The sequence below is a fragment of the Rhipicephalus microplus genome, chromosome 2, assembly GCF_043290135.1.
Source record: "Rhipicephalus microplus isolate Deutch F79 chromosome 2, USDA_Rmic, whole genome shotgun sequence".
Classification (NCBI taxonomy): domain Eukaryota; kingdom Metazoa; phylum Arthropoda; class Arachnida; order Ixodida; family Ixodidae; genus Rhipicephalus; species Rhipicephalus microplus.
Genome location: NC_134701.1, coordinates 111,928,124 through 112,000,212, shown reverse-complemented (window position 1 = coordinate 112,000,212; position 72,089 = coordinate 111,928,124).

Here is a 72,089-nt window from a genome sequence, read left to right as displayed (position 1 = left end):
ACTGTAATTGATCCTGGCGTTCAAATTAGATTGTTTGCAGATGACTGCGTGTTGTTTTTTTGAAATCACTACGCCTAACAACCAGAACTGTCTTAACTCTCCTCTTGCTAACATTACCGATTGGTTTAACACATGGGACATGCAACCTAATATTGACAAGACAGTCTATCTTCGTTTTTGTCGCCAAAAAGCTCCTCTTTCCTTCAAATAGTGGCCAATTTCAGCACCTTTGCATGAGAAAACGGTATACAATTACTTTAGTGTAACAATACTAATACCCTTTCGTGGAATACACATATAGACAGCATTCGTCTTTCTGCATACCATTAATTATATTTTCTAAGACATGAGCTCACACAATATCCTTCGTTTGTAAAATTACTTGTTTATAACACATGAATAAGGCTGAAACATGAATATGCATGTGCAATGTGGGACCCCTTTACTAAAACCATCATTACTCACTTAGTGAATGTGCAAAGAAAACCAGTCAAGTTTTTTTATTCCAAATTTTCTGCGTATGACTCATCTACTGAGCTAATGCAGGCTAACAATCTGTACCTTGCACTGAAACGGAAAGCTGCACGTTTAGAATTTCTTCACCTCCTTTGGTATAGGAATTCAGCAATTAACCCCTCCCCCTATCTTTCATCTTCAACATCAAGGCTTACTCGCCCTCATCATCCTAATTCTTTGCTACCTTATTTTACCAGAACAAATTTATTCAAATTTTTCCCATGCATCATAACAAACTGGAATGATTAATTGTAGCATTTATTCACATTGGTTTATTTGCTAATTTGATTACCTATATTTGTGTTTGCTTCGTTTTCTTGTAGTTGTTTTTCTTACTCTACACTGCTTGAACTTGTATAAGATCTGCAGGATTGAACAAAGCAGAAAAAAAGAAAAAATAATAATATCTCCAATCCTGGATGCAGTGCCAAGCCACGTTAGGTTCAGAAAGGTTTTGGAGGGCAGTATTGCGGGCAGATCTTCAATAGATTTAGTGAGATGAAAATTAGGATGTAGCTCATCTTTAAGTATTTTTGGGCAAATATGGCGCACCCTGGAGTATTGTACAGTGGCATTACAACCAAGTTTACGTACATGGCAGTAGTTGAAGCAAAAAAACCTGGGCAAAAAATTATTACAGAATAACAAATGTTCTTCGCAAACTATTACATATGCATTACATATTACAACTTCAGAAGTCGAAAATCTTATCTTGTCTACCTTTGATTACTTTTGCGGCTGTATATTATATGTACAAACTTCGAGTCATCAAAATGTTCAACAAATATAGAAATATCAGCAATGAGTGGTGATAGTTACAAAAACACCAACATTTACATGGACAGTCAGATCCTCAGTTATGCTCAGCAGTGAATGTTTAACTATTCACGATGAATTTCTCTATTCATTCCAGGTGTGACAATCCTCAAACGCCACTAATTGATTCGAAAGCGGAGTGATGAAGTTATAAAAAATGTGTACGTTAAAAAGTTGTACCCAGCTCAAGACCTTCTTGTCTAAAAGTCAGTGTCGTGAATATATTTCATACAGGAAAAAGATATTTTCTTCAAGTAACTTAATACAACAATGAAAATAAACTGCCTTTTGATTACGCCTACTAATACACCTATCATTGTTATTACGTACAAGCCTCCTCATACATGACCTCCTTTATATTGACTCCAGTTGATACTGTAGCAATTCGCCGTAAACAGAACATCTTGACGTTTACTCCAAAAACAAGCAGTGTGTTTTCGCAGCAGCCAAAACAAAAACATGAACAGACACATGTCGTCTTTGTCGGTCAATGTTCCGTTCCACGAGACTGTCAGAGCTCACATCGGCTTTGTTGTCTGCCCGATTGGCGCGCAACGTTTGCCTCTGCCTAAAACAGCATGCCTCGATAGCATAGCCGATCCAGTTATTAGTGCACATAGTCGCTTTGTACAAGCGGAAGTAGGCTTTCATGCGTACTACGTGCACAAGTTCATGTCGGTGCTCGCGACACCTTGTATACAGTGGGGACTACTCAAGGCGACCTCATAGGTGACGTCACTGAGTCGTCACAGCACTCGATAAGCGCCGAAGTATCTCCTGAGCAGCGTTTATATGCAAAGACTTTCTTTGTGAATTTCAGCAACTTTGGGCGTATCTATCTATGTATCTATGTATCTATCTATCTATCTATCTATCTATCTATCTATCTATCTATCTATCTAGCTGCCTGCAACAGTTAGCTCTCCTGGCCGTTTTGATAATTCTATCGATACCAAACTTGGTATGGCATAACGTCACTGTTTGACGAGCACAAATATCTAGTCATCACATGAAAATCATGACATGTATGTCATAAATCTCAGCATTTACATTTCATGGTCTTGCTGCTCTTGCGGTGGTTTCGTTCACATGACACGCTGAGAAAGTCGTATGGTATGACGTGACTACATGGTGAACACAAGCAATAAACTCTAACATGAAACTCATGAGGTACGTGTCATGTAACAAAGAGACTACATGCCACACTCTTGATGCGCTCGCGGCCGTTTCGCTAGCTTCGCATATACCAAATTTGGTATTACGGGATGGTAATCTATGACGAATGTATGTGACTAGTACAAGCATGACAGTCATGAGATGCGTGTCATGTAACAGCATGACTGCATGCGTACGCTCATGATACGCTCGCAGCCGTTTCGCTAGCTTCACATATGCCACGCGCGTATTAAGTTGCGAGAATGGATGACGAAGGTATGTGACTGGTGCAAATATGATGATTATCAGATGCGTGTCATGTAAGCTGCATGCCTCACTGAAAGCACCAAATAATACACTCCAACTTGACTCAGCGTGCGTGTGCACCGACGTTCGTTTTCTCACATCTTGCCGGCAATGCTACGCCAGGCCCCGATCTCCATGCCTTACAATTGCAGGTGCACGCCGCGCTGTGTTGCTTTGACGCATGCGCGTTTGAGCGCGTCCGGCGTCCCTTCGTCAAAAAGAGAGGCAGAATCAGTGCTGTCTGGGTAATGTCATCGGCACAAAACGCAGCGTGTCGCATTTCGCGCTGGTTGCCACTGGGCCGTGCTGACGGACGCTGGTTGCGCTGGTCGGGCATTGCGTCACACCATTGGCCGCGAGATCGAGCACAGTCGCCGCCTGGCGGCAACTGGTCGTAATAGTGAAATGTGGATTGCTCCTTGTGTTGTCTGCTAGGCACGTCATGTTTCTATGTGCACGTATGTCATACACGCTCTCAAAGTGGGCTTTCTCCAGTCTTGTCGGTGCGAGTGCAACTGTTTTATTCTGACAACAATTATATGGACACTCTAGGCTGTATTTTCCTGCTGGCGTCGGCGTCGACGTCAGCGTCAATGTCATGCACGGTATATGTATACGTATATATGTATATGAAAACGCGAGAAAGAAAAAAAATCCAGAAAAAAAACACCTCTGTACACAGAATCAAGCGCGGCTTTAACCACTAAGCCACCCCGGAGCACATCCTCCACCGCTCAAACGGCAAGCTACTTATATCGACCACTTACCGCTGTTCACGAGCATCTCGGGGAAGAATTGTGTTTTCAGCATTACCATCAAGATGGCACAATGAGCGTGGGGTGACTAGGGAGCCTACATGAACGGCTGTTTTTAGGGTGGAGACATCTTAATAAGTGCCTTCCAGAAACTCAGTCAAAACCAGCGGGCAACGGGGCACGCTGTTGCCAGCTTCCACCAAATTCAGCATAGTTTTCTGTGCGCCGCCATTTTGGAGCCAGCCGCCGCTCCCCCCAGCTACGCGAAGTACGGCGCAACAAAAAGGAGCCGACTGAGTGACAGCGGCGGTTCTCAGGGTCGTGTAAGCGACCCAGTTCTCAAAGTGAGCGCACGAAGAAATTCGCAGCCCACACACAAACACTTGCGACATAATACTGAGGTTACGCTGACACGAACGCAAGCGTGGCAACAGCTCAGACTAGCGAGCGCGTCTCCGTACGAACGCGCGGACGTGTCCCGTTTGTGGGCTTCCTACTCGCAATGCGTGGACGCAGCAACGACAACTTCGGTTATCTACTCGTTCGCGAACACCGCGAAACACATATACGTAAGCTGCAGGAAAAAACAGTGAACGAAATACGCAGTACTCTCAGAGCAAATACGAGACGCACTGGTGGGCTCCCAGCCGTCTCGCTTCGCTTGAGCCAGCCATAGTTGTCGTCAGCCAGGGCTCGCTGGGAAGCGGAACATTCGCACCCCCTTTCTGTTGTGGTTAGTGCAGAGTGGTACGCAGCATCCAGGCATCCTAAGGCTTCACCGGCAGCGTTTAACACGCTACCGCAACGTTCGACGCCGTATTATTGAGAACTAAACGCAACCGGGCGTAGACGCAGTGCGGGCACCAAGATGGGGCGACAGCGCGGCGTTGCTGTCTGGCAACATTGTGTTTTGGCGGGCGGCGGTGCGTTGGCGGCATGTAGTGGGTCAAAGGCTGACATCACCCTACAAACGGCCGTTCATGTAGGCTCCCTAGGGGTGACTCATCTCTCACGTGTATACTTTGGCTCACTGAGATGAGGGTAGTGGACGATCTCTCGCGCACCCTTGTCTTCTGGTGGGGAGGATGATAGGTCTTGATGGCGTTGGGCGTACCTGGAACAATTCTGTTGTAGTTACGGGGTGCACAAAGGTCACTGCAAATATTTCAGTCTCCATTTGCCGAAAGCGCGTGCTTTTCAGGTACAGCAAAATTACAAATGAGACGCCTATTTGCGTGCATCCATACCTGTGAGTACGTTTTGTGCATCATTTGTGCTTGAGGAACGCGGGGCATGTTTCAATCAGCTTCCCATTCTGCGTGAGACCTTTCGATTTGTTGATATCGCGTTTATCGCAGCGCTTTTCTGGCAAATCTGTGACATTTTTACGTATGCCTGAAACAACGTACGAAAGCATTAGGTTTTTGTCTGCTGATAATGCTTATTATTAAGATTGGCAAGGGCAACATCCGAGAGTGCGGTTTATTGTCGTCGTACTCTCCATTTACCATCATAACTTCAGAGTGGGTGCCGTTTCTGTGTCAAGCACATCGCAAAAGCTCTTGGCTTCCTCCCAAACATTAGAACTAATAAATGCTGTCTGAATGCGGCGGGTCATAGCGGTGAGTTGGTTGTAAAAAAAGGCTTTAGGTCATGCACTTGCACGCTGTTGGTAGGTGTGCAACTACGGCACTGTAAGAGATTGATCATGCGAGAAGCCATAGTTGTGTTTATCTGGCTGGGGTACCATTACATACAAATACTACAATATGTTTATGTAAATATTACTATCACATAAACTGTGACACTTCGGTACTTACACTGTACTTAAAACACGAGCTACCGTGCTCAACCGTGAGCTTAGATTTAAAAAGGCCTTAAAGAGCCCAGACGTTGATGATTTATTCGGACAGTGTGCCCTATATAAAATGTCATATTATTTTACTGAAAAATTTATCTTTTTTGCAATGTTTTCAGTTTTTGTGTGCCATTGTTAGTGACCGATAGAAGGCAGTGGTAATTTGTGCCTGAAAAAAACATGCATGTTACAAGCGTATGACGTAGTTTATAGCGACCTGCTTTGTGGTCTTGATCTAGGCATATTCCCACACGTGCGAGCTGCCTGGGCTCCTATGCGCGCTGAGTGAACACGTCGGCACTCGTTTCATTGTCTACGCATTCAGATGCCAACATCGCATTCAACATCAACTCTACTTCTCGTCTGTGAAGAAGACTGAATGGGCTCATCCGTGTGGTTTCTTGTTTAGGAGTGTTTTGTGCAAACGTTTCGTAAGGAAAAGTCTTATCCTAATTTTTGTGAATGCGCTTTCTTGATATGTTTTAACGATCCATAGTGCACTGTGTCTCAATGCAATGTTCTTTTTGAATAATCGGCCAACCTCTTCTGCTATGCCTCTTTGGACTGCTTTTGTCTCGGTATAGCGAGTAAAGTAGTTGGTCATCACTATAACCAAGCGGTTACCAGCACTAGAGGCAGGTTGTGGAGCAAGGAGGCAGATTTCGATGTGGTCAAACGGCGTTGGTGGATTCTTGACTTGGTGTGAAGAACAGGCTGGTTTCGGTGGAGCTAACTCACGCCACTGGCAATCGAGGCAGGTGTGAACGTGACGTTTGACGGCAGCGGCGTGTCTAGGCTAGTAACACATCTCCCGAACTCCGTTCAGTGTGCGTGGGTAGCCTGATTGTCCAGAGGTGACCTCGTTGCGGCACGCTCGCAATACTTTAAAGCAAAAAGTGATAAAGACGGCAAGCCGATAGGTGGGCCCATCTGACGAGATGTTCATTTTGCAATTGAGGCTGTTTCGCAACAAACATTGACGATAATTTTCTTGCAAACACATCGGGGCATTATGCCTTCATTCTTCCAAATAATAATTCAAGCGAAGTAGCTCAGGATTGTGATGTCGTTCGTCCGTGATCGTTGACGTTTCAATGGTTCTGAGAAATGCTTTCTCTTCATCAAGAGAAGCAGCCAACACTATTGGTGAGCGATACATGGAGTCGGCGTCGGCTAGTTCCTTTTCTGATTTTTACACAATCTTTATATAAAATTCCGGTAAACTAAGGCGAGATAACTGCACAAAAAAATCTTTTAAAGTTGTCAACCAACACAGCGAATGGTGTCATTCATAATTTTGAATGGGTGGCCATACAAGTTAGAGCATAACTTCATAACTGTTCGAGGATTTTTTTTTTCAATTGTCAAATCAATTTCTACTGTGCTTGACAGAGTTCTGCTTTACGACTACTGTTTCCTCGTCATTCTGGCGCTGCACAAGTACAGCTCCAAGGCTAGCATTGCTAGCGTTATTATGCAGCATTGTAAGGGCTGTCTGTTCAAATTGAGCAAGAACTAGGGTAGTGTGTAGACGTTCCTGCAAATCATTGAAATCAGCTTCCTTTCCTGTTCGTCACTCTAAACTAATAAAAAAATTGACTTCATGAGGCGAGATAAACAAGACGCAGCACGTACAAAATCCTGAATAAACGGCCGGTAACACGTCTAAAGGATGAGAAATTGCCTGACTGTTTTTTAATAATTTTATGATGTCGGGAACACGGTGACGGCGGCAACTTTCTCAGGATCTAGACGAACTTCTGCGTAAGTGACGACACGACCAAAAACGGCGGTTATCAAAACAGAAGTGACACTTTTCCTGCTTGAGTGTCAGTTGTGCGGCTCGTATGGCTTTCAAAACCGCCAGCGACCGTTGAAGCCAGTGGTCAAACTTTGCGGAAATCACATGACGTCGTCAAGGCATACTAGGTAGGTTTTCCACTTTCATTCCGAGAACAAGGTATTTATGAGCTGCTGAAGCGTAGCTGGTCCAGAGGACAAGCCAAGGGTAGGACTTTCAATTTGTACACTGAGCCTGTCGTCACGGAGGCGGCTTTTCACGATCTCAGGGATCGACTTCAATATGCCAATATCCACATTTAAAGTCCATGGAAGAGAAGTAAAGTGCGTTTTGAAGCCCATCGAGGGAATCATCGTTGCTGGAAAGCGGGTACACCTCTTTTTTTGTCACCTGGTTTAGCTTTCGATAGTCAACAGAGAAAGGCTGGTTGCCGTCCTTCTTCTTGATTAGAACTACAGGTCACACCCAGGGGCTCTCGGTCACTTCAATCACGTGGTTTTCAAGCATTTGGCTACCTGTACTTCATTCGCTTCTGGTTCCTATGATAGCACATGGAACGCAATTTATTGGATTGGCCTCGCTGTGTCCTCTGTGATCATTCGGTGAATCGTCAAGGATGCATCCGGCTAACTTTTGAGATCGACGCAAAACAGTTGTGCAACTCGGCTGGCCGAGCTAGAAGGCTTGCTTGCTTTTTCTGAGTAAAAATAGCACTGACCCGAAGGATAGGTTCTAGGTCGCCTGGATGCTGTGTAGGCGTGGCTCCGAGGGTTGAAAAGTAGTCACAAACATCTGCTATATCGTGAAAATATGCCAAATTTGTGCCTTTTGTAAAGGTGTTGGCGCTTTGTGGTGAAATTAGTCAACCACAAGATCGTGTGGCCTTCACTGACTTGGGCTATTCCTCAACCTGCCTAAATTCCGTGAGCACACTGAAGCAGCGAGGTTAGTCGGTCTGTGACTCTATCACTGTTGAAAGGTACGTCACATGCTACTGAAACGAGGATACATGATTGAGGCAGCACAACTATATATTGTGGTCATATAGATGAAATGGTTTGAGCTCTGGTGACGAATAATCAGGCAGACCAGTACTCTTGTGAAATGAAACCACGCACTCCAAAGTGTTGATTGCAGCACCAAGCTCTCTACAAAAGTCAATTCCTATAAATTATTTTTTGCATCACTCTGGGACAACGTGAGGGCGCATAGTTTAGTGAGAAGCAGTTAATGACCATCCGCAGTTCTTATATGTTGTCCTGTTCATGATGTTTTGACTTTTTTAAGACGAGAGGCCAGATCTTGTCTTATTCGGGAAAAATCAGCAAGTGTATTGACTAAGGTCATCACTTGCTCTCCATCAATAAATACATTAGGGTCGACGCTCGTCATTTCCTCCCTGTTAATATTCTTCGGCGTCACTTCGTTCTGTTGCGCAAAACGAAGGTCTTTTATTCATCTTGTTATCGGGCTGCGACCTTACCCAACATGTCACCGCCTTCAGTTTCCCTGGTGTTTGTTAGAGGACCTCAACCCACAAAGGTGAGCAAAAATACGCTGCTTCAGTGACACCGCTTGTGCAAGTGATGAAGAGCGTGACCGGTAGCTGGAGAAGTGCTGGTGATCAGGAAGCGACTCATTATAACCAGCACCTCCACCCGTCTCGCGCTTCATCATAAACAAAACACCGCAGCGTTTTGTCGAAGAACAAGTGGTTTGATTTATCCAACAGCCAAAACAAAAATATAAACAAAACCACACCGCCTTCTTCGGTCAGTGTCCCACTCCACAAGGCTTTCGAAGCGCACATCGTCTTCGTTGTCTGACCAATTTGGGAGCGCCAATATGAATCAATTTTTTGTGATTCGACTTGAACCCCTATAATATTCCATGCGACATAATTACTTATACTTAAGATGGCCAAGGTGAACCTTTCTCCCATGCAAGCGGCATCGAAGTGAAAATGCAGACGAATGTCCATGCATGTACCTGAAAAACTGCTGAGCAACTTCATGCGAAGCATGTTTTTGATTGATTTCTAGGCTTCTATTTTGGTAAATGCTAAAGCTGATGGACGACACAATTAGTGAAGTTGAATAACACTTATCGAATCTCCATTCATTACCGCCATTCCATGACACTTTCACACATGGTTCTATATTTGCGCAGTATTGCCATGTGATTGTGGTTACAAGCTCTTCCATCGCAACTTGGCACAAACTGAGTGCAAACTTACGACCACTCCACGAAAAGTGGTGCACGAGACTCTCTGTGGGATTTTAGCTTTAACAAATAACAATGTAGCGTGGCTGATGATCTAGCTTCAATAATGAATAAGGAAGGTCTGTTACCGACATGATCACGCTCACGTCACGTCGACTGACGGCAGCAGTGCTCTTGGTGTCCGCTGCCTTGTGACGGCCACTTATGCATAGTGTCATGCGTATAGAGATGTGAAGTGTGGAAAAAAAACTAGAACATTTGGAAAAAAACCACTTTCTTTGGCACATTTGCAATAAAAATTGCCAACATTTTCTTGAGGTAAAACATATAGAAATAAAGCTTAGGCAACATCTAGCATTGAGCGTGAAACCAAAACGCCGCACTTGATATCAAAACACCAAATGACAGCTGACCACTCGCCATCAACATCACATGAAGTCAGCTTCGGCTTTAGCTTAGCTTGACTCTATAGCGTAGCTTGGTGTTCTGGTGTGGTCAGGTTGGACGGTTTCAAGTGTTTCGGTACCCGTCATTGTTCACATTTGACTTTTCTAGTACATTTCTGCGACCTGTCAACAAACTCCGCTTATAAAACCACGTAGAAACAGACTATCCAAAGGTTGGGCCAATTTCCGACGGGTGAATGCACTTTGCTGTCGGGGAAACCTTTGACGCGAAACGTGAACTCGCTGTCTCTTAGCACTGAAACAGTAGTCGTGGTTTTCTTATTGCAACATCCAAACATGATGAAGAACGCTACAGATGAAGCCAGTGATAATTACTCTCACTTATTGTACGAATTTCATTTTTGTACCATCTTCATCAATGTTTTTATAGTCAAAGCCACGACAAGAAGACATTTGTGGATTCTTTATTCCAACTGACGAAACATTTATAGAAAGCCCCGCCCATTCACAGAGAGTTAAATGAGTTCGCAGTCATGCTTCTGGTCAGCCTTCGATTAGGTAAATGTTATACTTGTTTGTAAAAATAAAAAGAGCATTTCATTTCTGCTATTTATATACTAAAAGAGATTGCCTTTCACACTTGGCAACAATTTTTTTACCATATGACAACAAACCATTGTCATATGTTGAAGAACATCTGTTTTAGTTCTTCAAAAGTTTCCGAAAAAGTTAGAATTTTTTTTAATTGTTCAAAATTTCTAAAATTTTTGCATCTGAAGCTCTCCCTCATGGACCTGGTAGACCAACAGCACCTTGTCACCAGGGCCAAGAGGGCAGTAGAAGACCCGTTGGCCCTTTAGGGAGAGCTTTAGAGAAAGCTTAAGGGTATTTAGGGCTTGGTATATGTGATATAGAAAAGTGTTTCGTCATGATGTGTATAATGTTTGAATTCATACAAAGAGCATTGTGCAACCAGAATGCGGTAAGTTTTAAGATATGTTGCAAAGGTTATATAAATTTGTAAGTATCATGTATACGCATATTGTTCGAGACCGAAACTCAAGTGGTTTGAAAATAGGAAAAAAATGGCAACGACGATATAACGCGTTATTAAAATGGTGTGCCACTTAGGAAGCTGCCTTAGCGGGAGTATTGATTAACGCCATTATTTTTAAAAACTCACATGTTCTTATTCATGCCCTATTAAGAATGGTAGGATGATATGGGCCAGACTCCTCAAGTTTTGGTGGGATAGGTCATCTGTTCTGATAAGTTTGAATATAGGAATCGAGTAATTGAGTTTATTGTAGAGTTAACGTAGGAGGCATCTAGTTACTACTAGTTCTAATTGATAATTTTTTAAAAAATATCAATTAAGGAATCAATGAAAAGAATATTCAATGATTACAGAGGCAACCATCACATAGCCATTATTATGACGGTATGGCACTGTTTGTGAAATAAATAATATGTGCTTTTAAATCAAGTAATGTTTATTTTTTGGTTACAAGGCCACGCTGTAAAGAGTTTCTCCTTTAGCGGCTTAAGTAGCACCTCTTTCATTATCACAATGAAGCGATAACGTGAGAGTGAAATACTGAAGGTGAGAATAAAACATAATTTTGGAAACACAAACTGTTGTTTCTTTTACACAAACTGTTCGTCTGACCTCACAATGAGGTGATACAAAATAATTGTGAGATGTCTATCTTTCTATAAAAAAAATAAATTTATTGCTGTATACTTTCACACGCAACACATGGCGAGGTATGCAGCTGCACGCAACTGTTCACCTCAGAGCATTCCGGCTATTACACACTTGCACAAACTCTATTGCTATTATGCATGTGGTGCTTCAACTGCTTCTTATATTAGAAAAAAGTAAATTGATTTATGTGGTGATCCTAACTGAGATTCTTCATCATCGCATCAATATTATCATCTGGCGCTATGGTTATAGCGCTTTAGCCTCTGAAAAGACAGAAGAAACTTTAGCGTTGGAAACCTATAGGCGGTGGAGTACGAGCTCTCTGGTGCCTGAGTCCCCTCATTCCAGTAGTACCCGTCCAACTTCAACCAATGATATCCCTAAAATTCGTTTTGTGCCGCAGCTTGTGCCTCCTGCTTTCGGATATGTGACAAGATGAGCAGCCAGTCCAACGTGACAGCAACATGATCGTTTGCTCCCACTGCAGCGTCTTCACGGGTGATCATCATCACTCAAATGAATCCAGCGTAGTTCTCTAGAGATCTAGTTAACACGTTTTTAAACGGTTGACTGAGCACAATTAGGAGTTGTTCCGCCAGCCAGAGTATCGGGTTACCGAAAGTGCCATTCGAGCAAAACCTGACAAGATTGCGGCCGTTGTTTGTGTGCCTAGTACACCCAAACATATGTATCAGCAAGAGTTTTTGAGTAGGTATTTTGCTTGCGTTGCTTCATCAATTCACATTACTGCCACCGTCATAAATCTTCGAAAATAGTTAAGCAACCACTGCGCTATTAGTCTACATAATACGGAAGGGGAGGCAACCGCCAGACATCTGTGCGACCTTATCAGCACATTTTGGATGACAGTTGTTATTAAAATGAAAAATTATGAAGGAGCCCTCTATAATTGGCTGTGATCTTTGAACAACCACTCATTACGTAAGTCAAACTCCTAACGCATTCACATTACTTGTTCTTCTATCTCACTAATTTAACGACTCTCCTTCCTCGTATAATGTCTGTACAGAGTTTTTTAATGAGTCATAAGCATTAATTTTTTTCTGGTTTAATATTATACTGCTCGCAAATTGCCCGGATTTAAAGTCAAACCTATCTTATGTTTTCTTATTTATTATTTTAAACGATAGCTTATTCGACACTGGTGATGAAGAGCAACAACGGCCCTAAAATTGGCTCTTGCGATCTCGTGATTGCCGTTACTGTTTTCAGTCGATTTGCAGATTGTCACGCTTTAACGGTGGTTGTTGCCCGTAAAATATTGTCTCGAGAAACCTGGGTCGTAAGACATGTTTGTTACAAAACTAGTACCAAAGGCGCATTTGTTTATATTTATATAAAATCAACCAGTTTAGGTTGTTCTAGTAAGCATGAGCGCGCAACGTGAACATCTCAGTTTAATCTGGAACCAGTGTGACCTCGAGCAACAAGGATAGAACCTTTGAGGCTACATGTATAAGTGGTCGATTGGTCTAACCAATGATCAGGATACCACCGACCAACATCTGTAATTGCCGCTATCACAGCACTGCGTGCGTTGCTTGTAATATTACTTCTTTCCTCGGCAGAAGTTCGTCATTGAACAATGGAATCTGTAAGCGCCCGGCTGCTGTTTCTTCACCGTCACGACCACGTGATTTTGGTGGGGAGGTGTAGGTTCCTGTGTATGAAAGTGTACCATGCCCACTTTCTGTGCTAATCATACATTCATTAAAAAGGCAACAAAATTAACGTTGGTATATCATGCCATATCGCTAACAAGCGTCCCGTGCAAATTCGCTCTAACATTTCCAAGCACCTACAAACTATCAATCTCTTTTTCCAGAACCTAAGCGAGTTCACAAAAGCAATTTTCATGTGACACTCAAGTAATGTATTTGACTAAATATTTCTTGGATTGATTGATTGATTGATTTGCGGGATTAAACGTCCCAAAACCACCTTATGATTGTGAGAGACGAGTAGTGGAGAGTTCCGGAATTATCGACCACCTGGGGTTCATTAACGTGCACCCAAATCCGAGCACACCGGCCTATAACATTTTCGCCTCCATTGGAAATGCAGCCGCCGCAGCTGGGACTTGATCCCGCGACCTGCGGGTAAGCAGCCGAGTACCTTGGCCACTAGACCACCGCGGCGGGGCCTAACTATTTCTTCGATGGCGTGAATAAGTACCTGAATAATGGCTGCATATTCATCAATTTCTACATTCGTGTTTTACATTATGGTCTAGTATCTATACTTTTGCCAGTAAATTTAGATGCTTTAACTTTATTGTCACTCCGAAGCGATCTTTTTTCATTTCATAAGCACTATATTTTTACCAATTTTTTTTGCTCTCCGCTAACTGAATTAATTAAATTATGAACTGCATTAGGGATGGATTTCACCACAGTGAGAGGCATCAACAGCCATTACAACGTTTAGTTTTGTCTTGCGAGGCATTTTACAAAGTAAACTCTCAACAGATTTGTCTTAAATGTGTTTGCCTCGTGGAAGTTTAAAAAAAAAGATGCGCCAAAGCTCGAGAAGCTCCACTCGATTGAATTAGTCTTGGCCCATACAGGCAAAGGTTAATGCGATTAGCTCCTTCAAATAATGAATAGTTTTCAAAGGTGGTGAACACTTGAAGAACAGATTCACCAAGCAAGTAAACGTTGTCGTGATGAGCAAGATTGCATTCATTGGATGTGGTAGTTTTTTTTTCTTTTCATATTGCAGAGAAATTTCTCAGATTTTTTTTAGCATGTCTGCTTCTGTTTAAATCAACTTGTCATAGCTGTAGCGTCTACCAGTGCTAAATAAGATCCTGTGTGCTACTGTCATGTAAAAAAAATAATGGCACATGCGTTTTTTATTTTCCCTTTTCTTTCATTTGGTTTTCGCCACAAAGTGCCGGTAAGGAATGCTCATCGCAAACTGCGCATCATTTTTCGAGAACGTTCATGATCATAGTAGATCATTCTGTTATGATTGCCTGCAAGATGCGAATACCCGAGAATATTCTTGATCTTGCGACAATACCGGGGATAAGGATGAAATACTCGACGACACATGCATAAATGCCACCGGCTTCACCGCTTGTCAGTTAGTTGATCGCCGGCCTATGCTCTGGTTGCCACTATGGGTGCCCATGTGTTTTTGTATATTCTGACCTATCTGACATGCTAGTGAAGATACAAGGAAAGTATAACGGACCTGCCTCACTGCCGACGTCATACAGTACGTGAAATCTTGTCGGGACTGTCAGTGATAAAAGACATCACCAACTAGGCCCGCTAGACTTCAGCAGCCCATTACACCATCTCGCTGACCGTTCCAGCAAATCGACATGGGCCTACTGGGGCCAATCCCGACGCCGAATTTCGGAAACAAATGAATCGCATAGCTACAGACTGCCTCACCCGCTACGCCTATAGACGAAAGTGCTGCACAATAGCTGTGCCACCGACGTTGCATTGTTCTTCGTCACGAGCATAGCCCTGTACGTTCATGGTGCCTCGTAAATCCTCAATACCGATAGAGGCATGGCCGTCACTGCGGGAATAACTAAGCCGATGTTGGCACAAATCCAGGGAAGCCACCGCTGGACGACGGCGTACCACCTACAGGCGAGCGGCCTCACCTAGCGGCTAAACAAAGCAATAACCGACAGGTTCGCCAAGTACGTCAACTTTAAACACAAGACGTTGTATGACATGCATGTGTACGCGAATTTGAATACAACACGGTGGTACAGGAGACAACAATGATGTCGTCATACAAGCCGGTCTACGGAAGGAACACGTCCACAACGCTAGACGCCATGCTTCTTTACGTCGCTGACGAACAAAGCCTTACCGCCATGGTCTACCTTAGGCTTACAAGATCACTCGCCCGCCTCCACATCAAGAACCAAGGAAAAAAACAGCAGCTACTGTTACAATGTGCTTACAAACCTTAAGAACTGTATTAGTTGGGTCTATGTACATTATTTCACGTTGGTATTTATTATTCCACCTTCCTCATTGCTGTAATTTCCAGTGTTCATGTATTTTTCCCGTGTTCCGTTCCAAGCATCGGGCGATGCTTTCTCAGAGGGGAAAATGCCACGCGCGTTTTTGTTTTGACTTTTGTTCCATTCAGTTTTCACTCACAAAGCCTGGCTCAGGAATGCTGATCCTGAACGGCGCATCATTGTTCGAGAACGTTTGTGATGATTGTAGATCGTTCTGTCATGATTGCACGCAAGACACAGAACCTTAATAATATTTTAGAGCTTGCGCAAAGACAAATGAAAAGGCTTGAATATTCGATGACGCATGTAAAACACCGCGGCTCTTCGACTCTTGTCAGTTGATTGCCGGCCCACGCTTTGTTCGCTGCTATCGGTGCCCGTGTGTTGCTGTAATTTGACTTTCAGTTTCTTAGTCAAAAGTTAGGCCAGATGCGCTCTTCGTCCACGTCGCCTTCTAGGTGACAAAATTTCGAATCGTAGCGGAAGTTTAAACGTTAACAATCTCGTTTATAGTACAGACACACTGCATTAGAGCACGCATTTCACGCCGAAAGTTCCTCACGTGTGTTAAATGTATAAAAACTGAGCACAACAAGTGTGTAATGTATGCAAACCTTTATTATTTCATCATTTGCACAGGTTCGCGTCGTGTGCCATCAATTGATTTCGTGAGTGTTTTCTTGCAAAATAGTTTTCAAGTTATATCGACATGTTTACGCGAAAAAGAGATTATGCTTTGAGTCTGAGCCAAGCAGTTATTTTGTACACTGTATAAGCACCAATTAAAATGTACAAACAACAAACATGTACTATGCATGCCTGAAGCTTATTTTGTTGAAATTTTACCTCTTCAAACTATAAGTACTCACCTCATAACTCCTTCTCTTTGATATATATATTTTTGCTGCATGCTTAGCAGACTTTGTGACGAGAAATTCTAACTGTACACTGCAAAAAATTTTACATCCTGAAAGGTTAAAAACAGGTGTACGTATTAAAGGCACCCATATCAACACCTTTCATACACTTCATTTTTCATTTGAGGTGTTTGGGAATAAAACAGCCTAAAACACCCCATTTACACCTTTATATTTGGTGTGTTATGAACAAGGCTACAAATGATTGATTGATATGTGGGGTTTAACGTTCCAAAACCACTATATGATTATGAGAGGCGCTGTAGTGGAGGGCTCCGGAAATTTCGATCACCTGGGGTTCTTTAACGTGCACCCACATCTGAGCACACGCGCCTACAAGGCTATGAATGCACGAGATTTTCGGGCAGTTTTGTTTGGTTGAGAAAGTAGCAGCAGGTCAGTATTTTTATTTACTGCGCGCCAGAGCGTTCCTCTTTCTTCTTGTTATTGCTTGCTGCATAAAAGCGTACAGATGCGCATATGCGCTGTCATCTTCGTCTTCCTAGCAGTACGCTTGTGGCAATATTGCCACGTTCCATTTCCCAAGTTTTTGTTATCGTCCCAAAACACCACACGATTCTCAGCGCAAACCGCGCCTGCAGTTTTCTAGAAGGTTCCGGACTTTAGTAGATCATTTCGATAAGATCACGCCCACTGTGCGAACGGTACAGATTGTTCTGGAAGCTACGGCACCGCCAGCGATAACGCTAGAACATTCGACGGCAAGAGTATAAATGCCGACGCGCTTCGCCGCTGTCAGTTGTTCATCGAAGGCCGACGCTCCGTTCGCCGCTATCAGTCCGAGACTGCTATCTGTGCGAGACTGCTGCTGTAATTGGACTTTCCGTTTACCGGGCACAGGTTCGCCCAAATAAACAGTTAAATCGCAACACGAAGTCTCCTGTCTTCGGCCACGTCACGACCCCGTGACATCTGGTGGAGGTGCTGCTTCGTTCATGTACCGCACGCCCCCGTCAAGCCGTGAACCCAGCCCACGTCGCGGAGAAGACACCGACGCCAACCAGGAGCAGCGAACAAGCCGCCGACAGCAAGGGCTACCACCGGAGTACGGGATTCTAGAAGACAAGGTGCGGAAGACCAAGGCCATGACCGCGACTGCAGCGACAATGACAACCGCCACATCCCTGCCCACGATGGTCATGCATCAACCCAGGGAACCACCAATTTTCCATGGGTCATCGTTCGAAGACCCGGAGTCCTGGTTAGAAACATACGACCGCGTGGCCGCCCTCAACCACTGGGACAACGAAGAAAAGCTCCGGCGTGTGTACTTCTACCTGGAAGACACCGCAAGGACCTGGCTAGAGAATCGTGAGTCCACGCTCCGAACGTGGGATATCTTCTGCGGCGCATTTCTGCAAACGTTCGCGAGCGTCGCTCGCAAAGAAAGAGCCGCTGCTCAACTAGAGACCCGGGTTCAGCTACCGAATGAGAAGGTTGGAATTTTCACGGAGGAGATGACCCGCCTATTTCGTCACGCTGACCCAGACATGCCTGAGGAGAAGAAAGTTCGTTTCCTCATGCGAGGGGTCAAACAGGAGCTCTTCGCGGGACTAATGAGGAATCCACCGAACACCGTCCAAGAATTTGTATCCGAGGCGACCACCATCGAAAAAACCCTTGACATGCGCACCAGACAGTATAATCGTCGCCTTACTGCAGAATGCGCTGCTGCTCAAACCAGTGACTCCGAAAACCTGCGTGAAACGATCCGAGCGATCGTGCGGGAAGAGCTGCGCAAACTGTTGCCTTCGGCGCAACCTCAAGTGGATTCGATCGCCGACATTGTGCGAGAAGAAGTTCGGCAATCACTTCGAAACCCCCATACACCGCCGCCCGAGCCAGAAACTATGAGCTACGCCGCTGCAGTGCGCCACAACGCTCCTCCCCGTCCACGCCAAAACACCGCCCCGTCGCACTTCCGTCGCCAGACACCACCGCCGCCACCACCCCCACCGATGACCTACCGTTCACCAGCGGGCCAGCGCAGTGCGCCGAGGAAAACCGACGTTTGGCGCACCCCTGACCACCGCCCACTGTGCTACCACTGCGGCGAGGCCGGGCACACTTACCGCCGTTGCCAGTACCGACAGATGGGACTGCGTGGCTTCGCCGTTGATGCACCACGTCCGCAGCCAGGAGAACGACCACGTGACATCGCCGACTACCTCACAGGAACTCGGTGGACACCACGAAGCCCTTCGCGTTCGCCGTCGCCCAGCCGCCGTACGTCACCGCACCACCGACAGTACTCTGGCCCAACGCGGGGCCGGTCTCCTAGCCCGTATCCGGGAAACTAAGGGCAGCAACCGGTGGAGGTGCGGTTGCTGTGCGACGAACTACCGAAGATCCTCCGACGACGACGACGCCGCGACGGAGCTTTCCGAACACAACGCCAACCAGGCAAAGCCCTGACGGCGAAAGCTCACTTACTGAAGGTGGCCTGACGACGCAACATGGAAGCAGCGGAACAAGCCGACGCAGCCGTGATCCGACGCCACGCCCTAACTGTAATGCAAGACGGCGAACTAGCGACCTCGACGTTCTTATCGACGGCCACAGTGTGACCGCTCTCGTCGATACTGGAGCCGACTATTCTGTCATCAGTGGGTCGTTCGCCGCGAAGTTAAAGAAAGTTAGGACAGCTTGGAAAGGCCCTGAAATCCACACAGCCGGAGGTCATCTCGTAACGCCTGCAGGAATCTGCACAGCAAGAGTCACCATTAACGGCCGTATTTATCCTACAGACTTCATAGTCCTACAGCGTTGCTCGAGAGATGTCATCGTTGGCATGGACTTCTTATGCCTCCATGGTGCTGTCATCAACCTAAAAACAAAGTCGATAACGTTATCCACAGAAGAAGCACCACCGCCGCGCACGCCGTCTGGACACCATGCCTTGAATGTGCTGGAAGAACAAGTCACCATTCCGCCTCGCTCAAGCGTCATTATTTCAGTCGGCGCTCCTGAATCACCTGACTTCAAAGGCGTCGTTGAAGGCAGTCAGCATCTGTTGGTCACCCGAAATATTTGCGTCGCAAGAGGAATTGCAGAGCTGCGGGGAGGCAAAGCAACGGTTATGCTCACGAATTTCAGCAATGAGTACAAACATGTAAACAAAGGAACAACGGTCGCATACATCGAAGAAATTGTCGAAGCCACCAGTGCTTTCGCCCTCGCCGATTTTGCGGAACCTGCTCAGAGGAACCAAGCCCCTCCCATAGCTTCCGACGTCAATCCCAGACTTTCGAACGATAAGCAAGAACAGCTCAAGGCCCTTCTCCTGCAATACGAAGATTGCTTTTCGTCGTCATCGAAAATTCGGCAGACCCCAATCACGAAACATCGAATCATAACCGAAGAAAATGCCAGACCACTCCGTCAGAGTCCATACAGGGTTTCGACGCGAGAACGTGAGGCCATGAAGAGACAAGTTGATTAAATGCTGCGGGATGACATTATCCAGCCGTCCAAGAGCCCATGGGCATCCCCCGTGGTGTTAGTGAAGAAAAAGGATGGGACCCTACGTTTCTGCGTCGATTATCGCCGCCTGAACAAAATCACAAGAAAGGACGTGTATCCTCTCCCACGAATAGACGACGCACTTGATCGGCTCCACAACGCCAAGTACTTTTCGTCAATGGACCTCAAGACTGGCTATTGGCAAATCGAAGTCGACGAAAGAGACCGAGAGAAGACGGCGTTTATAACACCGGACGGCCTCTTCGAGTTTAAGGTGATGCCCTTCGGCCTTTGCTCAGCGCCTGCAACTTTTCAACGCGTTATGGATACAGTACTGGCAGGATTGAAGTGGCAGACTTGCCTTTTGTACTTGGACGACGTCGTCGTGTTTTCCTCGAGTTTCGACGAGCATCTTCGGCGCCTTGAAGCTGTACTTCAAGCCATCAAGACTTCCGGACTCACACTGAAGCCAGAAAAGTGCAGATTTGCGTATGAAGAGCTCTTGTTTCTGGGGCACGTTATCAGCAAGTCTGGAGTTCGTCCTGATCCACGGAAAACAGCCGCCATCGCCGACTTCCCGCCGCCCACTGACAAGAAAGCCGTGCGCCGATTTCTGGGCCTGTGCGCCTATTATAGGCGGTTCGTGAAAAACTTCGCCCGCATCGCCGATCCTCTCACTAACCTTACCAAGGCCGACGTGGAGTTCAAGTGGGAAACGCCACAGGAACATGCTTTCCAGGAGCTTAAACATCGCCTCCAGACGCCTCCGTTACTTGCCCATTTCGACGAATTCGCCGAGACAGAAATACATACTGACGCAAGCAGCGTAGGTCTTGGCGCCGTTCTTGTGCAGAGAGCTGACGGACTTGAAAGGGTTATTAGTTACGCAAGCCGATCGCTATCCAAAGCAGAAGCAAATTATTCCACAACAGAAAAGGAGTGCCTCGCCATCATCTGGGCTACGTCAAAATTTCGCCCATACCTCTACGGCAGGCCCTTCAAAGTTGTGAGCGACCACCACGCCTTGTGTTGGCTAGCCACTTTGAAGGACCCTTCATGTCGCTTCGCACGATGGAGCCTGAGACTTCAAGAATATGACATTACTGTCATTTACAAGTCCGGCAAAAAACACTCCGACGCCGACTGTCTCTCTCGTGCGCCTGTCGACCAACCGCTACCCGACGACCCGGATGACGACTACTTCTTGGGACCGATCACTACCGACGACTTCGCTGAACGACAGCGGGCCGACCCAGAACTTAAGGCCCTAATAGAATACCTCGAAGGCAGGACCGCCGAAGTCCCGAAAGTATTCAAGCGCGCACTTGCGTCGTTTTTTCTACGAAACGGTCTTCTACAAAAGAAAAACTTTTCACCGCTTCGGGCTAAGTACCTCCTTGTGGTGCCCTCAGCTCTGCGACCAGAACTCCTGCAGGCCCTGCACGACGATCCGACGGCAGGGCACCTCGGTGTTTCTCGCACGCTCGCGAGGATACAAGAAAGGTACTACTGGCCGCGTCTTACCACCGACGTCACTCGTTATGTGAGGACATGCCGGGACTGTCAGCGACGCAAGACACCGCCGACAAGGCCAGCGGGACTTCTGCAGCCAATAGATCCACCTTGCCGACCTTTCCAGCAGATTGGTATGGACCTACTGGGGCCGTTCCCGACGTCGGCTTTCGGAAACAAGTGGATCGTGGTAGCTACCGACTACCTCACCCGCTACGCCGAGACAAAAGCCCTGCCAAAAGGCAGTGCATCCGAGGTAGCTAAGTTCTTCGTCGAAAATATCGTCCTACGTCACGGCGCCCCGGAGGTCCTTATCACCGACAGAAGAACGGCATTCACTGCCGACTTAACTCAAGCGATCTTGGCATACAGGCAAACAAACCACCGCCGGACGACAGCGTACTACCCACAGACCAACGGTCTCACCGAGCGGCTCAACAAGACGATCGCCGACATGCTGTCAATGTACGTCGATGTCGAACACAAGACGTGGGATGCCATTCTTCCGTATGTGACCTTCGCATACAACACGGCGGTGCAGGAGACGACGCAGATATCTCCATACAAATTGGTCTACGGAAGGAGCCCGGCAACGACGCTCGATGCCATGTTACCCAACGTCACCGACGAAGAAAACCTCGATGTGAGCGAGTACCTTCAACGCGCCGAAGAAGCCCGACAACTTGCGCGTCTCCGTATCAAAAATCAACAAACGACCGACAGCCACCGTTACAACCTTCGACGACGCTTCGTGGAATACCAGCCCGGTGAACGTGTTTGGGTGCGGACGCCGATACGCCGACGTGGACTAAGCGAAAAGCTTCTGCGACGGTACTTCGGACCTTACAGGGTGGTTTGACGTCTCGGCCCACTTGATTACGAGGTTGTCCCTGACGGCATCACGAACTCTCAACGACGCCGATCGCGACCTGAAGTCGTACATGTCGCGCGCCTCAAGCCGTTTCATGCGCGTTAACAAACTGAATCAGTGTTTTTTTTGTATTATTTTTGTATCGGAATTTCTTCATTGTACTTTCTTGCATTACTATTGTACTTTCATCTTTAGTTAAAGCATCGGGACGATGCCTCTTTTTCAGAGGGGGGCGATGCCACGTTCCATTTCCCAAGTTTTTGTTATCGTCCCAAAACACCACACGATTCTCAGCGCAAACCGCGCCTGCAGTTTTCTAGAAGGTTCCGGACTTTAGTAGATCATTTCGATAAGATCACGCCCACTGTGCGAACGGTACAGATTGTTCTGGAAGCTACGCCACCGCCAGCGATAACGCTAGAACATTCGACGGCAAGAGTATAAATGCCGACGCGCTTCGCCGCTGTCAGTTGTTCATCGAAGGCCGACGCTCCGTTCGCCGCTATCAGTCCGAGACTGCTATCTGTGCGAGACTGCTGCTGTAATTGGACTTTCCGTTTACCGGGCACAGGTTCGCCCAAATAAACAGTTAAATCGCAACACGAAGTCTCCTGTCTTCGGCCACGTCACGACCCCGTGACAATATGATCTCATCGAATAGTGCGACGGCCGATACATGCAATGTTGCAATGTATTTACCGAAATGAAAGTGCTGATAAAATATCGCATGTGTGACCCTGAATGTGCAGTCCCTAAAGACCCATAGAGCTAAGCAAAAAGCATCAGCTTAGCTTTTTTACCAGTATTCACTACATTAGGTTGGTGAAGGTGCGCTAAATATTGCTCTTGAATAATACAGGAGCGCGTTCGGACTAGTAGCTCGTGCTGGCCGCACTGCGTCGTCGCAATATTCCGTATGATTCAGATGCAATGTTAAAGAACCAGTATAACGCAACAGAACACTGCCGAAAAAAAAGAAAAAAAAAGCAGCGCCCGCACTATCAGTAGAGGCCCGGAGCTAGCGTTAAACCGCATATATCCGGTCTGAGAGCGCATCGGCGCCATGAAGTCTCGTCGCCTGGATAACCTTGGCTGCCCGTGATTGCTGCGCGCACGGGCGCTGAGTGCAAGAAAGGGACTAAAATCGTCTTACATGTCACTGCGTGCGCTGGCGAAAACCCTCCCGAGTGTGTGCGAATGGTGCACGTGGCTTCTCGTTCGGTAGAGTGTATTAGTCAGTGTTCAGTTTTAAATGTGCCTGCGCTGTGTGCTCAACCTGTGTGTTCGGTAAGTGATGATTATTGCGAAAGTGAACCATCCTGAAGACTGTACCAGCGGATTCATATTGTGGAGCACTCGAAGTGAAACAGTGAGTACCGCTCTCACGTTGCTCCGTTAAGCACTTTGTTGACTGCGCGAGAACGAGAATAACGCCTTCAAACAGTTTTGTTTTCCACTAGTTGATGACAAATCAGCATTTTTTTACCTAGCGAGTATATTTGTCCGAACCGTTTCACGAGGATGATGGCGAAGTGTGATTGTGGGCAAGTTTTTTTTTTTTGTTTATATTGTTTGGAGTACAAAGCAGAGTGAGCGTGCGCCGCTGAGGTTCAGCGAAGAAATCGAACAGATTTCTGCGTTGCCCTCTGTTGGCAGCCGTGTTTAACGGGGCCCGATCGTAATGCACATCAATTTTAGTAAACTAATTAATACATGTGTGGGTACGGCGCCTGTTAGCTCTAAGCATCAACCGTATCTAAGACGCATATGCTTGGGCATGTTGGTAGTTCATATACTCTCTTTTTTTTATTGCACAAAAAGATCGAGAACCGAAAACAAGGGCGTGGTGTCCATGTGGTCCTTTACGGTTCTTTTTTTTTGTTTTGTGCGGTAACCCTACCGTGATAACTCGGGTTGATGCATCGGTTCACAACACAGCATATTGCTTAGCGTTAGGTGCGACTCGCCAAGTTTGCCTACTTGCTAATACATTCGCTTTCGTTAAATTCGTCTTCACCGGTATTTTAGTTCACCCGCCACGTAGCGTGACACTGCCGACAGCCGTGTCTATGTAGTGCATCGAGCACTGAAGCAGGACTTTTCTTTGAACAAATCTTTCGTCTTTGTGTGTGGCCGAATTGCCTACTTGAACAGTGCAAACACTTGTTTGAACGTAACTTCTAACGTTCGAGCACATTTTATTCAGATTGTTTCCATCGTGGGTATCTTTCAAAATATTCTTGTTCATCAGTGTTTTATCGCCATTGCTACGCTTTGGCGTTTAACTTCGCTAAGTACTTCCGATTTTAAAGCTAATTTCGCCATGTGAAGCGTATTATTAGTTTTTTTTTTTGTTGCACAAACAACCCTTTATGGTATACATACTGCACGGTATCTAAGCATGCGTTGCAGCCAAATTGTAAGGCTGGGCAGCATATTTATCGGGGAACACAACACGCACAGCTACTGAACGGCCCACGCCGCATCGGGAAGGAGTTATGTTTTCTCAGCCTGCCAGCATGATTGAAAGAAATAGCCCTAATTTAGCAGTATGCAATGGTTATTGAGTAAAAGTAACATGGTCAATTTATTCCGAATTTCCAAGCCAATTTAGCGGCTATGGCAAATGTGCTTGAAAAACATCGTGCTGATTCAATGCACTGGAAACAGTGAACGGCATGAATATATCGGAGGAAAAAATATTTTTTGGTCGCGTGGTTGCCTTTTAAACTTCCCAGAATGTTGTTTGTAAAAAATATTTTACAAGTACCGCTCCTATTTTTTATACCAAGTTTGGTATATGTTAAGTAAAGGGGCTTATGTAAGATGTTTGAAACTCAGTAATATTACTACAATTTTTTAGCCACTTGCGTCTGCAAGAATTTAGCCAAAATGTGTAATGTTTCCAATTCTCATTGCGAAACTGCACTTTGTATGAATATTTGTGCTGTGACTACTTCGCAGAAAAGATATTCTGAAGAAGAATTATTTTTCGACATCTTAAGCTGTTAACCTCTACGTGAAAAGATCACTCATTTCACAGAATTGTCATTTTTGTTCATATTGAGACGCAATTTGCGCCATGTGGAGGTCCAATTAAAAATTACCTTTTACCTAAATTGAAACAAATGAACAGTTTTTGTATGTGACAACTTTTATAATTACAATTTCAATTTGAAGGAATAAAATAAATTTTGAATTTTCCCATCAACGGCAATGGGGAACTTTGAGACGTCAGCTGCCGTATGACCAAATGGCAAATGGTGACCTTGGAACTTCAAAAATCATTTAGGCGCAAAGCTCTTCAGTTAGTGTGTCGTTCCTTCCTCTGTAGTCGTACTAGTATTATGAAGCCACTTTATGAATTGTACAGTAGATACCGTTAGTGGTTTTGACAGCATATACACGGACAAAAAGATGATTCGTGGGGCGAATCGATCGTCCGTACATTTGTGCTTTCGTCCGTTCGTCTGTGCATCCATCCGTCCGGGCTTCCGTGTGTCGGTCTGTCCGTGCATCCGTCTGTCTTTCAGTCGGTTCATACTTGCGTCAGACTGTCTGTCCATCTGTTTGTGCGTCCGGACAGATGAACGCTACGCACCACTCATCATCATTCACTCCGTGGATATGCTGAGATCTTTTTCTCAAAACATAAATTGCTATGACAAAACTTGGCACATGAAAAGAACTGTTTTTATTTGCTTTTGATTTAGGTACAAAGTCTATTGTATTTCAACCACCACATGGTACAAGTTGCGTCTCAATAAATACAAAACAACTGTTTTGTGAAATTCGCGATTTTTTCTCGTAAAGTTTGACAGCTTGAAAGGTCTAAAATATTTTTTTCCTCCAAATGTACCTTCTGTGTATTAAGTATTCACTCCAGAGATATTCATTCAAAGTGCAGTATTGATATCAAAAATGCAAATATAGAAAAATGCAGATATAACACATTTCGGCTATATTATTTGAGGCGTATGTGGTCGAATAATGGTAATAATCTTACCGAGCTTCAAACACTTCATGCAAGCCCTTCACTGAATTTGTAGACCAAATTTGGCACGGAAGAAGAAAAGGTACTTATGAAATAAGTTTTTTTCACAAACACCCAGACAAGATTCTGGGAAGTTCAGGAGGCAGCCACATGACTAATTGTTTGTCTGCGAAATACTTTTTGGCAGTTAACTTTTTAATGCAGTAAAATCAGAGCGATTTTTTTCGAATACATTTGAGATGGTCGCCAAAATGGCTGGGACGTCTGACGTGGAATCAGCCAATAGCCAATTCTTCCATTATATAATCGTGTCAATGTGAGCCATTTCAAGAACACTAGTATCATTCTTAATTTAATACGTAACTATACAGTACCTAATTTTACAAGTTACCTGCACTAAGTACCTCCTCAATGCACATACCGTCATATATGCTGAGTGGCATTGTGCTTTTGTGCAATACAGTTAAAATACGTACATGTTGTTGCGCGTCGTACTGCTTTCCTTTTATTAAGCTAATCGAATGAGTACCATGGTAGATATGCAGAAATACACGTGCAGCTGTGTTGATGCATACTTAAGCATGGAGCTTGACATTCACTTAGATTGGTCGATGCATGCAGCTAATAGAACATAATCAACTTGGAGCCGGACCTGTTTATTTTCCTGCGCGAGCGAGCTTATAGGGTAAAGTAAGGTTCATATCTACAGCACAAAAGGTGTAATTATCCTGCCACAGCGCAATTTTTACGGCGTTTATTGCTCAGCATACATTTACTAGCATTTCTCACTGTAGTGGAGCCCGATGCCACTGAAAATGCTTGCTATGCACTCAATTTATACTTACACATTTGAAAGCGGTTAGTTATGCAGGGTGCATACTGTATGTTGCACTCTTTGTGAAATTTCGGTCATTGTTCCTTGTGTATTTATTTTAGGTTTCTTGGATTGAATTTTCTGTACAGAAAAAACATCTTCGCCCCACTTTTCTCGAAGGCACCAGTAATCCCAGCAGCTGAAGATGATTGTGCAAGCAGCAGTGACGAGCTGTGGTTTGGCCGTTAGAAGTATACCAACACTGACATTACATTATTACAACTTCAATTACACTACCTTGTCGAATGTTCTCATATTTAATGTCGAAATTTATACTGCGAGGTATAATAGCTTCTAAATGTGATGCCAGAAACCTGCTTACTCTTTCTACGTGTTTTTGTCTATTTTATAGGTGTCAATCAACGCCATGCCTCTCATTCGTTTGCCCGACAAGCGCAAAGGTTTTTGATTGTTGTGGGGATTTATTGTATTGAAAGCAATGTAGTGTATTGAAAGCAAGGATAGAGTGAAAAAACTTGGTCACGTGAGATACTTCAAAATTTTGCAGAATGCCACCAGAGTCCTGTTTGTCAGACTTGCAGTTTTTCATTAATAAAGGCACATGTGGACATATGGCCTTAATTGTTTCTTTCTTCGGCGTTATGTTCGGTTGCACCTAACGCTACAGGTTACTGCTTGCAATACTGTGATTTAATTTGCGCGAGCTTGGGGGGAGGGATAAGTGACTGCCACGTCCTACTTTGTCGTTTTTGGCCCAGTCTACCTACACATATATACACTGGTCTTATGCAGCTCATTCAAGACCACAGCACCTTATTTTATCAGCTGCATACATGCAGGTATAAGTACAGTGGGTGACACCAGTATCTTCCTTCTTCCTGTCAGCCGCAGGGAGGGTTCACATATGCTTCTCCCTGAAAACAGTGGAGGCTTGGGTCAGTTGATGATGCATATTTGATGGAATGAAGTGCTATGAACGGTTCTCCTCAACACACAAGACTAAGCGTCACCTCCTAGGTCTCTGCTTTTGTTGACTCGTTAATTGCGCTTCATTTGATCAAGTATGCTTATCCAATAACTGCCATCGTTTCAAAGGGTTTTTAGTGTTACACCCCACTCACATGGCTGAAGCTTCATCCAACACCTATGCTTTAGGGGTGTTCATAAACACCTAAATAAGTAGGGTGTACCGTTTCATTACACCCTATGGTTTCAGGGTGTTTCTAAACATCTTATTGTTTAGGGTGTTCCTAGACACCCAAAAAGGGTGTTACCCGTGGGACAAATAAATACACCCTTATGGGTGTAAAACTTTTAGAGTGTAGTAACTGTGTACTGAACCATACCGAGTAAGGTGACAAGCCGGAAAGATTTTTTTCCCGCCTATTCCCTAAATACATATTCCCTACGATGTAAGTTCATGGCAGTGATTTAAAAGCTCATGCCTACCCTGTTGACACAAGGCGACATTATTCATTTTTAAATAAAAATAGCGGATGACCTTAATGTTAGGTAACAAGCCACCAATTTACCTCGGGGTGGGCGCTCTCCGAAAAGACTTGATTTCATGATAATAAGGGTTGCAGTGCGAGCACGAATGTGCTAGAAGAAACAGACGAAAGTCGAGGCAAGGAAGGCAAAGAGGACAACACGAGCGCTGCACATTCGAGCGCTGCACGAGCGCTGCCTCTTTGCCTTCCGTGCCTCGACTTTCGTCTGTTTCTTCTAGCACATTCGTGCTCGCGATGCAACCCTTATTATAATGAATTCAAACCAACTAGCCCAAATCACCATTCTTCTTCGAAGTGACTTGATCTTTGTTCTACCGAGCACCAGGCCGGAGGTGCGCTTGTATCAGCTATTTATTCAGTCCGTGTCTGGCAGCAGCTGTTCAGGGCATTGCTTTGGTCAGCCTCTACTGTACCGTTGTGGCAAATTGTTCTCTTTTGGTGCGCCTCAATTTCTACTGTATAAATGAAGTTTGTTGTGTCAGCTGGTGAGAGGCTCTTCAAGCCACAGCTCAACAAGATTACAAACTATCTTACTGTTCCAAGAATACTTTTACATTGAGTATTTGTAATGTCTAAGTGCACTAGGTGAATACAATTGGTCAATCAGCGTGAAAACTGCGTGATTTCACGTTCACTACCACACATTCCTTACGTGGTGCGCCAACGACGATGGGAGCGAGCACACTCGACGCAACGCAACAGTTACGAAGCAATGAACGAGTTCAACGCAAGCGCTGACGACGACCAGGCCTCAAAACTTTCTACAGATGGTCAATCCGATGGCAGCCGATCCCGGTCCCGATCCCGGAGTCGTCCCAGGAACCGCACCATGCGTGTATCGAGGTCCCGGAGCCACCATCAGACCCATTCCCGCAGCGCGCGAAGTGGGACCCCAACCAGATCTATATCGCGAGGCTACTCGGGGTCCCGTTCTGGTTCACGTCACGGTTCCCGTTCAGGTTCCCGGCCCGGGTCACGCTCCGGCTCCCACTCTGGTTCCGGGCCTCACGCCGGTTCCTGGCCTCACCCCAGTCCCAGCGGGGTCTCACGTCAACAATCGCCTAGCCCATCGGCACCACCATCACCAGGCAACGCCAACAAGAATAAGCGGGGGCCTCTCACTTGGGCGGACGCCGTCCGGAGAAAAGAAAACACTACATCACAGGTAGGGTCGGGTTCACTCCCAGAGCATGATACACACACCACATATGAGATAGGGATCTTAAAGCATGAAAATTCGATGATGAAAGAAACCATACGCAAACTCACAGTCGCAATTGCCGAACTAAAAGCTGACGGAAATGCACGCGCTGCTACGCCCACAACCGACAACGACGACAATGCAGTCACCCCGCTGCAGCCGCAACCCGTAGGTGCCGATAACGATGACGGCGAGAGCGCACCCAAGAAACGCGTGGTCGCCCACGACCAGCCAGCTTTAAAGGCAGAGTTAGACGACATTAAGAGCACGCTATCGGCGATTAGGGGAAGCCTTCGCTTTCTTGCGGAATAATGACTCTCGTGCAGTCTACCCTTGCGGCACACGGTAATCGTTTGGGCCAAGTGGAGCAATATCTTGATCACGTCATCGCTCCTGCCGTTGCCGTGGGTAAGCCGTTGTCGCAACGTACAGCCGTGTTACTCCACCACATCACGCCACTCTCATGCACCCGCCGGGTTCTCAGGCCGACTCCTAAATGCTTCAAGATGGTCAGGCCAATTGACCAGTTGCGTATGTGGATATGGAACTGCAGGAGCTTCACCCACAAGAAAACTTTTCTGCAGCAATACCTCCGTAGCCACGAAGCCAAACCTCGCATCATGCTATTACAAGATACTATAGTACCAACCGCCACGTTTTCCGGATACCAGTGGTTGCCCGGCTCCTCGGGAGGACGCGGTATCGCCACCCTGGTCGCTAACAAGTTTACCTGCACAGCGCACAGTCTCAATGTGCCCGAAATTGAACACGTTATGTTCGAAATTTTCTCTGCAACATATCACAACAAGGCGTGTACATTCTCAATGCATAGAATCGTCCCACCCACCATAGACAAAGATTCAGACGCTTGTTCCAGAAAGCTGTCCGTCTCGCGGGGCCTAACCCACTAGTGATTGCAGGCGATTTTAACGCCATGCATAGCGCCTAGGGCTACACGTACGACACACCTAAAGGTAACAAGCTTTGGAAAAATGCGAATGACATGGGCCTTATTCTCATTACGGACAAAGCCTTCCCCACTCGCACTGGTACGTCCACGCAAAGAGATACTACGCCGGACCTATGCTTCGTCAAGAATATCTACGACGCCCGCTGGTCCAACCTCGCGGTAGATCTCGGTAGCGACCACTTCATATTGGCTATACACCTCCCCACAGTAAGCAGGAAGACCAAGTCGTACACGTGGGTCGACTGGGACCTCCTTCGTAAGACCCACGCAGAACGACCTCCTCCCGATACCCCACTGAGCCTCGAGACGTGAACGGCCCCGCTCAAAGCTGATGTAAACAAGGCAACCAAAACTATCAGCACAGACCTTCTAATCGAAAAGATGGAAAGACGTCTCGCCCACCTACTTGAGACCAAACAGTCTCTATTGGCACCGTGAAAGGGCCAGCGCCTTAATCGGAGGTTGCGCAAACGCATATCTCAGCTGAACAAGACCCCGATGTATCACTGCCGCATCCTTTCAAAACAGCAGTGGGACCAAATTTGTAACTCGATGGATGGTCAGGTTCGAAATGGCAAAACGTGGAACTTACTAAAACACCTCCTCAATGAAACCAACACCCGCACAAATCAGCGTCATTCGATCGTGAAGATACTTCTTCAGGCTAAACGGACGGTGTCACTGGAAGATGTTGTCAAGAACCTCGTGGAAAAATATCTCCCGCTTCCCACGAGCCCTGTGGCCCCTCACCCTGATTACTCTGGCAGCGACGACACAAACTTAGACGCCGACTTTTCTATTGAAGATGTGGGCCGAGATCTCCATGAGCTCAATGGCCGCTCAGCCCCTGGCTTCGATGGCACCACCAACAAGCTCTTACGCAACCTGGACGACTCCTCCGTCACTTACCTCAGCGAAATGATCAACGAACTATAGAAAAAGGGTGAGATACCGTTGCCTGAAAACTAGCTCACACGGTTTTCATACCCAAACCGGGAAAGGCACTGTGCCTAGATAACCTACGCCCCATATCTCTCACGTCATGCGTGGACATTGTGGCTGAGCACGTCGTCCTCAACAGGGTTGGTCGATACCTCGTAGATAACGACTGCATCCCGCACCACGTGATTGGCTTCCAACCAGGGTTATCCACTCAAGACGCCACGTTACTCCTAAAGCATCAAATTCTAGATGGCGGAAACACTCGGAACACTCGTGCATTACTCGGTCTCGACTTAGAAAAGGCCTTCGCTACAATAACGCACTCGTAAATCTTGAAAGTTATCGCAGCCCTCGGCCTAGGTCATCGATTTTACTACTTTATCCGCTCTTTTCTCACTCGACGCAGAGCCATCCTCCGCGTAGGGGACATAGTGTCGGAAGAATTGGAGCTCGGACAGTGGGGCACTCCTCAGGGATCCGTCCTCTCGCCCACGCTCTCCAACCTCGTGATGATCGGACTTTCCGAACGACTTTCGAAAATTGACGATCTAAATCACACTATCTATGCGGATGATATAACCATATGGTGTTCCACAGGGTGGGATGGCTTCATTGAGTCCACCCTGCAAGAGGCTATGGACACCACCGAGTCTTACCTCGACCACACCGGTTTCAGGTGCTCACCCGCGAAGTCGGAGCTGTTGATGTATTTGCCCAAATGCCGCTGTGCCAAGCCCAAAGGGTGGAAACCTCCAGCGGAACGCAATATCACCTCCACATCAGAGATGGTCGTACTGTACCCAGGGTAGGCACCATCAAGGTCCTCGGCATGATCATCGAGTCCCGCGGAACCAACACCCAAACAGTACACAAACTCAGGACTAAGACTGAGAATGCCATACAACTCGTACATAGAGTAGCCAACAGGTACCATGTCCTCAAAGAAGACAACCTGCTGCGTCTCGTACACGCGTTTGTTTTTTGCCATTTTACCTACGTTGCCGCTATACACAAATGGCTACGTGCTGAGCACAATCAACTAAATGCGCTTATTCGTAAGGTGGTCAAACGAGCCCTTGGCCTCCCTATCACCACTCCAATGGACAAACTCCTCGAACTTGGCGTACATAACCATAGATAACCTAATCTTTCATGGTATCCCGGACGCTAAGGAATCGTGGATACAAACTGAGGAAAAAATTGTAAGCCTTCTGATGCAACATGTCGACCCGAACATAACTGATGATGTAATTGAGCGTGCGCATAGGTTAGGTGGCAGCTACCAAGAAAACAGGTGTAGACCTGTCATTGTCAAGTTTAGTCGTTTTAAGCTTCGGCAACAAGTTCTTTTTAAGCGAGCAACGTTTAAAGGTATTAATGTTTCCGTCACAGAAGACTTTTCAATAGCCACACGAGTTGCACGGAAAAAACTATTTGAGTTTGCAAACTCATTGCCACAGTCACCAGCTTTCTCAGTTCGCCATGACAAGTTGTATGTAGGTAACACTTGCTACATTTATGACCGTGCTACTGATAGTATACTAAAGAAGGCAACTAGTAAGATTACAACTCCCGTTCCAAACGACAGTGTCACCCAAGATAAGCCTTCGGGTAGTCGCAATGGACCCGCCTTTAGTACTCGTAACCGCAAAATGAATGCGAATTCTACTCACTTCAGTCGTCCTCACAAGTAACAATTAGCCGGAGGTAGGAATGATGACGTGACTGCTCTTTTCAATGTCCCTGTTCTTTTTTCCAACATAAGGAGCATTATGAAACACAGGATTCAGCTTAATTCTATTATTTCCTCAATGGAGGCAAAATTAGTAATATTAACCGAGACATGGCTCAACTCAACGGTGGAAAATACAGAAATTTTCCAGACTGACGTCACATATGATGTGTATCGGTGCGATAGAGAAGATAGACAGGGTGGTGGTGTATTGATAGCCGTATCGCAAACAATTTCCTCTTTTCAAGTAGAAGTTGTGTCCTCTCTGGAAACAGTCTGGGTTGGTATTTCAAGTAAGCACACAAAGATTATATTAGGCGTATGCTATCGTCCCCCAAACTATACATCGTCATTCGTCGATCAATTGCATGACGTTCTCAGCTATGTCGTCACTCGGTATCCTTCGTCACCAATTTTTCTTTTTGGTGACATGAATTTTCCTAACATTACCTGGCACGCTGGTGTTCCTCTACTCGACCCCTTTTCAACACAATCCCAACAGTTCCTAGATTTTTGTAGTTGTTTCAACTTTACCCAGGTTGTAACGAAACCAACAAGGGTAACTAATGAATCGTCTAATACATTAGACCTAGTTTTGTCAACTCATCCAGACTTCATATCCCCAATTATCTATCTTCCTGGTCTGAGCGACCATTTGGTGTTACATTTCGACATCACCATGTCTTTTTCACGTGGAACTGAAAAAGACAAGTACATCCGGGACTACCGCAATGCAGATTTTGACGCCATTAACCAAGATATGTGCGCGTACTTAGACACATTTTGTTGCAATTTTGAAGAGAGAAGTGTACAAGAGAACTGGGACCTTTTCAAAAACTTAGTTACTAATGTCACCAATGCGCACATTCCCCTTCGACGCATACGGAACAACACAAAAAGACCGTGGTATAACACGCATCTAAAACGTTTGTCTAATAGAAAAAAGCGCTATTTCCGCACAGCCAAGTTGCAAAATACTAGTGACTGCTGGGTAGCGTATCAAAATGCTGAGGCAGAATACGTGGAAGCTGTGCGTGCTGCTAAGAATCGTTTCCAAACGCATACGTTGCCTGAATTGTTATCAAGGAACCCCCGGCAATTTTGGAACGTTATCAATTCTAGCCAAAATGCGGATTTATCAATTAACGATGACTCTGGTGAGCCGCTACCACCATCTGAATGTGCCGCGTTATTTAACAATATTTTTTCAGCCAATTTCTCGGGAAATACTGCTGCGCCTGTTGACGCAGCAGTTAACGCAGTTGTGTGCCGTGACTACCGCTCAATGTTTCCTATCATTTTTGATTCTGCAGGAATTTTGAAGTTAATTGACACCTTAAAAACATCCTCATCATGTGGGACTGACGGTATCAACTCAAAATTTCTCAAACAAACAAGCGCATATTCGTCTCTCTTCTTGTGTAAGATTTTCCAGCAGTCACTTGACCAAGCAACTTTGCCGCTGGACTGGAAGGTCGGTAAGGTTGTGCCGATACACAAGTCAGGTGATAAACACTCCGCTCTTAACTATCGGCCCATTTCACTAACAAGCATTCCGTGTAAACTAATGGAACATGTACTGCATTCACATATTGCGAAACTTTTAGAATCGAATTCATTTTTTACATCGGCCCAACACGGTTTTAGGCGTACGTTTTCCTGTGAAACCCAGTTGCTTCTTTTCACTCATCACCTGCATACCATTCTTGATAAACAATCTCTAATTGACTGCATTTTCCTGGATTTTGCAAAAGCATTTGAAAAAGTCAATCACGCTTTACTAATGCATAAGCTCTCCTCTCTCAACCTTGACTCGAATGTACTGGCATGGCTCAACTACTTTCTAACAAACCGTCTTCAGTACGTCACTGTTAACGGTCATGACTCGCCGGAAATAAGTGTAACATCGGGTGTCCCGCAAGGCTCAGTTCTGGGACCTCTGCTGTTTTTAATATATATTAATGATCTCCCTGACTGCGTTTCTTCATCCGTTCATTTATATGCCGATGACTGTGTGCTTTACAGGGAAATACGTACCGATGATGATAGGAACATCTTGCAGACAGACTTAAATAACATTAGGAATTGGTGCGATAAATGGCTTATGAAATTAAATCCCAAAAAATGCAAGCTAATGACAGTCTCCCGCCAGCCTAATAACTCCTCAACATACAAACTGGGTGATGTTTATCTTGACCAAGTGTCGTCATACCGGTACTTAGGCGTCACCATTTCTTTCAATCTAACATGGAATGCCCATATTAACGTCATCACGAACAATGCTAACCGTACATTGGGATACATACATCGAAATTTCAGCAACGCCCCACTTTCCTTGAAGATGCTTCTTTATAAAACCCTCGTGCGCTCGAAATTGGAGTACGCTGCTGCAATCTGGAACCCTCACCACGAAAACTTGATTAGGCACCTTGAGCTAATTCAAAATAACGCTGCACGTTTTATTCTATCGGATTATCACCGTACATCAAGCGTAACAGCAATGAAGCACCACTTGTCACTGCCACCTCTATCACTGCGTCGCAAGTACTTCCGCCTTTGCCTTTTCCATAAGACCTACCATCATCCATCACTGCGTAATGAGCTCATTACGCCTCCCACATATCACTCCTCTCGGATCGACCATGAACACAAGGTTAAAGGTACTTTCTGCTACACAAACACATTTTCTTGCTCCTTCATACCGGTCACATCAAACGATTGGAATCGGCTACCAGGTGACATCGTTTCCATCGCTGATCACTCCCTCTTTCGTCATTCTTTATCAGCTCACCTATTTCGCGATAGCTCTCCTTAGTCATCCGATCTATTCCCCTCCTTACGAAGTTCTGTCTCCACGTGTCAAGATGCCAGCGTTTTCCAGTGGATTCTTGATTTTGTGTGTGCGTGTCATTTCCCTTACTTTTACACTTTTTTGCTAGTACTGTATAATTTTACTACATTCACTATTTGCTCATTGTGATTTCCTTATTTTACGTTTCACTTTTGTTGCGCCTCATTGAGTAGAGGTTTTTTTTTTTTTTTTTTTTTTTAGTTTTGTTCATGTATAAAATAGCACGTATATTTTTCATGTTGTAACCCACTCCCCTCTGTAAAGCTTCGGCGATTGAGGGTAACAAAATAAATAAATAAATAAATAAATAAATAACACGCTAGAAGAGATTGCCGAAGCTCAGGAACGCGTGCGATTGACCCGACTCACCACCACCAAGGCGGGCCGCCATATTCTGCGTGAACTCGGCTTCTTCTCCTCGATGGCCAGGGACCACCCAGAGTTGACTCTAATTACCCGTGAAATCCGCGACCTCATCCCGATCACTCCCATTCCACGAAATGTGCACCCCGTATACAACAGAGGCAGGTGCCTTGCGCGGGCGACCGCCATTCTCAAGCGCATAGACATGGAAGCGGACAACGTCTCGTTCGTGGACACCGCTGCCTATCGCAACAACCGAGCCTTCGCCGCGGTTGTGGTATCGTCCGCGCAGCAGACTCTCAACTCTGCCGCAATCCTCACCCAAAACCCCGAAGTAGCGGAGCAAGTAGCTATAGCTATAGCTATGCTCGACAGCAAACGGGAATTCATTTCAGCGACTCCAGGCCGGCCATCAAAGCCTTCGAGCCCGGAGTCATCTCCGACCAGGCGTTACGTATGCTGCGTGAAGCGGACCCAAGTGCCCTGAAGCACCACACTGTCATCTGGTTCCCCGCCCATCTCGGCCAGGTGCCGCGTGCCCTATCCAACCTCAACGAGATCGCCCATGATGCAGCGCGCGCACTTACCGACCGCACTGCCACAGGGCAACCGCATCTTGCTGGGTTATATACCAATCGGGATGCACCATTTACGTACAATGAAATTACAAAGCACTTTTACCTGGAACGCCACATTTTTCCACCCCCACATCCAAAACTTAACTTACCGCAGGCATTAACCCTACGCCTATTACAGACACACACGTACCCAAACCTTGCCACGCTTCACGTTTATTATCCCGATGCATACTCCAGCGACACATGCCCATCATGTGGACACACAGCGACACTCGCACACATGCTCTGGGAGTGTAGACCAACTCCCCCCGACTCCACCTCATGCAAGTGGGAGAGGTCCCTCAGAAGCTCAGTTTTCGCCGACCAGCAATGGGCCGTCCAGCAGGCCCACGAAGCGGCCGCCAGCTACTCCCTGTCGGTCCCTATGTGGGAGACACCCGCTACGCGCTAAGCGCGTCCTGCAGGACTTAAATAAAGTTTTTTTCATTCCATTCACATTCACTATATTTTCTTATTGTGATCATGCGCATTGCGACATTGCCGTATCCAATATCTGAGCATACACGCGTCGTTTTGTTGGCTATGTGTGCTTTGATATTCGTGTGTTGGTTTCATGTTGAACTGCGACGTGTGAAGCCAAAATCAAGCCGTTTAGAAAACGTTCACGACAACCTGGCACGTCTAATGATGCTTCGCAGGAATTTTCATTTACGTTTTAGTAGCAGACGACACCCGTACGTTTAGGCTCCACGGTTATGAAGAACCGTGGAGGCATTCTATGGTTATGAAACTGGCAACCCAGTTATTATCGTGAAAATTCGCTACCACGTGAAAGAACACCCCAAAAAATTATTTTTTTAACAGTGACACTTTGGGCCATATAATGAATTAAGGTTGAAAAACTTTTCACTAATGTGCGTCTCAAATGCGATGGTTCGTTCAGCATTATTGAATGCACATATAGACACTTCAAAGGCTACAGCTCACAAAGAGGATATTTGTACCCTAAATGACCGCGCGAAATACTTTAACTGAATACAATACTTGTTATTGTATTTTATGTTGAAATATGTACTCGGATTATGCTATTTCTTAGTTGTTATTCGCTGCGACGCTCTGCCAGTGAGTAAATCTTACGTACTTTACGAGCACCGCAAGCAAAGCAGGAGGCTGTAACTCTTTGACTCCCTAATTGCTCGTATTCATGCTATATTACGTGATAGCGTTAATATAACACATATGAATTAATGTTTATATGCCTAGGAAGATTTTGACTTGTCGTATCTTGGGCGTATATTTGAAAAACTGGAGGACGATTGAGTTCTGCCTTCAAGAGTATATCGCGATAGCATAATGGGGCCTCGAGCGCATCCCCGCCTGAAATGCTCGCCTGCTTCGGTTCTGTACACCTAACATTGGTCTAAATGTATCAGTGAATGCCTACTGAAAGATTAAATTCTAAATGGACAATACGCTATGATTACTCCTTTTGCGAATCAACGAAGTAACCACTGCACGTAAGTACGGCAACGCGCCAACCTGCGCAGCTTTGTTGATGGCTGTGCTGCTGCTGATCATCAAATATGTCTTGAACGCTCACAATAGGAGGCCCTTTGAAACACTCACTGATTGCTCAGTTCACGTTTTGTGACGCCTGAAGTAATTCCACGCTTCTGCGCCTCAACATAAGGAGACTTTTTACAGTACAAGACCTTCATACAGTTTTTTTTTTTTTAGCAAGTTTCGAAAAAGTATTATTCCTCAGTGAGAAAAAGACGTACTAGAGGATCGCGGCTAACTGGCGGAAGCTTTGCTTGTCAAGCAAACGGCCTACGTCGAGCGTCATTCAAATTTGGAATATATGCTTTTATATTTGATTTTGTATACCTTTCGGTCATTAGCAAGATGATGATTTTTCGGTCACAACCAACTATACCTTCGCCGACACCGACGCAAACGCTGGAATTTCTGTGGAAGGAGTTGTTCTAATCTATCGCGTGGTTATTATGTCGAAGGCTAATTGACTAGAGTGAATTCTAAACAAGAAAGAGGCCCAGAACACACATTTGAATAGGATCAACACAATTTTATTTTCTTGTCCTTGCAGCTCTACCGTGCCAGAAAGTTAGCACCTGAAATGAATCAAAACGAACGACGTGAAAACAAATCTCCCGAGCATCCTCTCAGAATTTTTGTCCGTCGGCTAAACACTCCTCACCTTGTATAAACAAAACGGCTTTATCAAAAATCGTAGGTTATATCTCATTTGAAGTTCACAAAGCATTATTTTCCTCTAGATATATCAACGAATAATTGCAAGAGTTTAATTATGGGTAAAAGTGTTGCATTTATAGAATTTCAAGAAAGAACACTAGAGCATTTGTGACTAGAGTGAAGGTATATATTTGCTTTCGTTCCTCATTTGTCAATGAAATGATGTACTCTTTTGGCGTATTGTAATGTCCGCAGTTACCACTTGTGCGACTAAGTGATATACAACATGTGAACTTCAGGAAATACCTGCGTGCGTTTTATACTAGTATATTTGTGGTCACTAAATTGGTGTTTCCCTTTAATTCACACCCGCCTAGGAATCTACAAATAATAGATAGATAGATAGATAGATAGATAGATAGATAGATAGATAGATAGATAGATAGATAGATAGATAGATAGATAGATAGATAGATAGATAGATAGATAGATAGATAGATAGATAGATAGATAGATAGATAGATAGATAGATAGATAGATAGATAGATAGATAGATAGATAGATAGATAGATAGATAGATAGATAGATAGATAGATAGATAGATAGATAGATAGATAGATAGATAGATAGATAGATAGATAGATAGATAGATAGATAGATAGATAGATAGATATATAGAAGTACACGGGGTGTCTCAGCTAAATAAAGTCGGCATTCAAGGAAACCGCATGGTATACTAGAGGTACTCGTGCGTATTTGCAATACTAATATTCTACACCAAAAGCTGTACATTGCCGGGACAAATGAAAATTCATTCGGCTGCCGTGTTATGAGCTGTCTCCATTGGCTGTGTTATCAGTTACGTTGTTCTTTGACGTGCTTGCCATTGGCTGCGTTTCGCGTCACGTCATCGCACACGTGGCGCCAAATCTGCGCGCAAAAGTTTCTCCTGCGACCTGCTCGTCGATCGGTCTCACGATATGAGACGCTTTCAAAAACGCGATTTTACGGTTTCAGTGTGACTCGTGCCGGAACGCGTTCGCCGAGCGAAGGCCAGTTTCGGCGGGAGTTTCGCGAGCGGCACAGTGGATTTGGCGGCGACGTCTGTGATCGCCTGTGGTTTGAAAACAATCACTATGATTAACGCATTGTAAAACGCATTTAACCACTCAATACATTCCTCTATGACCGTGATCGCGCGAGATACAATGTGCAGCGTGTGAAACAAGCACTTTGGTAAACCGAGCGACAGATGTGTCTAATCTTACTAAGAAGCAAGAACATGAACCCAGTAATTGTGGAACGATTCAGTACCTCGTCGGGTGGAGCCCTCTGCTAAAACTGGACTCAACGTTTCAGCTTTCGCTGGTTGACCATTTGTACAGATTGCTTTGGTGGCAATATTTAATGTGTGAATACTGAATAATAACAATCAACTATAATTAGACGACTTTGATATCGCTGAAGCACCGACCCTATGTGGTGCCTTGTATCAGATAATCCATTATTGAGCATAATTTTTCGGTGAAATGCCTTGTTTTTCCGAGAAAAACAAAATTCGCGAAGCAAGTGAATTATGGTATAGATGCCCGCTCGCACGCCGCTAATGGAGCATTTCCAAGCGTTTTCTAGTTGATACACTTTCTTACAAGATACGCATTGCATATTGACGACGAGGTATTCAGGAATAATTGAGACATTACTCGGAGCAAAAGTGTTGAAAACTAATTCATCATGCTTATAAACTACATGGGGTGACTGAACAAAAAAAAAGACTGAAATGAGCTAGACATATTATTTAGCACTAGCTATGAAACAAAATCAGGAAAGCATCGTAGAGTTAATATAGCTTGAGTAAATCTTTAGTGTTATTAGCCTAATTAGGCAAATAAATATTTAACGAAACGTAATAGAAAAAGATGTATGTATAGTAGGTGCAAGGTTCTCGAACCAATGATTTATTATAAACTTAGTGACATTGGCTAACTTTAGTGAATGCCTTGATTTTTTCACAGTATTCATGCGATTCAGCTGCTCTTTTAAACTTCACATTTGTGGCACTTTTTATGGCCTTTTCTACCTGAGATACGCCCTTGGGACTACCTCGAGGCCGGTGCTCACGTAGGTTGGCAAGTTCACTATCACTCCACGTCCAGTAGTCTTATTTTTCAGTGTAAATCAGGACAGAGAATTCAGGGAAGAAACACGAGCGAACGGAAAGTTAGGAACGAGAACCAGTCTAGAAGGAGCGGCTCGCTACCCTACGCTGGGCGCAAGATGAAGGAGTTTAAACGATCGAGGAAGAGGGAGAGCCGAGCACGTGCACACGAAGCCGCACACCTCATAGTCATGAAGACCTATAAACCTATAATGGCCGGTGGAAGTTCGATGACTCGATGAAGTCCAGCCCCGCCATCGTCGTCTTCATATTTCGTCACCTTTGACCTCTGAGGACGACATTCCGGAACTGTTTCCGCCGTCATCGATCTGAGGTTTACGTGAGCTAACGCCAGTGCAAGTGATTTGCTCAAAGCTTTCTGTAAAGCGAGGGCAGTAGCGGAAATTGTGGTGTTGTGTCTCTTAAGCACAAAGCACTCTAAAGAATAAAGCCACCCTTAGCCATAAACGGCAAAGAACAGTGGCATCGTTCGAGCACACTCCGGTAGGTGTCTGTAGACCTAGAGTGGTCGAGAAGTGGCAGTGTTCATTGCGCAGTCTCTTTCCTGTATTCCAAGTGGGCGAAGTGATTTCCCAATTTCTCGTGCGGCCACACGAAATTAGATAGCAGCCTCGGCTCTTGACAAATGTATTGTCTCAAGTCTTGCCTCCTAGCAATGTTGACCAAGAAACATTCTCGGTGTGTTCATTGCTAATACGCTGCAGTTACTTGGAAATCTCTGAACTGTGACACCGTGTCATTTATTAAACGCAATATGGCAGCGGCACCTAACCTATAAAGCCAGCTGTTATGGACCATGTCACTCGGCCGATTGCATTGATAGCAGAGCTGTCTTTGACTCTCTAGAGACTGATCAACAGTGTTTGTGCATAAGCACTTGCGGTTATGTGCGAGAAAAACTAAATAAAAACTGTTGTGTTGCTCGTATTATGCAGCTGCCACGTTAACTGGTGCGACGTTTAGCCATATGACTTAAGCGTAGGATATTTTGGCTCTTGGATAGTTAAGGGCATGCCGATCCGTTGATACCGACAAGGCTAGGTTTCGGCTTCTTTAGAAATCAGTTTATGCCAGTGATATTAGCTATATCTCTATAAAGTTATAGATCTATTAAAAGCGCCGCCGGATCAACTCGCGGCACTCACTGCCATAGTGTATTAGTAAACAATGCGTCAGCATGGGCGTGAAGAGCAGATACAGCTATTAGTAAAAGACCTGGATATGCTCAAACCTATACCATGTGTGAATTCAGAAATGTGAGTACAAGAGCTACGCTACGATCTTGGAACACATTCAGCTCTCAAGCCCGAACCTCACAAATATGACCCTTAAGCCTTTCAGACAAGGCATCGTCTATTGAAGACACCAAACAAAATGTTTTCATAGCACATTGAACACGTAACCAAATCTCCTAATTCTCGGAAGAGTACTTCCTTAACGCCGATGCTTCCATGATGCCTGACATGTGCTACGCTTTGGTATGGCCTCCAGCCACTTCGTCTCGGCATCTACAATCACCAGCAGCATGTTTCTTTTGACAGGACCTGCGTAGTCGATATGCACTCGAGCCATTTCTGGTCCATTTCTGGTCATGTTGCCAGAACGTGCGCCAGAGGCATCACACTGGTTTGGTCGCCATTCTAGACAGATAGACAGACAGGTGAACGCAGGAACAAACATGCAGTCAAACGGACGGGCGGGTGGACGGATGGATGGATGGACCGACAGACAGACAGACGGACAGACAGACAGACAGACAGACAGACGGGCAAACTGACGTACGGACTGATGGACGCTTTGTCCCACTCATCAACATTCCGTGGATAGGCTGTGAATCTTTTTACTCAATCCCTTTCTTTCGCTCTCCATTTCTTTATCCAAATCTTTATTTATTTTTATAGCTTTCACTCCTGTTCTTTTTTTACGTTCTTTTCATTTTCACCTTTCATTCCATGCGATAGTTATCTTAATTCCCTTTCCCTCACCTTCACACAGCTAGCCGCAACTTCCTGTTCAACACTATTACAATGCAATCATAGACTCAATTCGAGACTACAGTTCTACAACCACTATTTAAAATTTGCTCTATTAGCGGGCCCGCCACTCTTTATTTCTTTATCTAAATTTTTGTTCTGTAGATGTCTCTTCTTCTTTCTCTTTCCGTTTTTTTTTCACCTTTCTTTCCATGCAATGATTGTTTTATTTAACTTCCCCTCATCTTCACTGTGCTGGCCAGCAACTAGCTGTTCCACATTACATGAATGCAATTCTAGACTGCACTACAACCATTATTTATGATTTGCTCTGCTAGCGTGCCTTGGTAGCCGGTGTTTAGGACGCTCAGTATTCTTCTTTGCTAGGCGAATCCGAATCTCGCCTAGCGAGGAAGCGTTCTTTCTGGAAATATTCTTCCTCTCTACGTTAATCTTGCTTCTTTTTTTCTGTCTTTCTTAGTCTCGAACATTTTATCGCTTTCTCGCTGTGTCTGTACTCACTCTCGCTCCTCATCTCAGTTAATACTTCCGCGCTGAAGAAATAGGCGCACGTGTTTTAAGCCGAAGCAGAAACTGAAAAATACGACTGTTGTCAAGAAGACGCAGAGACCGTGTGCCTGTTTATCATGATCCTTTCTATTTTCGCGGCTGACTGAGCAATGGTGGTCTAAAGGTGTCGACAGAGCGACGCAAAGTGTCACAAGAGAGCCAGAAAGAGCTCTTCTGGCTGACCTCGGTCAGCAGGTGTTCAAGAAAATCAATTGTGCTGGTTACCACTGGAATTCAATTGAATCCGCACTTATCACTTTTCTGTTACAATATTTCATGCCGGAATATTGTTATAAATGTGTTGCTTACCATGTGACTGTAACTCGTCTCATGTGGTCATGACAGGTAATGTTAGCACATGGGCACCGTACCATCAAGGTTTGGCCCGGTAAAATGGGTAGCGGTCCTTCCGTGCACATGCCTGTTAGGAAACAGGGAGAACAAAGACTATTTATTTAAACGTGGTGGTACTGAGATGAAACGAACGACCGAAGCGGTACGTTCAACAAATAAATGCATTTAAAATGCTATCATGTAGCGTACATTTTAGGTGAAAACATCAGCGATAAGCATCGCTTTGCTAAGGTAGGAGCAGATGGAAGTGTTTTTGCAGTGCTGTATGCAGTGGATATAGGAAATTTTTGATAAATAGAAATGACCCCCAGTTCATGAAACTGCACAACGATATCACTGATCGAGTAGTACTAAATTCAGTCTCACATTAGACAAGGCGCCTACTGCGCTATGACTTGTGATGGCTAAAAGCTGTTTATTTTTATGTTTCAATATACGTGGCATTTCAGTGCCCGCTTAAGGCGAACAAAATCTGTTTGACACACACACGGCCACGTTCTACAAAATCAAGTCACTACTAATGTACTGGTAATTTCTTATTTCGTTAGTCTACTGCTCACAAGAACCAAAACCTATCTTGAGAACTGTGAAACATATTGGCTTACTGGCATATATTTTTATTTGAAAACATTTACTGCATAAAATCTGTGTATTCAGACAATAAAAAACAGGGCTAGGTGGGTCCATCGTATTTTGTACGTATTGTTCACATATTTATATGCGTGGTAACTCAATGTGATGCACACCAGCTTATACAACGTGAACGTTTCCATTGGTTAGGGAAAGCTTCATCACCTTCATTGCAAGCTCTTGTCTGCTCGTGGCCTGAAGTATTCGATCTACTTGAAGTATGACAGATAACAAGTATCAGTATGGCAAGCCAATTACGGTTTTTTCCTAAGATATTCAATCGTCGACTGCTTCTGTTGGAAAGGATAATGATGTGAACTAACCGAGAACGATGCCATCTGAAGTATAGATGACGTTAGTTCTCGTAGTTATGGCATATATATGGGAGAAACAGTGTGACAAGATAACTTGCAGCTGTGAGAAACACACCAGCGACCTTCGAATATCACGTCCGATGGCCTGAAAAATTAGCAACAGTGGTGGTCGTCCACCTATATGTTGCCTTAAACATCAGAGTGTTTCACCGCTGGTAACAATGACGGCGACTGTGGAACACCATTTTTTTTCTCTTTGGCATCATGCCACGCATGATTATATTACATGACCAATGTTTTTGAAAATGTGCTTAATTTCGAAAAACTTAGCATTCTATTAGTGTCGGCTCACGTAGGAGGTCGCATGCGGCCTGGCAAACGCTTTTGTGGGTAAAACTCAGCATGATAGCCCCACAGAAAAGAACCACTGAAAGGGATACATTTAGTCTCATCTTTAGAAACAATGGAACAGGTGTTGTTTCTTTCTTCTTTTTCCTCATTATGCATTCACTATTTTGAGGATGAATACCAAGCAACTTGCTCAAATCACCATTCTCCTCAGCTGACCAATGACATCTCGCTCACAACCTGAGCCCTTTATATATACCAGAATGGAAACATGCGTTACCGTGGTGATGCACCTTGACAAGTTCAACAGTTGGTGCTATACGACGCTTCCTTTGCCAAATACCTATTGCGACATCTTCTTTTCTGTGTTGCCCACTTGGCTACGTATGGGCTTTTACCACTAGTTGCAGGCTCACGTGAGAGTTGAACTAAATAGGTTTGTTTCCATAGCTCACTTGAGAAATCTTGAAGTTGCAACAAGCACCCAATAGTCATTTCACTCTTCCTTGGCTGAGTTGCGAGGGCTTGTAGCTGAACTCACTCTACCTCAGCATGTCTCTGTTCTCTCTCTTTCTTATCAACGATGACCAGCACATTACCAATGGCAGTCGGGACAATGCTGGCCACCTTTTCGGAAGCCCTGGTCAAAGTTTTGGCCTCTTCTAAGGCCAGCTTGAACTGTGCCAGCAAGGAATGACCTTCGTTGTCCTACCGGATACCAAAGACGATGAGAATTCGTAACATTTGTTCACCATGCTCTCGAAGCTGAATGTTTAGGCAAGCCTAGTTCACCAGGTTATCAATAAACGATCGGTTGCCACTATGTTTTGTTTATTCGTACAGTCCACATAACTAGCAGCTATTTCATCGGTAGTTCTGGTCTTTCAGGCATTCCACCACGTCGTCATAGATTACACTGTTCACCAAGTTGATATAACTACTTCCTTGTGCAACAAGTATAGTCCTGTCGCTCCAAGAAGATATCAGTAAAGTGTGGCTCCTCACGGAATTCATTCCTACATGTCCCTCAAAGAAATCTTTCAGGGGTACGCTATTCGCTTGTATCCCTGTGTGTTCGGAGTAGCCGAACGTCCTCCTGCTCCAAAACAAGCTGCTAGGTGAGACGCAACGACGTAATGCTATCCGCTTAAAAAAAATATAGCCCAGAAAGCAAAATGGTTTTGTGTCTCGACGATTCTCGATCATATGTTGCTTTGTGCAGGTTTCCTTGATATATTTTCACTAGCTAAGCTGACAATAATAGCGTCACTTCGGTCGACCTCGTTAGACGCATAAACATGCAAATCAACATTCATTGGCTACGAAAATAGTCTAGAAAATTCATAGGACATTATTGCGATCTGAAAAATGAATTCCCCGCGGTGCTTTCACCTAAATACATAATTGGTGAGCCCTTCAGTCTGCTGGTATTACTCTTACTATGCGATGCGCTAATACTGCTGTCTGCCTGGACGTGGAGTGAAAGCGCCTTCGTAGTTTTCTGAAATAGTGGTTATGCTATTCTGCATTCTAACACTCCAATACAGATGCCTTAATTGTACATGCCTAAAGAGCGGATTTAAAATAAGCCTTTCGCACATGTCACAGTTCTTAGTACAGACGTGCATATTTATTGTTTGGTGCTTTAGTGGCACACAACTTCAGAAGCTAATAGAGTTAAATGTGTTATCAATTCGCACAGGTCTCAGTCAACTATATCAAAACATGCTTGACCCATGTGAAGGGGGCTTAACACAGTGCGCACAGGATATCAATATGATGAAAGTAATGCCAGCACTCAATTGGTTCAGTTCCTACCAGACGATGCGCCAATAATACCCAAACAATGATGTTTGCAGAATATAAGTTTTAATACCCGATCAGGGTGCAAACGCCTATGATCATGACGTGATTGTTACTACCTCAAGTGACGCAATTTCAAGCAATATGAACTGAAAATAAATATCACGATTTCATCGCCAAAGCCTACAACATCACAACAACAGAAATGTATACCAGCTGAAGCCTAGGTTCGCAATGATGAATTTGAGCGAGACTTTCTATCGCAGAAACGCACAAAGCTGTCGGGAATGAAACTCATCTTCGTATCCTAGTACAAAAAAACGCACTTATCCTTTACCATTGCTGTCTGTTAGCACTCACGTCGATTGATACACTTCGAAGCAAAACATGCACAAAGTCATATATAGCAGTTATTCATTCACCATTGCCAACCAGAAGAGCCGTCTTGTCACATTCTTCCGCATTCTGCGATACCACCACAAGGACCATTGATGCCAAAACAAACAAAGTGTGCTTCATCGCGTATGTTGTTAAGCGGATAGCGAACAGCCTGAAAAAAAGGAAAGTGCATTACGCTTCAAATGCTTGTTTGAAGGCACAAATAGTGCCCTGTGTATACATCGACGGCGAAAAGAACTGGGCTATACAGAATTACTTGTACAAATTAAGCTGTACGTAAAACTTGATTAAGAAAGAATTAGCGCACTTTTTCATGAATATTACAGTTTAGGATTGTGAAATCTATTTTTAATGCATGAACTTAGATGTGTTAGCCTGGTATATATAGAAAGGCCGGCTACATAGACCTAAAAAGAAGTAGTTTCCTACCTTCCTTTCTTTCTATATATCTACCGCGCTAATACCAGTTTGTTTTATTGATGACCGAATCGCACGAGCTACGACAATTCAAATGCAGACAGGGGATACAAGCGCTCCAAAACTCTAACGTTCAGGAAGCACCAGTTAGGGTTATAAAATGTGAAGCATTTCTCAGCAAACTTTGGCAACTTTGTTCCCATCTATCTATCTATCTATCTATCTATTTATCTATCGTTTTAAAGCGTGCTATATAAATATATATATATATATATATATATATATATATATATATATATATATATATATATATATATATATATATATATATATATAGTAAAGCGTACTATAAGTGGCCTTGATTACGTGGGTTTGCACAATTTAATAAGAACTGTGTAGACACATTCAAGTTCACGAGTACGCATGGCAGTAAATTATTGTGATTTCGTTTCGTGTCACATCAAAGTGAAAGTATGCAAACCGACAAATGCTGCTTCTAAGGCATGCACAAATCTGTTCGGCGTTTGGCTGCCTAAACGTGTGCTGACTTCTGTAACGTCTACTAATCTTTCCAAAATGCACAAAGTTGGACAGTCCATTCGTTAGAAAGAAAAGCAAAGCCAATCGTGTGAAAGTGCAGTCGTTGCACTTTTATAACCAGTGTACAAAGCGTATATATCTTTTGGTGCTTTTTATTCATCTACTCTATACTCAGTCTCAATACTACCGTCAATCATCCCCAAGACCAGAGGCTCTAAGCGACATACATGCATGAACAGCAAAATATTGGTCCTGATATAACCACGTTACAAATGGCATGACTGAGACATTTGCGCTTATTTGACACGTGTTCACATCGATGCACGATTTATTCATTATTCTTGGTAACTGGTAACTAACCAATATGGCAGCGCCCATGTGGAAGCGACCACCCACTTCGAACTGAACTTGCGCTCGCTATGTGATGTGCTGCGAGCAACAAGTAAAGGCTGAAATGAACCATCGATTTGCATGCATGAAACACATTTTATAATTAATAAGGAGATGCGTTGTGTGTTTAGGCGCACCTGTTAAGTCTCACAAGCTCATAATTTATTAATGGTTCTTGGAATCAGGGCAGCATAGCCTCGAACACATTAAGGAGCTTTCAAATAAGAGCCCCAATCGTTACAGGGCCCCACAGACAGGGCGTTGAGGCCACTACACGTGCACGCGACGCAAAGAGGGCTCGGTTTTCGCGTCGAGGACGCTTTTTCTGAAATTTAGCGGGAGACCCAAAGCCAGCCCCAAAATCTTTGCGTAAAGCAAAAGACACGGCACCCAGCGAAGTAATGGCTCTCAGCCAATACTAGATTGACCCTGTTCGGAAATTTCTAGCTCCTGCTTGATCGAAAGCGAGCTTACGCAATACTCGAGCTTTAGGGCGCCAATGTGGGGCCCGTTCTCAAGAGCTCTCTATTGCTCTCGAAGCATCTGCACTTTAGTCTGAAGCAAATACAAGCGTCAAATTGCAACGTACAGGTCGCAAAGCGCACAAGGACGACTTGACCAATTCCGTGTGGAGGGCATCGAATGTGATGAGTGCGGTCATTTTTTTCTCGACGATGCCTTCTGTTCCCATTTGTCGACTTACGCATGTGAGCATATGCCAGGCACACGTCGAGCAGACTATATGAACCCGATGAGCGCATATGGAGAGGATACTCATAGTTTTTGTTGTCTATGAGGCCCTGACCTTCGCAGAGCTGACAGGAACTTCTAAGATGGAGCATAGACAGTACAAAATTCCATGTGACCTATGGCAGTGTTGTATGTCTGATAGGATTTAGTACTTTCAGACATCAAGAAAGACCAACTATTAGTCTAAAAAATTTCACAACTTTTTAGGAACCTGAAGTTTCTGATGCAAAGATGCGTTTTCTACGTGTTGTATTTCTGGAGCTGAATGCCTTTTCGTATACATATAGTGTTTTTGCACATAGAGAGCGCTCGTTAAAATATATAGTGTTCCTGCTCTTTCAAGGTATAAGTGACGTGTTCCAAATGCCATAATTTTGCACATTGAATGTTACTGCAGCATGATTGCGTGCATTTTCAGATTTTTTGCGTTGGATGCTATGTAACCGCACTTTTTTTGCAAACGTCGAAAATCAAAATTGTGATACCAAAATGAATAAATGTATCAAGTGAAGCTGCTTGAGAATCAGGCATCAAATGAAATATTCTTTTAAAATGGCCATCCGTGATGTTGTATTTTCGATGACAGTAATTCTACGGAGCGAATAAACAAATTGCAAGAACAAAAAGTGCAGTTATTCTGCGTAATATTGAGAGTTTCAAAGTGGACGTAACTTGCGTGAAACAGTTACAGGAGCACTCAAAAATAAGGTAAGATGCAATACTATGACGCAATATCTGTGATAGAAAACAAAACGATGGAATATAACAGGCTTGACAACACAATTACCCCATATTGCCAAATGTAGCACAGAAAAAAAAAACTGTGTTAGTACAGTGTCCCAAATACGCAGAGAACTAGAGAAAAGAGTGATTGTAATGAGGTTAAGGAGGGTGGTAATAATTACTGAAAATACAGATATGCTACCCTCCCGATGAGCAAGATAAAAAAGCTGAAATGGGTTGTTATATCTTCTTTCTTAAACCATATCGACCTAAATCAAGAGGAATAATACCTACCAACTCAACTCTTCTCTCTATGAAAACTAATGTTTAAAGCAGCTAGGTACGCTGGCTATTTAAACGGTTTGGTGATGTGTCGTCCCCATGCTGTTCGGCGAATATATGCAATCCCAAAAGCATTTTAATAATGTCGCAATTTAATAGATAGGGTGGCTTTGATTTGATAAAACTTGGTGTTACATGTCAGAATCAGAAAAATGAGGCTGCCACTTACTTAAAGGAAGCAACGTAAGAACCGAAGTAGGCAATATGTGTCATTATTTGAAACTTAAAAGTGAACGAAAGCCAATTATACAATATATGTCTTCCGGAGTTTGAGCAGTGCCAGTCACAATTAGGCCTTAACAAGTAGAATAATTTGATGAATATAATGTTGCCCATTAAAATTGTCATCTAGCAAATAAACAGCAGAATATATTTCCCAATAAGAGACAGCAGTTAGTTTTTTTGACGTCATATTTCAGTATTCCACTAATACTAGTCATAAGTGTCATTATATTCTAGGAAATGAAAGTTCTCCAACCATGAAAAAAATGCCACGGGCCACATTATTCTGTGCACAAGTATTATCATCCTCAATGTTACTGATAAAAATAAAGACTATAACAAAACATTGTAATCTTCCTTTAAAGCATATGCTTCCTAGACGACAAATCAAAATCGTGGAAATCCAATCGTTCAACAGCAATAAAATTGCACTTGAAACTCTATCGAGGCCTTCGGACCTTTGACGTGTTCCAATGGCTTTTAGTGATTTTGCTTAAGAAAGGAAGTACTTGGGTAGGGAGGCTAAGATTTGCACAAGGAAGTGAATACCGCACAGCTATAAGGTGCAAGGAGGTCCATCTGAACGATGGGCAGTGAAGCGACGACGCCCCGCTTTGTTGATACTCATCATATTGCGTTTTCAATCACTTCAGCCATCGCTACCCCATAGTACACAGACAACAGCATTGCACTGATAATCACGGTTGTACTCCGCGGTGTCTTACGTGTCACAATTTTACATTTAAATGAGGCACGCCATGCTCAATAACTTCTTAAATGTCGATCATCTAGACTTCGTAACGCTTCGGGTCAAGAAACGAGCACCATAACAACTGCATCAACAAGGAGAACAGTACTTTGCTATCGAGGTTCCTAGTACGAGCTCAAATCGCAGGACTTCATGACGGCTGCATTCGGACACTGGCTAAATGTGAAAATACATGTGCACTAGTTTTTTGTACAAGTTAAATATTACAAGGTCGTCAAATTTCAATTGATTTTCTCCTTCGAAAGGCATCATATTTTTATTGCGCTTTTTGTAGGTAAGTCCTTGTATATTACTTTCGCCCTAACTTCTACGCAATAAAAAAAACTACGCTGAAACGCCTACCCATCAAACACCCAGGGCACTTCATTGAGTATGATGCACCTCGTCGTGTTCACCGATGACACTCGCCGTACAAAATTATCAATTTCTTTCCGTATTGTCGCCGATCACGGCTACGGCGGACGCATTTCAACAGAGGCGAAATAATTAAGGCCCATGTTTTGTTCCATGTCACTGCACGTAGAAGAATACCAGGTGGCTCACATTTGGAAGCTTTCTACTGAGGCGTCTCACATATTCATATTGTCGTTTCGAAAATTTGAACCCTAGATATTGTTATATATACTGTAGTCATATGGCACAACCATATTCCTATGGGATAATAATGTTTGAAAATATTTTAGTAGCACGACTAGTTTCCCATAGTGAACATTACTGGCTTTCCAACGACTAAGTTGAAATGTTACCTTGAAATGGCGACCATCTTCAACCTTCTTTATTGTACCAGCCACAACCATCTCTATATTTGTAAGGGCACATCTCACCAAACGACACCTTACTGCAATGTGCACCCTTTAATGTGAACCTAAAAGTTTTAACGTATGCGGTCACAATTCAACTCCAGGCTCGTGCGATGTAGGCACCATGGTGCCTTCTTTTGAAGGACGCATGAACCCGCGCCACGAGATGGTTTCCTCCACGGTAATACCTGGTCATGCACGTGTTGGTCGCCAACCGCTGGCGTGAAAGCAGTTTAAGTGTGGAGCTCCATCCTTCTTAAAGATATTGGACGTAAGATAAACGCTGACAATAAGAGTGATTGGGGCATGAGTGTACGATGAATTCTAGTTGCGAGGTTTGAAGCATTGCTGTAAACACTTTCGTTTTCATCAAAAATGCAGTCGCAGTGCCAAATGCAGACTTCCATCATGCTTGCCTACATAGCACTCGACCATTACCAGAACACATTGCCTGTTTTCAATAATTTACAGATCAAGCTCTACAGCTATTCATGGTTAGCATTGAAGGCAGTTTTTGGAAGTGTTCTCGTCACCAGTTGATGGCGCGTCAAGAAGTAGTTACTCGACTGCAGTCGTCCAATTATACCCATGCCCCCGATTACAGCGGCAGCCCGCTCTTTTTCGGAACGTTGACGAGCAAATTGGGAAGGCCAACAAGATTAGCCTCATGTTCAGAACAATACCGAATACCGCTTTTAATTTCCTGTGCTATCCAACGTCTTAATTATCAAGTCCACTGTTAAAAATGTCACTGCTGGTACGAAAGAAAAGGCGTCACGTCGGGCTCCGTTACTATCAGCAAACCAGCTTTCAGGCCCTCACACGCTGATCACATCACTACACCACCCTTTTAGCTTCAGGCTCGTGGCCAACGAGTGCGCTTTTTTGACGAGCACTTCATCATGCCACTGCTCGCTCGTCTCCTGCGTGATTCCATTATATCAGCGCGATAAAGCATGTTAAGCAGCCAGGGACATCAAACAATTGTGTTGGTCTTTGTAGATTCACCGTCAAGTGTAAAATGCTACTGCTTAATTCAACCCCGCGCACATCTTCTATAATTGTTCCGCAACAAAAGATTTGTTTCTGCCGATTCCATCAGCAATTTACAAAATTCTAGCACGTCTATCGCAACAACAGTTCCAAAGTACCACGTGCTAGAACAAGCTGCGTGTTTATAAATGGGAGCTTCCAACCGCTAACTCATGTCGCAACTCGAATTTTTCGATGACTAATATAATCACCATCATCATCAGCTTCATCACGCCCACTTTAAGACAAAGGCATTTTCCAAGTTCCGTCAGTCAAGTCGGTCCTTTGCCTTCTGCTACCATTGATCGATATGTAGGGTTTAACGTCCCAAAACCACCATATGATTGTCAGAGACGCCGTAGGCGAGAACTCTAGAAATTTCGACCACCTGGGGTTCTTTAACGTGCACCCAAATCTGAGCACACGGGCCTACAACATTCCCGCCTCCACCGAAATTGCAGCCGCCGCAGCCAGGATTCGATCCCGCAACCTGCGGGTCAGCAGCCGAGTATCTTAGCCACTAGACCGCCGCGGCGGGGGTTGCTGCTGCCACTTTATACACGCGAACACCCTAATCTCAACGGTTCAATGCTTTTGTTCAACGGAACAAAAGCATTGAACTTCCCATTAGGTAGCGCTTGTGGAGGGCCATGATCAGAATGTAACAGCACGTCATTGCCTGCACTCGGATCTTGCATGTTTCATCAGCGCGATCCAAACAAGGATATCGACACGCGTACGCTTTTCGCAACGTCAAAACAGCGAAAATTTGTCGACCAACAACATAGTTCCGACGGCATCAGTGAAGTTCAGGAGAATTTAGCGTGGACGGTATTCGTAACTGCATAGTTCATTGCTTTAAGCATTTCACTTCGCCGGTCAAGCTTGAGCGTGTTCGCGGCAAGCGGCGCTTTTTAATTTCCGCTATAATTGAGATAAATTCAATGCTCAAGAAAAACTATGATTTTATTTTGAGCTTGCTGAAGTATATTTCACAATAATTACAATCAAAGCGACAGCCGAGCGTGAAAAAAACATTGACGCATGACGAGACGTGAAGTGCAACTCTCTGCTTGCGAGCTAGCAGCTGACCGTTCATTGTCGCTGTCACTGTCAGCGCGTTGACAACCATCTACGTACAGCGAAAAATGCTCGACGTCAAGACGGTTTCTTTGAACATCACTGCTGAAAGTAATCTGAAAACTTCTCTCCGCCAAACGACTTTGATAGTTCCAACAACGCGCCATTCACCATGCAAAACACCCACATGGTGTCACACACCACGTTTATTGGAGGGCGATCATTTTGTTCCAATACCCAGCAAACGAAAATTTCTTGCACTGTGCTGCCATCTATCAACGAACATCAAAAAGAAGCGGTGCATCGTAGGCCAAGGTTTAGAAAAGCAAATCGTGAGTGTGCGCTACTTTCAGCGTACAATAAATGTTGTTATGGAATTCATGCCCTACAAAAGCACTGACGAATGTTATATGCAACTAAAACGAAGCGAATTTTAACCCGATTGGTCAGACAATAGCATTTAACTATTCAAAGTGGCTGCAGAAAATCTCGCAAAGCTGGTGCGTGTGCTTTGTGGGCTATACTCGAAAGCGCGAGTTGCCATGTGTTTTCACAAAAACTTCGCGTCTCACTAGAATGAATCAGATTTATTGTGTCACGGATGGTCTGGTATATCCCCTGATGCACGAAACATACAAGGTGCTTTGTGTTCGTTTCTTGCTAACGCATTCACACTGCCGCCAGCACCGCCGAACAAGGAAGCATTGGGATCGTCTGCCTACTGATCATCCTCGAGAGGATGCTCCTGAATTCCGCTAGGCGGTGCGACAGTCTATGAACATTGCGAATAGTCTTGTGATAGTGTGCACGAAATGGTACAGTTAAAGAAAGAATTGATACAGTAGAATATAAAACAAAACGTGATGTGATTACCTTTACCACGCCCAATGACTGTGAGTGCTGGACATATAGAGGTTCCTTTATTCGTAATATAAATGCAAAAACATTGTACAGCTGATGCCACCTGTGTTTCAGGAGTGGAAGTAAAATCAGTAAAGCGTCTCACTGACAATAGCTCTTACAGGGCAGTCATATCCCTCGTTCATACTCGCGTCAATGGCTTCAATGTCCTAGATTTGTGTAATTCAGTTTGGAAATGTGTGTCTGTTTCTTTAATATAAAAGTGTTGGGCTTCACCCCTTTCAGGGCTTTCCCAAAATTTGAGTGACGTCCTTTCATCATGGAAATGACATCTGATAATAGCATTAGAAGACATAAAAAAACATTGCCGTCAATGGTAGTCCGACTCACTATCTCTGGGTTGTTGACAACAGCTGCAACGCACCCTATTCATTGTGCCACGGACACATACTTTAGAGGCTTTAAAAGAACAACTTTTATATCTATGACTGCACCCTCAGAGTAATCTTGGTAAAGCGTACTATTGTATCATGACCGTGAAATCCACAATTAGTTCTCTCAAAGCGTCGTTTTAGGGGCGAAGCTCCTTATGGCGTGGGTTGTGCGTCTCTCGTAGTACGTAACCACCAGTGGCACATACCCGAAATAAATATAACATTTGACCTCCAAGGTGGTGCCGGTGAGAGATTTCTTCTGTGCGTTGTTTAAAAATAAAAATAGTGCTCAATGTACATGCGAATGACTGCTAATGGGGTATGAGAGACCGGAGCAATCGGCTTTTTGTCAACGCGCACGCTACGATCCCCATTAGCAGCCATTGGCATGTACATTGAGCACTATTGGACAAGAAATGGTTGCTACATTAAACTCGCTTGGTGTAACCTCCTTAGTTTTAGAAAGGTTTAGCGAGCGTTGAGCCGCAGGGCCATGAATACAATGAACTAGTATATACCATGAATGAATTCGAGGTGGTTAAAGGGGGGACGCAGATACGAAGCGCAAGCCGTAAGAAATTAAAAGCTGAATCCTCCTGTCTCTCATTTCACATTAGCAGCCACTGGCATGTACCTTGAGCACTATCTGACAGGAAAAGATTGCTACGTTATACTCGCTGGGCGTAACCTCCTTGGTTTTAAAAAGGTTTAGCGAGCATTGGGCCATGAATACAGCCATGAATACAGTGAACTAGTGTATACCATGGACTCAAGGTGATTGAAGGTGGGTAGTGGACCCGAAGCGCAAGCCGTAAGAAAGTGTGCGTGTGCGACCTCTCGTTTAGTCCTTGGAATGTCCACTGAATGGCGGTGCTTCTATATGGGGAATATATGATGAAAAGATGCGAGATGGTGGTACTTGGAGTGTTGAATAGATGGACGAACGGACACACAGACAGAGATGCATGGATGGACGCATGAAAGGACGCAGGGGCGGATGCATGAACGAACGCAGGGACGGGCGCGCGAACAGATGCATGGACGGTCACACAGACGGACGCATGAACGGACGAATGCTTCACCCCACTCTCCATCATTCCCTCCGTGGATATGCTGCCATTTTTTTCTTTCGCACTTTGATGCTCGCTGGAAAGTCTAACGCTGCCCCGCCCACTCGAAAGCCACAGAAACGTTCCACTTTGATGATTGTAGATGCACTGAGCGAAAGCTTAAGGAGCTCCCCGCATCCGAGTCCTCTTTTGAAAGTGTAGAGGAGATGATATCGTCGCTGCTCTAGAAATCGAACTATCCGTTTTCTCGCTCCAAAGACCACGTAGTTTGCCCTACAGCAACGTTTTCACTAAAAAAAACAACATTAAAACAAAGCTCAAAGGTTCTCCAGTGTTCTTTGCAATTCAAAAAATTGTGTTTACACTTATTTACGCGTCCATTCTTTTGGGTGCGTTTCTAATGAGAGAAGTGCGATTGTGTCAACGCCTTCACACACTGCCAGGTTGCGACTTTATCCAAAGCGTCGCCACAGCTCATAGCATCCGTCCTTACCAAACATACATCTGCAACACATCGCGTAACGCGCGTTCTTCGCCTGGATCTAACTCCACGTACTGTTATCGTGCTTCGCCTACTCTCACCACGCATAAAAATCTTGACCAGCCAACAGAGAAGGCGAAACGCGCGTTGAGTTTCCGTCTACTCACGCAGTCGAGTTGAAAAACTCTAAGATGCCGCGATTAATGAACCTGAGCTCAAGTTTGAAGTACAATCAGTTATGTTTTTCTGGCTGTCACATCGCTTTGTATGGTTATGTTTCTAATACTGCTGCCAGAGGCATCCATGACAACAGAGGCATGTTTAGACATTAACCAATCATTAATCATGGACGTTAGTCCTCGGGATGCAGATGCATCCCTCATCATTAACTTATATGCGTGTACAAAAAACGGTTCTTCAGCTGTTGGACAACAAAACGCCGATATCAATGCGCCGTAAGCAGCGAACTACATCTGTGAGGAGTCTTTTTACTTTCGTGATATACCGATTCCTATTACTGAGGGATGAACCCTGTATTTTAATGTTGTTTTATGATATTTACCAAAAATGACTTAAGTTTAGAGCTCGTAGCGTTATAAGAACACTAATAGCTGTCTGTATTGTAAATTCAGTGCCCTAATAAAGAGAAGGTTATAGTTATGCTCAAAAAATAATACCTCTCTCGGTATTGTTAACTTCTGCCTTATAAGGAATGAACATCTAATTTCATATACCTTCAACACCGAAATTTCATCATTCCTGTTATGACGAACTATAGGCTCAATTAGTTACATGCATGCTACAATCGCATTCTGCGAAATTATGATCTTATACACATTACGTCAACTTTTGTCTTCCGTATGTCGGCTTTTCTCGCATTTCGTTAGCGCCGTCAAAGAGCTTAGGTAGTACTAACGCTTTTCGTTCATGACGTGGCATTCAATGATTACGTGTTGTTACTTTTAGGCTATTCCTCCAGCGCTTCTGTTCACTAATTACAAGATTGCCTTCCTCAATTTCAGTGTTAAACACAAGGCGCAATGCATCATGTTACGTCGAGCACTTCATATGTCATGATGAAAAGTTAACTGAGCTCAAGGTTAAATGAGATGAAGGTAAATCTTTATTGCGGACTAAATACACGGGATGACACCGCTTATATAATGCATGCAGCGATGTGCATACTGCTTTATATGCTCATTAACCTATACCTGGTGAGTATGGCACCGGCTTTCCCTTTGTTATAGACGTCTTTAAAAAAACGCACCAACTTCAATTTAATTCTTGTGAGTTTCATCTCCAGTGTCGTTTTTTGAACGATTCCGCGCTTGTCTACCTTAAAAAATACGCTTATTTCGTAAACAGTTTTCTCTTTTTGTAGGGCTTCATACGGGTATGAAAATACTGGCATGTGTTTTTAATAAATACACACAGACTAGTTGTAAGTTTTCAGAGCGTACGCTCGTTTCTACAACAATAAAGACATTCTTCTATTAAATGCCACACGAACACTCTAAAATCTGATCCTTAAACTATTTTTTTATTTTTCCATCTATATAGCGCGCTTTCTAATTTTTTGTTTTGCATACTTACTGATGTTTAGAGAAAACGTAACAATTTAAGTTTTTTTATAAAACCCTTGTAGATATTTTAGTTAAATGTTTAAAAATAGACATATTTCGTGCTCCTTCCCCACCAGACGCTTGCCACATTTTTTGAGAGAAGAATTGACGTAGCAGTGAGAAAAACATAGCTAGAATATAGGGCTATATTGTGGCATCACCTGGAAAAATAAAAATAATTAGCAAACACACTCTAACTACCAGGTTCGAGAGTTTTATGTGAATGTTCGTTTTTTTGGAACATTGACATTTCTCAGTGTCAAAAAACAGCATGGGTGCGTTCTAGCGTTTCGGTTTGTCTTTTTTTTTCTTTGGCTTGTCGAAGATAGAGATGGCAATATCACTTTGTGGGTGTGCGCCAGTATTACAAGGATCATCATCGTTATCATTATCAGGAGCATGTGAATCAAAAAGACATTTTTGAAGTTGAATCCGATGGTGTATGCAGGCGCGTTGAAGTTGTGCGATGCAGCGATGAACATTTGCAATGCAGTGATGAAGATGTTGATTTGCCGACCAGTTCGAGCTCTGAGCCATGACGAAAGCGACCAGCGTCGAGGCAACTGTCTGCTGCAATAGCACGGAAATCTTCAACAAAGACTGCAAAAACAAAAAACCCAAAGCGCACTCGTACACCAACATGTGGTGACCATGATAAGTTTGATAAAAAAACTTCCCAGCGACATTCCTTCGTTATTGATAAAGGCACTTCCGGACCTTGGGAACATGAGCCTTTTAATGGTATGGTGCAAAACTATTTCTCCAGAATATATTGATTCACTGGCTGAATTGGCACCATGATGTGCACCCCAAAAGGGCGAGGAGGTGGACGTCACTGAAGTAGACATTGGTCAGTTTTTCGGTCTCTTACTTTTATGTGACTACCACTCTGTTCCATCGGCATACTCGTACTTAAGCACTGCAGGAGACCTTTGCGTGTCCATAGTCACGACAGTGATGTTCCGGAATAGGTTACGGCAGCTGAAAACGTTCTAATGTGGTTGACAATACTCAGTTGCAAGCAGGCAAGTTGGGCAGGATTCAGCCGTTTTACGATCAAATCTTCAAAAGTCTCCACCAATTTGGAGTGCTGGAAACCACTCCAAAACCTGAACATCGATAAGTCAATGGTGCCCTATTATGACCACCACTCATCCAAAAGGTAACGCCGCGGTAAACTAATTCAATTTGGTTTCAAGGTCTGGATGATGTACTCATCAAACGGGTACCCCTAAGCAATAGATACACATTGCGTAAAAAATGAGAAGGATGACGACCCCTCTCGGGCTCAGGGTAGTTAGCAACATGGTGTGCGTCCTCCAAGCCCCTCAAAGCCCGAAATCTATTTTCAAAACCTCTTCACTTCACACGGCTTCTTGATGAAACTCGCTGACCAGGGGATTCGAGTGACAGGGACTGCGCGAGATACAACAACCAGTGGATGTACACTGAAGAGCCCCGAGACGTTGGAAAGAAAGAACGAGGATCTATCTTCTAGGAGTGTGAAGAGGTGGTCTAGATATTCAGATGGAACGGCAGTGCCTTCGAACCACCTCAGCCACGAGCCTGTTGGAAGCGCGCAACGCCTCGCACGCCGCTCCAACAAGAAAGTGGAGGTTCCTCTACCTCATTTGATCAAGAAATACAATGAGGGCATGGGGGGAGTAGATGTGATGGATCGGCTCCTCGGAGCTATTGACCAAAACTTCGACTCAAGAAATGGTGGTGGGACTTTTTCAGCAATGGTCTCAACAAGTCTGTCGTCGCAGGATGCTCGGCTCTTCCACTGCGAACTTCACAAGAGAACCAATGGTACCATGACACATATTTAACTTCGATGGCATGTCACCATGTCATTGCTGCAGCTCAAGCAGAAACTAACTCACGTTCATCCTAGGCGGGAGTAGAGGAAAACTGATGCTCACTACATCAGCTCAGCGTCTCAGGGTAGATGCGCTGAATGCAAGAAGAATACAACGCATCAGCATGCCAACAGGGCATGAAACGGCTGCACAAGAACTGCTTTGCTGCGTACCATGGCTTGTGAATTGTTCAGTGTTCATAGGACAGCCACCAATGTTTTGCAAATTCGTTAATATAAATTGTAACTTTAGACACTGTGTTTGACGCTAAGTATTATCCTTCACCTATTGTGAATAAGAAAACCCGATAGCGGCGTCAATAAAAGCTGTTCTAGACAAACTTTGAGTTTTGCATATGAAAAACGCCAATGTTCCAAAAGTGGAACTTGTGAAAAAAACGCGCTTTATCATCATGAATGTGGCTGAATTTTTTCTCATAGTTAGTTTAGAAGGCCAATACAGTGTATCAAAGTAAATATCACTTTTTTACCTTTGCTTCATAGTGCGGCGTCCAAAAGGTCAATATATTTATTTATATGGCCAAGCTACCTAAAGCAGGTGGCAGACGAGCAAGTCGTCGACTTCGGCGAAGCTCCACGTATTGCGCCTCAGTGTTCGATGAGTCGACGTTCGTCAAGGGCCCCGTTATAGTACCCAGTACCTCCACCAAAAACTCGTTCGATGGGGCTTATGATGGGGCGTGTTTATTCAAGAACGAATGACGAAGGGTAGCCGCGCCGACACCGAGCTGCTTCCAAACGGACCACTTCGTTCTCTTCTTTCCTTCACACGTTTCTGTTTCAGCGTAGCAATAAACTTTGTTTCGATTATGCGACCTCCAAGATAACAGGAATTGTGTTCAATAGCTGCTTCATCTTCTCAGTTGGATTTTGTGTATACCCCAAAGCCGAAGCAGAGCCCTTTGGAAGCAAGAATTTTCTGTGACTGAGCGGCTGCGTGGGCAAATTTCTCCATTCTTGATGAACGGTAAACAGCACAAAAAAGTCGGAGCAATATTCTGCGCTCTTCCCGTGCATATCTTTGGGTTTTCTGTTCTTTTAGGGCTGATGTACTGTTGTTACGCCGCACCTGAGTTTTCCAATAAGTCAATTCAAGCAGACGTGTAGTTATCCTAAGGAGGCCGATTTCATCCGTAAATTGTACTCGTATCGTGCCCAAAGTACTCTTAGGAAGAAATGAATATGTGCAAAGGCTAAAAAATATGCACAGCATTAGCTTCAGCACAGGAATGTGCACTTTGTGGTCGTGCAAAAGGTAGTTTAATCTTCTCTGAGCACACTTTCCAGAGTGCGGCACTAATGCCTTTGATATTTTTAACCCACGAGATGCAAAATTATTTATGTAGTAAATAAATCTACGATGGGAACCCTTTCACCACAAAACAATTGCAATATTTTTGTTGCACTTGTACGTATCTTTCAGCGAATACACCCAGAACAGATTCCTAGGTCAGCTCAACGTACATTTTCAAGCGTAAATTAGTGTGACCGATAGATTCGATGTTGGTATGCCCTTTTTTGAAATGAATTCATGCATACACTAGTGTTTGGGATATAAGGTGGTGCAGCCGTCCCAGACTAGACTGCCTCGCGGAAGTTGAAAGAAGCTTTTAATAGGAATGACTGAGGCCATTAAGACCCTCCTATTACGGCTTTCCTGTTTCTCCCTTCATGCGTACTAGCGCTTCTTTTTTATCTTGGGGTGGTCCACCAGCACTCCCGATAGGAGGAACATTCTCTACCGACTAGTGAAGTTACTTGCACAGTTCCGGCTACTACCACTACTAGAAAAGCTTGGTTACAATAGCGCCTCCTGGTGTTGTATCACACTGAAATAATGAACATTACCCCCCGAACTTCTTGATTGACTGGTATAATGTAGGTCACACATTTTGGTGCCGAGCGACCAGGAATTGACCAACCGATGGCTAGGGGTGGCCTAGAGACATGGACATGACCATGGTGTAGCGCACTTCCCGCTGGTCACTGAACAGCCGGATCATCAATGAGGCAAGTGCCATACTTAGCACTGAATAAGCTATATATGAGCAGCTTGGTTCCATCTACGATAGAATGAAAACGAATAACAATGAGCAGTACACCATCAACCCTGAATATGAAAATCTCATTTTGGACAAGTACTTCCAAGTCGAGTATGACAGAATGCTTGAGTATGAGCAGAATGCGAACTGAATCTTGGCCAAGCTACTGAGCAGGCGGAACCGCTTTTCAAGCACACGTGTAGGAAATCTATCGCCGGCTGCTGCAACTACAGTCGCTATATCATCAAACAGGACGGGAGCCAAACTTCCGAAACGGACAATTGTGCATTTTTAGGGAATGTGTGCAAGTGAATGAAGTTATAGGAGCAATTTTTCAGACTGTTGACCCCTCTCTGCAACAAAAAAATTCCATGTTCAAGACAGGTGTTTAAAGGAGACGCTGCTTCAGCTATAACAGGTCTTCGAATGGCTGAGGTATGTTAAAAGATTGCTGTGGAGATGCTAAAGAAGCACATCGGGGACAAGACTTGCCAGAAACAGGCATACTTCGGAAGAATGCATCAATATAGTCTTGTTTCAGCATCAGGAGACACAGAAGCCCTCCGACAACTCTGCGACCACGTTCTCATGAACATCTCGAGAGCGTCACTCACAGAATGTACAGCGAGCTGCATTTTTGTCGGTGCTCTGCGACGTAAAACTTCAAGAACTACCCAGAGACGTCGTGATCTGGTATCATAACACCTGCGCCACAGAAGCTGAGAGTAATACCCCAGACAACGCTGCCCTTCCTTCAGGGCTATATGACCAATGAACGTTTTTTTCCAATTGAACTAGAAAGTCTCTACAAGAGTGACTACAAAGATAGAAGCAAATGAGAGAAGAATGGTCATAGTGTATAGAACCAGCCAACTTTAAGTCACAGCTGCAACGAGCTGACATCGTCTGTTCTGCGGGTGAATTATTCTGGAGATTCTCAAGGTGTCAAAAACATGTGTGTTCTGCTCATCAAGACAAAACTCTACAGGAGCGTATCTTACGTATATTTGCCAGATGCAGAAGAAACAAGTGTTGTGACGTGATAAATAGTTCTTCCGATGTACCACAAGAAACAACAGGGCACGCAATTGTAACGAAGAATCTCGTGTTCGAAGTGCAAAGGCCGACATGCGTCAGTTATGTGGGATCCATTAAGGATTACTTGGAACTCACACCCAGACCTAACCAAACATCATATAAGGGAACCAAATGAATGCACAACTACGATGAAAAGTGCAAAGAAGTCGAAAACAAAGAAATCATCAGTAGTTGATCGCTAAAAAAAGGAAAGCTCTCCTGAATATAACACTTCGAGTTGGTTTAACTGCGCTTATTTAGACCATGATTCAACGGTGCTCATTTCGACGTCATCGGCCGTCTCGGAAGAAAATACCGACAAGGCGTCTGTACTACACCGTAACCGCAAGCGGGTCCAGGATCACAAGGACGCTGTACCTCGTCAAGCTACAGCTCATTTTGAGATAGGCAAGCCAGTATCACTAGAAGCCAGTACGGCGGAGTCGCGAATAGCTTTGCGTGAGAAGAAATTGGAACGAGAGCGGGAACACAGCGACAATGTCACCAAGCTAAACGAGCTGGATTGCCTGCTTTTCTAAGAGCTTGTTTTTTGGCTTAAGCATTTGATTCGCTCAAGCCGATTTGGAGTGTAATAGGTCAAAAGTACATAAGCCGATTCAGGAAGTGTAGTAAGCACCTAATCACCTGTACGCATCGGAAGCGAATGTGCAAACATCTTTTCCGGCGCCCAAGATACACCAGGAGTTGGTGTAGGAACGACTCCTGGACGCATTGGTCAGAAAAAAGCATCTAGAATGTACTGTGGAACGTTCATGTCAGGAGACCGCAGCAGGTGAAGGATATTGGCTAGCCTGGGGAGCTGTTCAGAAGAATCACCACAGTCAGTGCGTACCAACTAGCTATAGCGCACAAGACCATGCCAGCGTTGAGAAGTGGCGGGGTCGTCCCTTGCAGACCACAGCAGAAGGCGCATTTGTAGAATACACGGTCAACATCGGTGCCAAGACGGCGGAACTTCCTCACCAGGACGGTAACCTAGACAGGAAGGCTTCGGTGACCTCTTTTGCCAGAAAGCACCAGCAGACTGAAGAGTCAAAACACAGGAGTGAGAGGCCTGCCGACTTGACTGCCTTCTTCCAGAAGCTGGCGGGAAAAAAAGTCCTTAGAATGCATTCCACGTGGAAAGCGAACATTCGCAAAATGATAGGCTAGTTTGAAAAGTAAAATGTTGACGGTAATAGAAAACTCAGCCTCGAGAACTACAGAATTTCACGCAGATCAATCAGTCGGGAATTTCAGGTGGTAACGTTCGTTATTTCTCAAGCCGGATACGCAAGGTTTTGAGTACCACGTGGTCACATGTCAGCAGTGCTGCGTCTGTCATACGAAAATGTGTAATGCACAAATGCTACAGTGGGCGTGGCCTGGTTGGAGTCACACCAGGACAAGTCAATTTTCGTCAAAATAAGCATAGCACGAAAGTATTTTTTACAAAAGTAGTTAAAAACGTACCGCAGTAGCGTTTAAGGTATCTGGTACAGTGTATATTGGTATTTGACAGCTAAAACAGTGTTTACCGTAAATGTATTTAAGTTGACGTTTACTCATACATCTGCATTCTGAAAACTTTCTTTCATAATTAATGATTGAACAATGATCAAACGCTCCCTTCTGACCATTAATACCGGTGGCAATGGTAGTAAATGGTGGTGGCGGAACCAATGAAAGTGGTTTTGCAGCGAGAAGAGCGTGACTGATTGTACACGGAACTTCATCTATGGACGCCTCATTGTTGCATGGTAGAATAATTCAACGACACTGCCCAATTAAAGCGAAAAGCAACGCGCTCTATGTCTTCCCTGTTCGCCGACTAGGATTTCTCGCGGGGCCAGCGTTAACGGGGAACTTACAGCGTGAACTTACATTCAAGCGAAGCAGGCACATTTCTCCACACGTTGCAGGGCTATTTTAGGTACGGATGAATGCTATTAGCCCTGCTGACGCTTTGAGTGGAGATTTTGTATGTTGATGATGAAATTACACTTCCCCAATGGGAAAAGTTGTGAATAGAACGGAGGCATAAAAACGATCTCTTAAAGAAAGTAATCGCGGATGCAACAGTCATGATTCATTACTGCACTTAACCAGGAGCAATGTTAGAGGCTAGTGGCCGATAAAAAATACGCGTACCTCAAGCTTACACTGCACGTGGCTAGAGCGCAGTGGATTGCTTGCCCGGCAGCAGTTGGTGTTGATCAAGAGGTTGTGGGTTCGACTCCCATTCATTGAACATTTGTTTGCTCTTTGATCATGTGTATTTTTGACGTCAATATAGTAGACAATTATATCTATAAATTCGAATAAACTCAATGCATTTATCGTGTAGACTGTTCTGGGTCAATTCATTTCACGGTACTGCTTGGTAAAGCAAGCGGAAACTGCTACCACAGCAGTACGCAAGATTTTTTATTACAGTGAAAGCTGTTGTGAGATCACAACTCGGGTTTCGCGCAGCGCCGTTGTTGTACTCCGCCGCTGCCCACGCCACCGTTGTGCGTAACCACATCGCTCGAATTAGAAAAAGAAAACCTAGCACCAATGACACAGCGGAGCTTAAACAAGGGTCCGCTGGGTGCCAGCGCAGTATTCTACCACTGAGCCACGCTGGTGCTTGAGAGTTGCCTTATGCAGGCTTGATGTCGGGAAAGTAATCGCGCTGATGTAACTTATAAAGCGCTTTAGGGCAGCGAAAGTAGAAGCAGTCGTCGCACAATGCGAATAGCGTAACGACTGGGTCATCCAATGGTCGAACCCATTACAAATGCTCGTTTTTCTTCAGCTAACAACTGTGGCGCATACCCACTTCAGGCATAATTCCTCATCGTCGTCAGCCACTGCATGGACAATTGGTACAAAATTACTCGCATTAGTTTATCTGTTACTCGGCTTCTCAGAAAAATAACGAAAAATAACATAGCAAATAAGAGCCTACAATACCCTAAATGTTTTATTATTAATGCCGTAGTGGGCATCAAGCAAGTGGGCTTGCAGCAGTTACCCCAATGAGCATTCAGAAAAGGCTCTGACAGGCCGCTCTTCTAGCTTTCGCTATGACTGTGCTGTGCCTTCCGCACAGGCATGGTGTTTTTTTGCAATTTTTTATATTTCCGTGGTTGTAGTCGTCGATGTGGCACAGTGGAGTGCTATACACCAGAAAATGCGGTATCGATGGAAATAGCGTCCAGTAATTGGGTGCCGAAAGCAACTAGCGTGTTTGGCCTCAATATTGTACAGTTTCTCAAAATCAAACTCAGCACCCTTCTTCGAATGCCACAAGCAGCATTTCATACGATTTCTATTTTCCACTTCCATCGTACCATTACCTTCAGCTTTGAAGACAATGGTAGGCTGCTCTGTCTTACCACATGAATTGCAGCAACAAAATTGTCTGAGATACAAACGATGACTGGTGATGATGGGCTGGCTGTGCAAAGACGAGCAGTATTTACCACGAAGTGCGTGATGGCATGCCTCAGTTGCTACTTGTTGCACTAGGTGATCTCATAATGACTCCACGTTCTCTTAAATGCACGCCAAAAATCTCGTGTGTAGGGAAAACCAATTTATCGGGACGTTTTCACTGCACAATACATAGAAGTTTCGTTTGATTATATTTGATGTAGTCGTGAATTTTCTCTTGCGATCATGGAAAAGCTTTGCTGCCCTCAAGAATAGTTCCAAATAAAGGATAATTGGAATTACCATCCTATGATATAGTCGGGCTTGACTGTATGAAACTCCTGGCAAGCATTTGGTTTTCCTTTGGACAAACTCCTCATAATAAAACACCTTTTCGGATCACATATTCTACTCTATACAAACTGGCACGATGCTCAATCGTAACCTCAAAAAATGTATTAGTATGTCAGCGTTTCTTCATCTCTTCATAGTGAAGGATTTATATGAACAGTGTACTGGTATAGATTCTGCTCAATTTTTGAAATAGACGTTTTTCGTTTTTTTTTACAGGTTATGCTCTACAAGCATGACAACCACAGCTATGAAGTACGCACTGCTGATGCTATTATGGGTGACTGTATCCTTGGCGTCACAAGATGCAACTACGTGCACAAAGACCACCATTGAAGTTGGCAACGGTAAAAATAAGAAAAAAAGCCTAAAGATGGCATTATGCTATTCATTTATTTATATCAACTTTGTGCATTTTTTTTCAATAACTATATTCCCAAACTATGTGATAGTAAGACTGCATCAGTGTTTCATGGCATTTGCAAATTTCTATACCGGGAGCTTACTGTTTTTCTCACTTATAAACCTAACTTTCACGTACGAAATAATATAGGCTGATTTTGTACTTCACTTTTCGCAGCGCCTCAAATGTGCACAATTTATGTAACAGCAAGAAGAATAATAATGCCTGAGCAAAAGCAAATATAATCGATGTGTAATGACAAAATAAAACAAAACGTAGACTAGAGCACATAATTTAAAATATTTTGACGTCATTTGTTTTTTCAAAAAGGATGAGTATCTAATTTGGAGTTACGCGCATGAGATGTATTAAATATGATGCCATAAAGGGTGTTTCAGCTATCGAAAATTAGGCTTTACAAAAATATGTGAGGCAATAGAGAGCTTGAACATACTCTGTCTTTTACAGTCTTGTAGCCGGCAGCTAATTTTGAGCTAACAACTGGTTCATCATTATAACTGTGGTAACTCAATACGTGCCAATATAATGACAAAAAAGCCAGTGAGATGTCCGTCGACATATCTCAGAATTACCAAAGTGTGGAAAGTGGACGACATACAACTGATCACCACGAGCTAACTTCTCTCTGTGACATGAATTTTGATATGCCCGAGTTGACACGCAATGAAGCTGCTGCTAAAGCACTAAGAACTTCTCCACGTTGATAGTAATTATAGACCTGTCGGCTAATAATATTGATGCACCCCTACTACACCACCACGTCCTGTTCGATCAATAAATAAAACAAAAGAGAAACCAGAAATAACTAGGTCCACTCCTACATATTACAATGCTTTCGAAAGGTATCTTTATTTTAAACAACAATATATACAACTATATTAGGTATAGCAAGTTTACATCATCGTGAAAACGGTCATTGAATATTTCCTTAGTGCAGCTTGGCGCATAGTTCACTGGCGTTTCTCGCGTTTGAACAGTTGGGATGCACACAGAAAAAAAAAGGCCTGGTAAGGAATGTGCTCAGCTGCTCTTTATATTTCTAAGTGATTAGATTCGTTGAATAAGCAAGAAGTGCTCTAAACGTTTGGTGGGTTTCTGTGGTAATGCAGTAATTCATGAAAACTCGTAACCGTAATCGATATTCCGCTGTTTTGTAGCCGTTGCGCTTCCTAGATTCTATGTATAATAATATAGACTATATTAAAATGCTCCTTCGTGTTTAATCGAATAATCATTTGCCTTATTGGCCTCTGCCACCAATTTATCCTTGATACTATTTTTTCCATCTTCGCAGGTAAATGTGAAACAAGTGCATTATCTCATCGCCCGGGTCATGTCACGCACCTCAGTTGCCCATGTGCAAATATGATCTGTGATGACAAAAGGAAGCGAGTAATTGTAACATGGTAAGACTTGCATTGAAAAACATAGCCTGCAACCAACCTCACATAGCAGTCTTTTTTCTAGCAGATTTGCAACAATTCTAGCCAGGTTATAAAACACATTTATTTATTTTTTATTTTTTGAGACAATTAGTAACAGTGAAATGGTTTGTAGACCCACTGCCACTCTTTAATTAGGACATTTGCAGTACTCCACACTTGTATGCGTACGATTAGAAAGAGCAGGGACAACGTGAACTTGAGTTACATCTCGAAAAGTGACTGGAGCTCTAAAGTTGATGCTATAATTTGTTTTAGCTAGACAACTGAACCTGTCTCAGCCACTTTTTTTTAAAACTATCCCTGCACACTGACCTACTACAATTATACATTCATTCAATTTGAATGACACCGAAGCATCATCAATTGTATTGGACCCATGTATGGTTTTACATGGTTTTGTGCATGTATGGTAATACATAAATGGTTTTTACCCTGATCCTATATGCTCATATACAGCTGCAACGTCACTAGCGTGACGACGCAGCTGTATATTAGCATATAAGATGAACTTAAAAACTATACATGCATTTCAACAGTCCAGCTCGAGCATCAAAGTGGGATATTTTGTATGCAAATTTGTAGGGAAAGAGGGATATATATTTATTATTATTTACGTTGTTTAAGGGTACTGTGGTTGAAGCCCCCCTTGCCGTTACGCACTGGCTGTATGCAGTTGTCGAGCGGGTCACTATTGTCGAGCTGTATACCAAAGCCCCTAATGTTTCCTCATGTGGCCACTTTCTCTATCTACCTATTTATCTATCTATCTATCTATCTATCTATCTATCTATCTATCTATCTATCTGTCTATTTATCTATCTATCTACTTATCTATCTATTTATCTGTCTGTCTGTCTGTATATCCATCTATCTATCTATCTATAATCTATCTACCTATCTATCTATATTCTATCTATCTAACTAACTATCTGTCTGTGTGTCTGTCTGTGTATCTGCCTGTCTGTTCATTGATCGATTGGTCTCAATCCTCCCCAAACTCTGAAATCTCCTGGTCGTATTGTTATTGCGATGCATATCGAAAATCGTAAGGGAGTAGTACATTACTGTGTAACGAACATATATGTCAGGTTGTACCACGCAAATCATAATATACTTGTCATGAACGGCATAATTCCCATTCCTAGGCACTCGTGTGCGGCCGTTTTGTAGAATTCTTATGTACCTGTCCGAATTGGTGTGGCATGACAGGAGTATGCGATGAACATAAGCGACTTTAAATAAAGTGCGAATTATGGCACAAATGTTATGTAGAGCATACTTTGCCTCACATCATCTTGAGGCCTTTACAGCCAGTAAGCAAATAGATATCTGCCAAAACTGATATCACATCTCTTAATGGCAGGAATAATTAAGCAGTCACAAAGAAATCATGACATGCCTTTCATGTATGCTGGCTTTCTTCAGGTAAAGCCCCTGAGGCTTCATTGAAGAAATTTCAAACAGCAATATACTGCCGCAATATTTAATTATACTTGCGTAACACCGTGAATGAAAACAAATATTCCCCTAGAGCACAACCCATATGAAAAGGTAGCAAGCGGCCCGCCAATTATGTTTTGTTTTTTCTATGCGAAAAGACTAAAATGTATATTAGACAGGTAAGTGAAATGAGGTCGTGGTTACTTACAAAATTGCTGATCTTTGATTATTGGTCCCTATAAAACTGGTATAGTGAATACCTCCTGCATGAAGATTACATCAGCACAGGAGGTGTAATTTACATGTAACCGAAAGTTCACGTAGGTTTTGCTCTAAAGTCTGAAAACTATCACTTCTGCTTTTTTGTC